The sequence below is a fragment of the Arvicanthis niloticus genome, chromosome X, assembly GCF_011762505.2.
Source record: "Arvicanthis niloticus isolate mArvNil1 chromosome X, mArvNil1.pat.X, whole genome shotgun sequence".
NCBI lineage: Eukaryota > Metazoa > Chordata > Mammalia > Rodentia > Muridae > Arvicanthis > Arvicanthis niloticus.
In genome coordinates, this window is record NC_047679.1 from 90141775 (window position 1) to 90206850 (window position 65076).

Genomic DNA, 65076 nt, shown 5'->3' on the forward strand with positions numbered 1-65076 from the left:
TGTTTCAACAGCTTTGGCAAAAGGACAATTTTTTTCTCTTGAATTGCATTTGCACCTTTGTAAAACTACAGTGTCCTGGGTAGAAAGTTGAGAAAAACTGTCTTCAGGAACAACATAACCACTTCACACATGGTCTCTAAGCAACTGTGATTATCTGCACAAAATTGGGCTTGCCTACTGAATATTACTGAATATATTCACTTTACAGCCTGGTTGCAGCACCCCTTCTCCTCTCAGTTCGTTCTCACCATGACCCCTCCCGCTGACAACATTCTTTAATGGAGGGTATAAGGTCTGACCCTGACCCACCCCTCTCTAAGGACCTAAGGTACTTAATGGTTACTGATGCAAGACATTTTCTTCAGTTATGTAGCTACTAGTAAGTTGCACATAAATGACCTGTCACCTGTGATCTTGTAAGCATCCATTAGAAACTTCACAGGGTCTCACACACACAAAGAAATACAGTAATTTAAAAAAATCTTTTAAATATTTCTTAAAATCAATGATTCATCTTTATAAATCTGTAATTGGTCTCTACTCCATTGCACTGATCTATGTGTCTATCTTGCTACCAATGCCATCTTGATTACTATAGTTTTTATGACAAGATGTAGAATCAGGTAATAATATTCCCTGAACTTGTACTTTTCAGAATGCTTAGGCCTAGGATAAATCCTTTGCATTTCCCCACACATATGATAATCAGACTGTCAACTTCTTTTAAAAAGCAAAACAACAAAAACAAAAGTAAACTGATATTTGTACTGAAAGTGAATTGCAGACCTATTTCAGGAGAATTAACATTTTAGCAATATAAACTCCCTTGGCATATGAACTAGGTACAGTACTCCATTAGTTTATGTATTTTTTATAGTTTATTTCATATTTTATTCTGATTTTTTACTATGCAGGTGTTGTACCTCTTTATTAATTAAGTGATTGACATAATTCTCTCTCTCTCTGTTTGTGTGTGTGTGTGTGTGTGTGTGTGTGTGTGTGTGTGTGTTATGATGCAAGGAGGACACACATGCCCTGGCATGCATGTGTAGGTTAAGGCTCAATTTTATGAAGTTGGATTTCTCTTACCTTTATGTGGCTTCCAGGGATCAGTCTCTTGTTGCAAGTATTTTGTCAGTTTTATCTCTATTTATCCCTAAGTACCTATAGGTGGTTTTGAATCCTATGTGATATTCAAAATGGCATTGATTCTTAAAGTTAAATTCTTGTTTGTTTGTTGAGAATATATAAGAGTATAACTGGTATTTGTTCATTGATTGCATAACCCACAAACTTAATAAAGTCACATATTAGCTCTAGTAGCTTCTTAATGGATTCAATCAGATATTCAAGTTGTTCTGCACTATCGTTCCACTTACAAATTTCAAATGTGGGCTATTTCCTTATCTCACTCAATTTCATCAGCCAGAGCACTTAGTATAATGTTAAATGGAAATGCTTAAGTCTGGACACATCCATGTTACTCCAGATCATAGAGGCTGCTTTAGTTCATGTTATATAGTTACAATAGAAAATTGCAGCCTTGATAAGTTATACTGAACAGAAACATATTTCTCCATGGTTTTGGAGACTGGAAATTGGAAGGTCAAGCAACTGGTGTTTGACAGGGACCTACATTATTTCACAGTGAAAATGTAAAGGAATTTAGAGAGCATAAGAAATCAAATTTGCCACCTCAAAACCCTTTTACTGACATTAATCTATTCAACATCATGAAGTCATCATTGAAGGCACAGAAGTAAACCCACACACTTATGGACAATTGATATTTGACAAAGAAGGCAAAACCATACAATGGAAAAAAGAAAGCATCTTAAACAAATGGTGCTGGCCTAACTGGATGCCTGCATGTAGAAGAATGGAGATAGATCCTTATTTATCACCCTGCACAAAACTCAAGTCCAAGTGGATCAAAGACCTCAATATAAATCTAATAGAAGAAAAAGTGGGGGGTAGCCTTGAACCCACTGGTACAGAAGACAAATTCTTAAACAGAACACCAATAGCTCAGGCACTAAGACCAACAATTAATAGATGAGACCACATGAAACTGAAAAGTTTCTTCAAGGTTAAGGACACCAGCAATAAAACAAAACAGTAGTCTCCAGGATGGGAAAAGATCTTCACCAACCCTACCTCCAACAGAGGACTAATACCCCAAATATGTTAAAAAAAAAAAAACTCAAGAAATTAAACATCAACCAACCAAATAATCCAATTAAAAATTGAATACAGAGCTAAACAGAGAATTCTCAACAGAGGAATCTCTAATGGCCGAGAAGCACTTAAGAAAATGTTCAACATCCTTACTCATCAGGGAAATGTAAATCAAAACAACCCTGAGATTCCACCTTACACCAATCTAAGATCAAAAACTCAAGTAACAGCAGATGCTGGCAAGGATGTGGAGAAAGGGAAACACTCTTCCATTGCTGGTGGGATTGCAAACTTGTACAACCACTTTGGAAATCAATTTGGTGGTTTCTCAGAAAATTGGGAATAGTTCTACCTCAAGACCCAGCTGTACCACTCCTGGGCAAATAACCAAAAGATGCCCCACTGTACCACAGAAACACTTGCTCAACTATGTTCACAGCAGCTTTACTCATAATAGCCAGAAACTGTAAACAACCTAGATGTTCCTCAACTGAAAAATGGATAAAGAAAATGTGGCACAACTGCACAGTGGAACACTATTCAGCTATTAAAAACAAAGACATTGGGGGCTGGTGAGATGGCTCAGAGGTTAAGAGCACTGACTGCTCTTCTGGAAGTCCTGAGTTCAAATTCCAGCAACCACATGGTGACTCACAACTATCTATAATGGGATCGGATGCCCTCTTATGGGGTGTCTGAAGACAGCTACAATAGACTTACATATAATAAATAAATAAAACCTTTGGGGCCAGAGCAAGTGGGGCTGAAGTGAGAGGGAGAATGGAAGAGAAAAAAAAAAGAAGAAAAGGCATGAAGAACGAATTCTCTGACAAATACTTTGAAGCTGACATTGTTTTTATATAAAAACCAAAGATATTATAGATGCACAACAAACAACGCTGTGTAGTACCTTTCTCCTTTCGTGTAGTTTTGATTCTCACAGGTTCAATTATCAATTGTCTATCGATTTGCAATGGAAATCAGTTCCTCTTTCTCCCTTTCTCCCCCAATACCCTGTTTTGAGACAGGCTAACCCAGACTAGCCTCAACTCAAACTCCTGAGCCTCTATATCACCTCATAAGTGCTGGGATTACAAGTGTGTGCCACAACAGAAATAAATAATTCATAATTTTAAACTGCATGATATTTTAAATAAAGTGATGAAACTTTATGCCTTCCTATATTGCCTTGCCTGGGACATAAAACATCTCTTTGTCCAAAGTATCTATATTGTATACACATCACAGCCGTTAGTCACATACTATTCATTTTGGTTAACTGTCTATTATAGTGTTTGTGTTCAAGTACCTCAAGGCATAAAAATAATGGCACTGTCAGTTCAGGTATGCCTAAGAAAAGTCATAGTGCTTCTTGTATGTGGAATAAAGAAAGTCTTTGACATGCATAAAGAAGAAAGAACTGGGTGTGGTGGCACATACCTATAATCCTAATCCTAGCATACTTAGGAACATTAAGACAAGACAATTATGAGTTCAAGTCCAGCCTACATTATTAAGAAAGTTCAAGGCCATTTTGAGATGAATGGTAAGACTCTCTCTAAAATAAAGTTATATGTGGGTTGCTAAGATTTATGGCAAGGTATTGCTCATCTCTTATTTTGCTGGATCTATGAATGAAACTTTACTATGGGAAACAAAAATAGCATATATAGTGTTTGGTAGCATCTCCCATATCTGGAATCTACCAAGAAGCTAGCTCCTATGAATAAAGAAGAATGGCTATACTGACCAATATTCTTTATGATTTTAAAGACATAAAGGTGCTAGAGATTGAGCCTGAGGCTTTACATACCAGATAGGTACTGTCACTATACCAAGCTCACACAGGCAAGAATTTTAAGAAAGTTTAGTAGATCAGATCCAACAATATATAAGAAAACCACATCACAGTATAATTGGGCTTATTCCTGGAAGTGTTGATGTACCATTCAAAACCAGCCATTATAACTCAGCCCAACATTCATTGCCTTAACTTTATGATCTTAGTCAATGAAAATGATTGACAAAAATCTATTCATAGACTCAAGATGAGGTTGTTACTCTATCCAGGGTGTTCCCAAATCCCATCTCCACCCAACCTAAAGAAGGGACTTCTGCCCCTAGACCAAGCAGAGAGGGGCCACCCAGAACCCCCTCTGTCTGGCCATCTGAATTCTTGCATAGGTTGTGAGGCTAAGCACTGCAAGGAAATATAAATAAAAGTTAAAAATATGTTTCTGGGCTCTCTGAGGGACAAGCCTGACTGCATAGGGGTTGATGTCAAAAGTATCCCCTCTCCAGGAAAAAGACATCGGGACGGGTATGGCCCTCATGCCTCACTGGACAACAACAAGAGGACTGGAGCCATTACAATGTCCCCTTTAATTACTGGAGGTCAGGCCTCTATCCCCGCCTTGGCAAGATTAGAATTGCCACAGCCCTTCTATACTTGGAGAAGGGAGGAGATGTCAGGGGCAGCCCTGCTTATACACTGAAGGCCTCAAATCAGCCATAAGCCTAAAATCAGTAATAGGCCTGACATACATGCCTGCTAACACAAACTCTTGGGTCTCTATGGAAAAACACTGAAACAGATGTCTATAAACTATTGTAAACAGGCATCGTTGGTGGAAATTTACCAGCCTGAGTAGTCATAGACCTGGTAAATAGGCAGCCTTGGCAGATAGTACCAACTTAGATAAAGACAAGTGAATCATAGGCAGAGTCATAGTGACCTGTCCTCTGAACCTTCACCCAGCTGATACCCTGTTCTGAAAGATATCTGTACTCCCCCTGAACACCTATGGTCCTGTGTCATCCCCTTCCCCACATCCTGCATTTTTGTGTTTATAACCCCTGTGTGAAAAAGTAAAAATTATGATTTGATAATAATAAAAAAAGAATGAAGAGATTTTTAAAAAACTAAAAAAAATCTATTCATAAAACTCTCTACAGCCTAGCAGGTCACACACGAGACTGTGGCATTCAAGGTCTGCTTGGTCAATTTTGCAAGACATTGTTTTAAAAATAAAAATGAATAAAAAGAAGGCTAGGTCACTGGAAAACAACAGGAGGACCAGAGCCATTACAAGGTCCCCTTTAATTACTGGATGTAAGGCCTCTATCCCTGCCTTTGCAAGATTAGAATCCCCACGACCTATGTAGGGGAGGATGGCCTTATCAAGCATAGGTGGGAGAGGAGATCCTTGGTACCATGAAGGCTGAATACCTAGTGGGGGGAATTCGAGGGTAGGGAGGTGGGAGTGGGGGGGGGTAGTTGAGGGCACATCTTCATAGAAGCAGAAGGAGGGGGAATGGAATAGGAGATTCCTGGGTGGTGGGGGGAATGGGGTAAGGGGATAAAATCTGAAATGCAAATATAATATCCAATAAAAAAAATCCCCACCATCCTTCTATACTTGGAGAAGGGGGGAAGATGTCAGGGGCAGCCCTGCTTATACACTGAAAGTCTAAAATCAGCCATAGGCCTAAAATCAGTAATAGGCCTGACATACATGCCTGCTAACACAAACTCTTGGGTCTCTGTGGAAAAACACTGAAACAGATGACTATAAGCTATTGTAAACAGGTTGCTTTTGTAGAAATCTACCAGCCTAAGTAGTCATAGACCTGGTAAATAGGCAGCCTTGGCAGATAGTACCAACTTAGATAAAGACAAGTGAATCATAGGCAGAGTCATAGTGACCTGTCTCCTGAACCTTCACCCAGCTGATACCCTGTTCTGGAAGATATCTGTACTCCCCCTGAACACCTATGGTCCTGTGTCATCCCCTTCCCCATATCTTGCATTTTTTGTTTATAACCCCTGTGTGAAAAAGTAAAAATCACAATTTGATTAAAAAAAAAAAGAAGAAGAAGAAGGCTGGGGGCATATCTCAGTGTAAGTACAAAGAGAAGGTAAAAGAACATAGCATGTCATCAGATGTAGGAGTCTAGCATGTGGGAGACTTGAGGTTCGAACCGCAGTGTCTCTAAATAATAAACAAACAGAAATAAATAAATAAACTAATTGATGAAAATAACGAGAGGAGACATTTTTCTTTTATTTTCTTCTTCCCCCAGACCCCAGAAAGGGTTTCTCAGTATAACGCTAGTTTTTTTGGAACTTGCTTTGTAGATCAGAATCAGTTTTACCTTCCTCTGCCTCCTGAGTGTTGGGATTAAAGGCATGCACCAGCTAGCCCGAAGACTGTTTTTCAATAGATAAAGACTATCTATGAAATATGTATAGATGCTATCATATTTAATGGTGATTATTTTTTCTCTACTATGGTTTAAGTGTGTTCCCCCAAATCATGTGATGGTAACTTAATCCCAAACACAAAATTGTAAGGCATTGTTGGGGTTCTAAGTCATGATGACTCCAACCTATTGAATAGATTAATGTCCGCAAAAGGACTTTAAGGTGGCAAATTTGATTTCTTTTTTCATAATTTATTTAGTTTTATTCACATTACATCCCAATCACAGTCTCCCTCAGATCTCATTACAGATGGTTATGAACCATCATGTGGATACTGGGATTTGAACTCATGACCTCCAGAAGAGCAGTCATTGCTCTTAACCCCTGAACCATCTCACCAGCCCCATGCTTTTTCAAAGAGCTTATGTAAAACTAATTTTATTTCTTCCCAAAATCTTTAGTAGAATTCACTAGTAATTGTGTTTTATATAATTTTTAAAAAGAACACATAAACCAAACCATCTGTGATTTGAATTGATGTTTAGAAGCAGGTATAACTTTTCTAATATCTTTCTTTAAGGGTCATTAGTTTTCACTGTGATCAATTAGGCAGAATAAAATCTCTCTTTATCCAGCTACATTCTCAATAGCTGTATTGAGATGTCTTTTAATATAGCACAAATCCATCTATTTTAAATTTATAAGGCAGTGTTTTTAATATTTGCAGAGCTGTGTAGTCATTATCCTGAAGTGATTCTGAGGCATTTTCACCAGTTCCCATGAAACCTCTGTGCCTGTTAAAAATCATTTTCCAGTAACCCTGCTATTTTCCATTCCTAGCAAACACTAATATGTTTTCTCACCTTCTGGGTTTGCCTTTTCTGGATATTTCACATACATGGACAAAATGAAACATATACTGCCTTAGTTAGGGTATGCTGTGAGCAGACACCATAACCAAGGCAACTCTTACAAGGACATTAAATTGGGGCTGGCTTACAGATTCGAAGGCTCAGTCCATTATCATCAAGGTGGGAACATGGCAGTGTCCAGGCAGATATGGTGCAGGAGGAGCTGAGAGTTCTACCTCTTCATCTGAAGGCTGCTAGTAGAAGACTGACTTCCAGGCAGCTAGGGTGAGGGTGTTTGTTTATTTGTTTGTTTGTTTGTTTGTTTGTTTGTTTTTCGAGGCAGGGTTTCTCTGTGTAGTCCTAGCTGTCCTGGAACTCACTCTGTAGACCAGGCTGGCCTTGAACTCAGAAATCCACCTGCCTCTGCCTCCCAAGTGCTGGGATTAAAGGCGTGCGTCACCACTGCCTGGCTCAGGGTGAGGGTCTTAAGCTCATGCCCACAGTGACACACCTACTCCAACAAGGCCACACCTACTCCAGCAAGGCCACATCCCCAAATAGTGCCACTCCCTGGGCCAAGCATATTCAAACCACCATATATACCTATCTTTTATAACTCACTTCTTTTACTTTGCACAATATTTTCAAGATTGATCTCTGTTGTGGTAGCATGTATAAGTAATCTGTTACCTTTTAGTTCTTAACAGTATTTCATTGTACTGATGGTCAGAATTCTACAAAAAGCCCTGCTACTTTTAGATATGCTTATGCTACAAAAAGCTAAACATTTCCTCAGAAAGAAACTGGAAATTTGTAGTAAACATTGTGGGTTCATAAGGATACTAGGTGTATAATCCTATCAATAAGTCTAGTTAAAATCTATTTATTTAAACTTAAATATATAATAGAGATTATAGTGATTCAAATAACTGTGGCTATATTAAAAGCCACTAAACTATAACCTTGTTATCATATGACATATACATATGGGCAATATCTCAGTAAATAATCAGCCCCCAAAATACGTACATACAAGTGACATCATACAGACTTAGTAGTTTTAACTGAGGTTGTATTTATGTATTTAGGTAAATACCATAGATGTATGTAACAACGATTAATGAAAAAAAAAAAAAGCCATGAATTTCAAATAGAGCAAGGAGACATATGGGAGGGTTTAAAAGATGGAACATAAAGAAGAAAATGGTGTAATTATATTATGATCTCAAAAAGTAAAAAAAAAAAAAAATTCAAAAGCTACAAAAGATAAAAGTTGGAACCTGGAACGTAGCTTAGTAGGTAAATAGATAAACCATTGACTGATAATTTGAGTTCAGTCCCTATAATTTGGCAGAAAGCCAAACTCAGGGGCTTGCACCTGTGATTGCAGCAGTTCTACAGCATGAAGGGAGGCAGAGAGAGGAAAGTCCACATAAACTCTGGACCAGCTAGGCTGGAGTGGTGTTTCTGCATCACAGTGGCAGAAACAAGAGAGACTCAGCAAAGTAGAAGAAAAAACTGACTCCCAAAAGTTGTCCTCTGACCTCCATCATGGTACATGGGCACCCACAGTCACTCATGAACATATAAATTAAAGTAGTTAATTAATGTAAATAAAGAAAATAAGATGAATCTATAGTATTACTAATCTCTGGGACCAGCACCATGATGTAGAACTCTCAGCTCCTTCTCCAGTAGCATATCTGCTCTGCTTCCTGCCATGATGATAATGGACTAAACCTCTGAAACTGTTAGCTAGGTTCAGCTAAATGTTTTTCTTTATAAGAGTTACTGAGGTCATAGTGTCTTTCACAACAATAAAACCCTGACATCAAGCTATAGTCCATAGTTCCAGAGAAGCCAGGTATAGTGGAAAGGATTAGGTCAGGGGGCACCTGGATCTCCCCGGGAGGGAGAACTAGAATAGTCTCTATAGATGTACTGGAGGCAAGGGGGATGGGAATGGGAGCATCAGGTGGGGAGGGGAAGAGAGAAACAGAATTGAGGGGCATTTGAGGGGTGGTACGGAAACTTCATGCAATGGAAACTTCCTAAAATATATGAAGGTGATTCTAATGAAGTTTCCAATAAGGAAAGAGATGGAATCCCAACTGGCCATCTCTTGTTACCAAATGAAGCTTCCAGTAAGGGGTCTGGGTTACATCCAATTGAGCTGTTAGCCAAAGGGTTCCCACTGAAGTCCCCAAACAACCCAGGCAGATACCAAGACAATAGGTTGCTCTACACAATCTGACAACAAGGCTCCATTGCTGAAAAGAGAGAGAGAGAGATGCACACACACACTGAACGTCGAAGTGTTGAGCTGATACCTTCATAGAACCTTAATTTTTATTTTCTAATGTCTTTGGTATGAGAAGGTCCACAAAAACTTTGATCTATAATTTGTCCTACCAGCAAAATACGATAGGACAATGGCAGCACGAAGTTTATGGGAGTAGCCAACCAATGTCTGATTTGACTTAAGGCCCACTCAATGAGATTTAATTCATAACCAGAGACTAGGTAGCCCAAAGATCTAGGGTTAAACCAAATACTACTGGTCTTAAAAAAAATAACCATAAAATTATCTCTAATGATAGCCTGCTATGTTCTAGATCAGTGTCTTATTCAGCCATCATCAGAGAAGTTTCCTCTAGCAACAGATGGGCACAAATACAGAGACCAACAGGAGAAGGAGAGGGACAGGGACAGGGACAAGGACAGGGAGAGGGACAGGGAGAGGGAGAACTTGGAACACACAGCTATAAATGGACTGTCTCCATCAAATCCCTCCCCTCAGAGTTTGAGAAACCTTATAGAGGAGGTAGTGGAAAGAGTATAAGAGCCAGAATGGATGGAGAAAAAATCAACTGAGCAAAGCTCATGTAAACCAAGAGACAGAAGCAGCAAGCACAAGGCTAACATGGGTCTGTGGCGGGTCCTCTGAATACATATTACAGCTTTTAGTTTAGTTTTTTTAGGTTTTTTTTTGTTTACAATTTTTTAAAGATCTTCATTTTATGTATATGCGTACTTTGTCAGTGTCTTCAAACACACCAGAAGAGGGCATCAAATACCATCACAGATGGTTGTGAGCCACCATGTGGTTGCTGGGAATTGAACTCAGGACCTGTGGGAGAGCAGCCAGTGCTCTTAACCACTGAGCCGCCTCTCCAGCCCTTAGTTTGGTATTTTTATGGGTCTCCAAAGTGTATGAATGAGTGGGTCTCTGAATCTTATGCCTTCTCTTGGGCTCATCCTTCTGTTGGTTTGCCTTGTACACTTTTGATGTGATGAGTGTTGTTTTACCTGATTGTATTTTTTTTTTTTTTTTGGTTTTTGAGACAGGGTTTCTCTGTGTAGTCTTGGCTGTCCCGGAACTCACTCTGTAGACCAGGCTGGCCTCGAACTCAGAAATCCGCCTGCCTCTGCCTCCCAAGTGCTGGGACTAAAGGCGTGCGACAGCACCACCCGGCAGCTGATTGTATTTCATTTTGTTATGTTTGGTTATCTCTCACAAGCCTGTTCTTTTCTAATGAGAGACAGAAAGGAAATGGATCTGGATGCAAGGTAGAGTGGGAAGGAACTGGGATGAGTAGAGAGAGGAAAAACTATAACGAGAATATATTGTATGAGAAAATCTATTTTTAATTAAAAGGGAAAATTAAATTAAATAAATCTAAATAAAATTGTAATCTCTAAAAGTATTAACAATGTCGGGCAGCGGTGGTGCACACCTTCAATCCCAGCACTTGGGAGGCAGAGGCAGGCAGATTTCTGAGTTCCAGGCCAGCCTGGTCTACAGAGTGAGTTCCAGGACAGCCAGGACTACGTAGAGAAATCCTGTCTGGAAAAAAAAAAGTAGTAACAAAATAAAACAGTTTTATCTAATCATCTCAATCTTCTGTGCTCAGTAAATTATTATCTTAGCAACCAGTATGGACCAGGCATTTTTCTAGGCCTAGATGTCATTAGCAGACAAAGATGATCATGGTAAATGAAAAATAGATAAAACTGGTATAAAATTCTACGGTGTGCCTTTCAACGATTTTCACATTTTCTTTTTCCATTTTTTATGTATGTGTTAGTATATATCTGTGTTTATGTGTTTATGCAGATGTTTGCATGTGTGTAGGAACATGTATGTGGGTACATGTGTACAAATGTGCTTGTGAGTGTGGACATAAGAGATTGGTGCACCTACCATGTATCTGGATTTCTGGAGTCTGAACTCCAGTTCTCTCATTCGTGTAGCAAGCACGTTAATTGTTGAGCCTTCTCTCAAGCTTCTTGTTTCCAAAGGGAACATGGAATCCTTTTTAATTACAAGACAAAATTTGAAAACAAAAAGAAAAGCATCACAAATATTTCTTGCAAAGATCGTTATTTTCTTTATTCAAGTAGAGTTTCCTATTATTCAAAATATACCTAACCAAGACTTCAAATTATTTTTATGCATTGTTTTCTTTCTCTTATTTGTTTACCTACCCATTTATTTAGAGGGGAGGATTATTCTCCAAGCAAAGAGGAGTACAATAATATCCTGGCCGGGCAGTGGTGGCGCACGCCTTTAATCCCAGCACTTGGGAGGCAGAGGTAGGGGGATTTCTGAGTTCAAGGCCAGCCTGGTCTACAGAGTGAGTTCCAGGACAGCCAGGGCTACACAGAGAAACCCTGTCTCAAAAAAAAAAAAAACAAAACAAAACAAACAAACAAACAAACAAAAAAAAACCCAATAGGGGCTGGAGAGATGGCTCAGTGGTTAAGAGCACTGACTGCTCTTCCAGAGGTCTTGAGTTCAATTCCCAGCAACCACATGGTGGCTCACAACCATCTGTAATGGGATCTGATGCTCTCTTCTGGTGTGTCTGAAGACAGCTACAGTGTACTCATCTACATAAAATAAATAAATCTTTTTAAAAAACCAATAATATCCTATAGAAACATACCATTAATTTAACAGCTTAACAAAAATATCTGGTTATTTTCTTGGATTAGTGGGCAAGGATTGAGTGGGTTTTCTGACTATTGTTTTATTTGGCTAAAATCCAAGTTTAGTCTACCCACCCCTTTGGGCGGTGATCTTTCTGGGGTTTCAGGCTTTCTTCCAAAATTAGAATTCACTGCCTTGCAACTTTTGAATAAATGGAAGCTACCTTCGAAGGCTAGCAGCAATGTACCAACCTGGTTTCTCTTTAAACGACTTTGCTGACTTTCTGATTAACCCAGACTCACCCAGGATAATCTCCCCTTTGTTTAATTCAACAGCAACTGGTTGGAAGCTTAATTGCATTTGCACAAGCCTCTTGCCATCACTTCTGTCAACACTGCATGGTTGATCTCCTAAGATTCTGTATGTGGACTATGGGAGAGTTTCCGTTTCCTTCACAATTTTTTTTCAAATGAGCCTCTGTATCTGACCCCAAAGTCCTTTGTCATCTTATAATTCTTGGTGTGGAGAATCTGTCTATTTAAATGCAAGAACTTATTCAGGCTGAAAGCTAAAGAAAGAAATTAAACCAGATCTATTGTGTTAAACTGATGTATGCTCACTGGGGGGGGGGGGGGAAGCAAAGCACTTACAACTAATAAAATCAGCTGAGTACTTGGATATTTAAAGACCCTACACCACTTCCTGGCTGACCTCTCTCATAGTATAATGTAATAATAAATTGCAGTGATATCCGAGGAATACAAATGTACACGCCCTTGGCATATACAAGTCACAATCAAAATGTTTTATGTCGTGTTTATGATAATTTTATGCAGCCAGAAATATGCATAATGCACACTCCCAAATGAAATTGAATATGCTGTTATTTTGTCAAAATTGATTTGGTTAGTAGACAGTAACTACAACGTTCCGTAGCAACGATAACGTTTCGTGATTTATGAACAACAAGGTTAGCCAACAGAATAAACCAAAGCAGTCCTGTTGAAATTTAAGCTGACAGCACACCACATTATTGAGAGCCAGATTATGAGAACCCAGTAAACAAAACTACTGAAATCAAATTTTCCTCAGGGGCTTTGTTTTCCCCTTCACTAGTGACTTACAACCTGAAACCAAGAACTGAGTTAAACTTGAACTTAGTCAGTTTTCAAGGAAGTATCACAATGCTCTGGGGACAGCGGTCCAGTTATCAACAACACTTATTAGGGTGTTTATATGTTTGGTTCTGCATTGCTTACAGAAGCAAGTGACCAAAGCATAGGTTTTGAATTAAAGATTGAGATCACACACATACACACACGCACGCACACATACACACTCACACACACATTAATCAAACCACCATTTCCACCTTTGAGAAGTTTCAGTATACAGAGATAACATGCTTATCAATTTTATTATTCTATAGAGCATATAATGCAGACATATAACATGCTTCAGAAAAGCAAAGGGTTAATTGTGATAAAACAAAGAAAGCGAATAGAAGTTGGAAGAAGACAGTCCAAGATGACTGTGGGGAGACAAGATTTACTAGTAAGAAAAGAAGGGGTGTTTCTCTAGAGGAAAGAAGTATAGTGAAATGCATGAGCATCATCTTTTATAAAACAGAAAAAAATAATTTTTTCATTGGCACCCCTTGAGCTAAAGTGATGAATTTCTTTATTTTTACTTCACCAGATACAGAAGATGCTATTCTCTCTCTTTCTTTGTATGTCTCTGTCTCTCTGTGTGTTTCTCTCTCTATCTCCATCTCTCTCTCTCTCTCTCTCTCTCTCTCTCTCTCTCTCTCTCTCTCTCTCTCTCTGTGTGTGTGTGTGTGTGTGTGTGTGTGTACCAAAGGCCTAAGTGATTTATGATCTTTGTTTTGTTTTGTTTTGTTTTGTTTTTTGAAATAGGGTCTCACTTTACAGGCCAGGAAGGCCTTGATCTTTTGGGCAATCCTCTTACATAGTCTTTCCTCAACCCCAAAATATCGGTATTATTAGCAGGAGCCATTATCCTAGTTGGTGTTAAATATCAACTTGATACAACCTAAAATCATCTGAGAAGGGAGTTTCAGTTATGAGGTTTTTCATATCAGATCAGCCTGTGGTGCATTGTCTTGTTGGGTAATTGATGGAGGAGGGCCCAGTCCACCATGGTAACACACTGTGCTGGGCAGGTAGTCCTGAACTGTATTAAAAAGGTAGCTAAGCACTAGTCTGAGTGAGCCAACATCCAGTATTTGTCCCATGGGTTTCTGACTCAAGTTCCTGCTTGAATTCCTGCCCCGACTTCCCTCAGTGATCAGCTATGGCCTGGAAAGGTTAGCTCAATAAATCTTTTCTCTCAAGTTGCTTTTGGTCAGAGTATTTTATCACACGAACAGAAAGGAACCTAAAATAGTCACCATGTCTAAGAGGATTACATCTTGAATGGAGAATTAAGGAACTACCTATTCCAAACCACCGCTAACCACAGGGGCCATTAATATTTTAGAAGACATTTGAATACTTATATATACTGAATGATGTTTAAATCAGATTGTGCATATCAAACAATCACAGTACCTCATAGACACATACAATTTTTGTTTCTCTACACCAACTAAAAAGGCATTATTAAATATTTATTAAATAAGCAAAATTTAATTAAAACATTAGTAAATATTCAAAAGTAATATACCAAGCATTGACTTTTCCAAAATATAAATCATAATAAACTAATCTATTATTTTAAGAGGTATCAAGTAAGGAATTAACAAGATGACTTTAAGCCAGTTGTGGCCCTGCACACTTCAATCCTGGCACTTGGGAGGTGAAGTTAGGAAAATTAGAAGTTCATGGTCATGCTTAGCTACATATAGTAAACTTGACAATGCAATGCCAGTCTGGGCTACCTCAAACTCTTTTACACACACACATACACACATACACACACAAAATTAAGAGATGAATTTATTTTCTGAAAGTCTTATGTAAATATATTTAAGATATTTTTGGTTTTCAAGATGGCTTTTGTAAAATATTGGGTGTTTAAGTCTCACACCTAGCTGGGTGGTGGTGGTGCACGCCTTTAATCCCAGCAATCGGGAGGCAGGAGCAGGTGGATCTCTGTAATTTGGAAGCCAGCCTGGTCTACAGAGCAAGTTCCAGGAAAGCAAGGGCTACACAGAGAAACTCTGTCTCAAACAAATAAACAAACAAATCTTATACCTAGAGCATAAATTTATGCTTAGTGAATTAGAATATGGAAAAAAGTAATATTTATTTATTAATATTTATACTAGCTGGGTGGTGGTGGCGCATGCCTTTAGTCCCAGCACATGGGAGGCAGAGGCAAGCGGATTTCTGAGTTCGAGGCCAGCCTGGTCTACAGAGTGAGTTCCAGGACACCCAGGGCTACACAGAGAAACCCTGTCTCGAAAAACCAAAAAAAGAAAATATATTTGTACTTTGTACTTAGTCTGGATTCTCTAGAAGAACAGAAGATATATATATATATATATATATATATATATATATATATATATATGCGTGCATGTGTGTGTGTGTGTGTGTGAGAGAGAGAGAGAGAGAGAGAGAGAGAGAGAGAGAGAGAGAGAGAGAGAGAGAGAGAATGTATTAGACTGACTTACACAGTTCAGCCTGGCCAGTGCAACAATGGCTGTTTTTACTGTTGAGATCCTGAAAGCCTGGTAAGTTCTTCCTTAGTCCAGGAGGCTGGATGCTTCAGAATATTCAGTTTCATGCTGATGGCCTGGGGAATTCAAGGTTTTCAGTCCAAATGGAAGACAAAAGAATCTGGGTTCTGATAGCAGTAAAGGATAGTAGTAGTGAGACTAATGTAAATGTTCTCATAAATATGCTCTCTACATCCCTGTACTCACATCTATAAGAAATCTATAGATAAACTTATCTATAGGTATAGCTATAGGTATGTAAGGGGGTAAAACAAGAAAACGTTCAAACTTATTTTATTCTAATTTTTCTCAGCTTAAAAATTCACAAATGTATATTTACTCAAAGCTGATTATCAAAATTTGCCAATGCAATAGTAGAGAAAGGTTTTGCTTTACAGTCTTGTGTTCGGTCACTGGAAACATATGAATAAAATAACAAGCAGATCAGCAGGAGAAAATAGCTTTTATTTACATGTACAATACACATCTGTGTGGGCCTGTTCAGTAATGAGTAACTCAAAGGGTAGGCTTTTACTATGCAGCCTATATAGCTAACTTAGTAAGAAAGAGGAGGGAGAAGGACTTCTATGGGAAGAACATGTGAGGTGTTTTGGGTTTGTTGTTGTTGTTGCTGGTGGTGGTGGTGGTCTTGGGGTTTTTGGGGGGGTGGGGGGTTAAACCCAAAAGGGATTCTAGAAGGAAAAAATGAGACTGGAAAAATCTGTGACATTTGTTTATTCAGGTGTAACTCGTTCTGCCTTCTGACCATGAAACTCCCTCAGAGAGGTGATTTCTGCTAGGTTTAGTCTTAGTCTCTCTCCTGACAGTAGAAATCACCTCAAAGACAAAGCTTATTTCTCAGAGAAAGGTCTGTTTTTAATCAGATGAGGAAAGCGCCAAAGAGACCTTTTTTTTTTTTTTTTTTCTGCATCTGTTCAGTCTCGGATATTGTCTCCATAAAATAATCCTTAAGCAGCCCTTAGGTTCTGAATGGAAGTCATTTTGGAGTAGAGTGTGTCCAGGTATAAAAAGTTGCAGTATGCCAGGCAGTGGTGCTGTATGCTTTTAAACCCAGAACATTTGAGGCAGAGGCATCAGTATGGTCTATAGAGTGAATTCTAGGACAATCAAGGCTACACAGAGAAACCCTGTCTCAAAAGTAATTAATGAAAGTTGCAGCATCACCAATTCTATATCATTAAAGCTGCAAACAAAAGTTAGGGTTTTTTTTTTCTACAGAAATTGGCAAACAGAGCAAGCTCTAGAAACAATTTGGTGTGGCACACTGTGCAAGAGCATAATGTCCTCTTCCTGTATCAAGCATTTCTGAGAACAAGCATAAGTTTTGAGACAGGATCTCATGTAGCCTAGGCTGACACTAACTTCAAATTTCTGATCCTCCTTTATCTACCCCACCACGTGCTAGGTTTATAGATGTGTTCCAACAAGGAAGCAAAAGATCTATGCTTCCCTACCTCATTTTAAAGTAACATCAGTATCAGGCACAGCTTCTTTTTCTTAGACTTGGACTAGGCTTACGTTTTTAGCTACTCAAAGACATCTTTGCATTTTTAGAACCAATCAGCTAATTAAGATTAATTTATTTCCCAAACATCATTGTGACCATGCTCATCAATCCACAACTACTATTTTATAAACCCTACCTAATTTGTAGCAGGTCTCAGCCTAAACTCACCAGCAGAGGCTCTAACTCCTCAAATGCCCTGTAAACACCATTCCTCAGTTTCCCAGTCTGCAGTCTTTTGGCACTATCTTGCCCTGGAATGTCCAATAAACTCAGCATTGCTCTGACATTCATATTAGATATCAACAGATTGCTCTGTTATCTGTACAAATGATGTAAAACTGCACAGTAGACAAAAGACTCCTGGGTGTCTTTTCAAAGGCATGAGAGATGTTGCTAAGTCCTTCCAGGATTTTTTGCCTTCATGAAGATCTATACTTTCCACTCTCCTTGGGATTTTATATGTGTTACTACAAAAATCTGATATATTGCAAAACCAATTCATCAATTCGTAGTTTATTTTCCTGCCGGAGAGAATCCACTCAATTGAATAAAAGATAATCTCAACATTATGTTTCTATTTCCTTATTGCACAACTATGAGAAAATTCATTTGTTTTCTGGGGGAAGGTGTCTTTTTAGAAAGAATGTCTTTTCTTTTTATGACTTATTTTGAGATCACAACATACTTGCACTATTTCCACTTTCCCTCCTCAAACCTACCTTATAACCCCTTCTTATCTCTTTCAAATTCATGGCCTCCTTTTTTTTTTTCTTTTTTTTTTTGTTTGTTTGTTTGTTTGTTTTTCGAGACAGGGTTTCTCTGTGTAGCCCTGGCTGTCCTGGAACTCACTCTGTAGACCAGGCTGGCCTCGAACTCAGAAATCCGCCTGCCTCTGCCTCCCAAGTGCTGGGACTAAAGGCGTGTGCCACCACCGCCTGGCCATGGCCTCCTTTTTTCATAAACTAATGTTATAGGATACTTTAGGTACTTAATTTTTGAAATATTTTCTTGATTTATATATTTATAAGGTTCTTCACATTTGCAATAGCATTAAATTAAATATATGAGAATACCTAGCAATTATCAGCTTCTCAAAGTATTTTGTCCTCCTTTTGGGTTGCTCAAGAGGAGCAGAAATTAGTAATGCAGCTCTAAAATATGGATTTTACACCTTTCTGAGATGAAGACTACTTAAAGACTAAAGGTAATTTTTTGAGACTCAGTATCTCTGTTTAAAGCCCTGGCTGGCTCCCGGATCTGAGGCCTGGACCAGACCTCTGCCGGGTCTGCTGTTGTGTGGACCCCGGATTCCACCGGAGACATTCTGGAGGCTCCACAGATCCCACAGCCAGCTTTAGAATGATCAGCCTTGGTGTATCTACTCAACAAGCAAGCTGCTCAAACCTCTGAGGTCCGGAAATTCCATCTGGAGGCAGTGAAGACACAGCATCAGAGGCTTATCAATTTGCTCTTCCCCCCACTCCTCTTCTAATATCTCAACGCCCATAGTCAGCTTGAAGAAACTAATGAAGAGTCAGCGCCCCTATTCCCTGGGCTTGGGGACTAAGGTGGTAAATGTTGGGCTGTCTTTCTAGGGAAAAGTAGTGGTTTTGTCGGAATAGAGAGGATTAGCTAGGGTTTGTTGCATAGCCATAACCTATTAGTAGAAATCTGTATAATTAGTATCAAGATGAAGATATGAATTCTTAAACGGCACCAATTTACTTTGATTACAAATTTTAAGGTTTTCATTGGTACGAGCTTCTTATTGATATAAGAGTGAGATGAATATTGTTACCCTCATAGGCATTGTACCAGTATAACACACTTAGGAATACAAGGCTTAGACCCAGTCCTTCTTTAACTTTTTTTAACTGATTTGAGATGGTCAGCCTGTGACTTAAGGGACTACAGCAAATTCGTGGGTTGGAGTTTATTGTTAGGGTGTTTTCTATGTTTCATTTAGAAATAGCTGAGTGGAGTTAACAGGCAACAATCCAGATTACCTTACATGGATAGCTGGTTTTCAAAACATCAGAAATCCACAGAATTGACATGACAAACATTTCTGTATTAATGTTCATTTTGATTAGAGACCTACCTGTCTGCTCCTTACAGCTTCATATATTGAATTCTAAGAAGAAATTGAGCATCTTTGGAGTTACTCCAGTTGTGGTGAGACAGCCACTAAACAAGAAGTGCCTCTGTCCTTCTACAGACAAATTACTGTCCAGAAAAGGACACATTCGCAGAATAGTCGACTGATTATATCTGCCTAGACAGAGTAATCAGCCCTTAATAATTCTGCAGCACTAAGGTCTGTCAGATGATACTGGGCCAGAAGGCGGAAGAACAGATGCTCCAATGTTATGTAGTAGAGGGAGTGTCCAGGTGTTCAGAGGTCTCTATTAATTGGCTAAGTTTTAGAAGCTATGCTTTGTGCTTCCCACAATTATAGTTAACTCAGTCATTCTGGATTTCTGACGGGGTTGAAAACTTATAGCCTCATAGCCAATTCTGGCTATTTACCTTGAGAGAAAAGATTTGAGTGGATGGTTGTCAGCTGACATTCACCCTAAAGCCAAGGAAAAAGCCAGGTTCAGAACTAAATGTTTTAGTTAGGAGAGATGACAGAGGTTCTGGTTAGTCAACAAAAGGATGGACTGGGTATTAGGACTATCTTGTACCTCACTCGTACAAATTGGCATAATTATGCTCTAATTGTATTTTGAGAGAAAAGTTTCATTTTAACAGGAAGGGTGATAGGTAGGAGGAGCTAAGGTGGGAGGAGTACTGAGAGGAAGAGAAGGAGTAAGAAGAGGAGGAGAAGAAGGAGAGGAGAAGCTAGGTGATGAAAGAGAGAAAGAGGGGGGAGACAGGGAGGCAGATGTTCATGTATCTCCACCAGTCAAAGATAGTTGATATATCTAGGTTGGGTAGTGGGTTACACCTCTGATTGAGCAATACCAAACTTATAAAGCCTATGATTAACTTTTTTTAAAAAATGTATATGTGCAAAAAGAAAGAGGGGGCATGGGATAGGGGTTTTATAAGGGGGGGAATGGGGAAAGGGGATGGCATCTGAAGTGTAAATAAAATATCTAAGAAAAAAAGAAAAAAAAAGAAAAAAAAACCAGCCCTGGCTGTCCTGAAACTCGCTTTGTAGAACAAGGGGACTTGAAATCCACAATGATCCTCCTGCCTTTGCTTCCCAAGTGTTGCAATATAAGATGAACCTGAGCCTTGTCACTAAACAAAAAATTTAGTTAGAAATCTCCTTAACTTGGGTCAGGATGCAGGTCATCTTGTTTGATTCTCCTAGACATTTTCCTAACTTTTAATTTTGTTGTGCATTAATTTCCAGGCTTTCACATTGACTAAGCTGTTGTTTCTACAAAGCCTTTGTGATAAATATGTAAGCTCTCTGCATTTTAATTATTAGAATGATCCATAGTCATCTCTATAGCTAATGTTACTGAAAAAAAAGAACCTGAAAATATTTTTGAGGTTGCCTTAGCAACACACTATTCAGATAGCATTACATTGTATTTTTTAAATGTTTTTTATGTAACAGAAAGTTTATAACTATAATAATGAAGTTTTACGACTTGGATAGTTTTCACAGCTTTGGAAAGGAAATTACTAACAAGGAAGTGAATAAGTCATTGAGTGTATACAGTAGAGAAGCTGTGAATTTTTTCAGTTCTTCCAAAGAACTTTCATGAAAACCTGTTAAAAGTCAGTAAATCTTAAATTCAAATAATTAAAGCAAAACTACGTCACATGCAAAGGATGGAAATGGCTCAGCAGTTAAGAGCACTTACTGCCTTGTATTGTAAAGTTCAGCATCCATAACCTACATTCAGTAGCTCACAAATGCCTGAAATCCTTTTCTGACCTCCACACACATCCATACAGCACATGCACATGATGTGTATCCATCAACCCTCATCTGAGAAACTTCTATTTATATAGATCACGATCAATACAGAGACCCACAGACTTGCCAATGTGCACAGAAGGAGAGACAATGTCCATCTTAAAATGGAACACAGATATTGCACTCCTTCTTCCAAAGGCTTATGGCTTATTGCAGAAGAGGCAGGTAAGAGGACACGAGCCAGGTGACTGCAAGAAAACATCTGGACACAGCAGAGCAACTGCACATGTGAACTCACAGAGGTACATAAGATCCGTGCAAGTTCAATCTAGACCACCTGAGTACTGAATGGAGAGTGGAACAGGAAGTTCCACTCCTAGCCAGGGAGCCATTGGCAAGTGTTTTCTGCTTGGAGAGGAAAAGTCAATTTTGTCTAATCGTGTACCCTCTGATAGGTCAACCATGCTGTAGTGGAAAGCCACACACCCAAGAATGTTTGGGTAGGATATTGGCCTTGATGGAGGAAAGGTGACATAAGGTTGTGTGAGAAAGAAAAGAGACGCATCTGGAAGGAGTTGTGGAAGGGAAGATGAATATGATCAAAATATGTGCAAAATCCTCAAAGAACTAATTAAAAAGTTCAAACTCAATACAAAAAAAGATTTTAAAACGTGGTAAAAAATTATAGTCATTTATATACTTAAAACTATTGTTATTGTTTCTTTGAATAAGTGAGATTTGCAAAATTTGCTTTTCAAACCAATTCATTAATTAAGCAGTATGTTCCTCAAATGAGCTTATGCTAGTGCTGAAACAGTGCAACCCAACATGCAAAATTTGTGATATTTGAGAACTTTAGATATTAATAAAATATTGCTCCTATGGGTTTTCAGCAATATTACATAACTACATCTTTCTTGTGTTTGTTTTTTTTGAGACAGGGTTTCTCTGTGTAGTCCTGGCTGTCCTGGAACTCACTCTGTAGACTTTCTTGAACTCAGAAATCCGCCTGCCTCTGCCTCCCAAGTGCTGGGATTAAAGGCGTGTGCCACCACTGCCCGGCACATAAATATATCTTAACTAATGTGGTTATTTCTAATATAAAAAGAAAAGTCCAGTATGAAAACAATCTAGGGCATGGGGCGTGGCTCAGTTGTTAGAGTGCTGGCCTGGCATACACAACAGTCTATGTTTGATCCTCAGTACTTCATAAACTGGTTGTGGGCACATGGCTGTGATAAAAGTACTGAGGCAAAGACAGGAGGAGTAGAAGTCATCCTTAAGTTATAGAGAGACCACTTGCCTGGTCCCTGTGGCTGGAGCAGACACCCAGCTGGTCTGCGCCCATGTGGACAACATATCCCGAGACATCCTAGAGAAGCCACTGACCTCAGAGCAGTGGTCACCATATCCTGAGACATCCTAGAGGAGCCACTACACTCAGAGCAGTGAACACCTAGCTGGTCTGCTCCCATGAAGACACCTTATCCTAAGACATCCTAGAGGAGACACTGCACCCACATCAGCAGACACCTAGCTGGTCTGCTACCTTGTAGACACCATACCCTGAGACATCCTAGAGGAGCCACTGTACTCAGAGCATTTGGAGCTCAGGATCACAGGATCCCAGAGACATCTGGACCCTGAGGAGTTCTGACACAAGCAAGATAACTGGAAAGGCAGGCTCCAGTCAGAACCAGTGAGTGCAGGTAGCACAAGAGTTAACCAGACGGCGAAAGGCAGGTGCAAGAACTTAAGCAACAGAAACCAAAGTTACTTGGCATCATCAGAACCCAGTTCTCCCACCAGAGCAAGCCCTGAACACCCCATCACACTGGAAAAGCAGGATTTAGAATTAAAATCACTTCTCATGATGATGATAGAGGACTTTAAGAAGGACATAAATAACTCTCTCAAAGAATTTGAGGAGAACACAGGTAAACAGGTAGAAGCCCTTAAAGAGGAAACACAAAAATCCCTTAAGGAATTGCAAGAAAACACAACCAAACAGGTGAAGGAATTAAACAAAACTGTCCAAGATCTACAAATGGAAGTAGAAACAATAAACAAATCTCAAAGGGAGACAACTCTGAAGATAGAAAACATAGGAAAAAGATAAGGAATCATAGATGCAAGCATCACCAACAGAATACAAGAGATAGAAGAGAGAATCTCATGTGCAGAAGATACCATGGAAAACATTGACACAACTGTCAAAGAAAATGCAAAATACAAAAAGCTACTAACTCAAAATATACAAGAAATCCAAGACACAATGAGAAGGCCAAACCTAAGGATAATAGGTATAGATGAGGGGGAAGACACCCAACTTAAAGGACCAGTAAATATCCTCAACAAAATTATAGAGGAAAACTTCCCTAACATAAAGAAAGAGATGTCCATAAATATACAAGAAGCCTACAGAACTCCAAATAGTTTAGACCAGAAAAGAAATACTTCCCACCACATAGTAGTCAAAACATCAAATGTACAAAACAAAGAAAAAATACTAAAAGCAGTAAGGGAAAAAGGCAAAGTAACATATAAAGGCAGACCTATAAGAATTACACCAGACTTCTCACCAGAGACCATAAAAGCCAGAAGATCCTGGACCGATATCATACAGACCCTAAGAGAACACAAATGCTAGCCCAGACTACTATACCCAGCAAAACTGTCAATCATTATTGATGGAGAAACCAAAATATTCCATGACAAATCCAAATTTACACAGTATCTCAACACAAATCCAGCACTTCAAAGAATAATTGGTGGAAAACTCCAACACAAGGAGGGAAACTACAACCTAGAAAAAGCAAGAAAGTAATCTTCCAAAAACCCCAAAAGAAGATAGTTACACAAACATATCTCCACGGGTGTTAGCCCAAAAGCTTGGATTAGCAAAGACTCAACCCACAGACCACATGAAGCTCATGAAGAAGGAATACCAAGAGGGGATGCCTCAGTTCTACTTAGAACGAGAAACAAAAATGCTCAAGGGAGCAAATATGGAAACAAACCATGGAACAGAAACTGAAGGAGGGGCCATCAGGAGACCATTCCACCTGGGTATTCATCCCATGTACAGCCACCTAAGCTAAACACTGTTGTGGATGGCTGGAAGTGCATAATGTGAGGAACATGATATAGCTGTCTCCTTAGAGGTCTGCCAAAGACTAACACATTCAGAGGACAATGCTCACAGTTAACCACTGATATGAGCAGGGGTTTCCCAATGGAGAACTTAGTGAGAGGACTGAAGGAGCAGAAAGGGTTAGTGACCCCAGGTGGATAGCAATAATACCAAACAACCAGAGCCCCCCAGGGTCTAAACCACCAGCCTGGGAACACATAGGGAGGGACCCAAGACTCCAGAGGTATATGTAGGGGAGGATGGCCTTGTCGGGCATAGGTGGGAGAGGAGATTCTTGGTCCCATAAAAAAAAAATGAACACACAGTGGGTGGTGGTGGGGAATGTGAGGGCAGGGAGGGGATAGTGAGGGGGGGTAGGTGCGGTCACGGCCTCATAGAAGCATGAGGAGGGGGATGGGATAGGAGGTTTCTGGGTGGTGGGAGGAAGTAGGGTAAGGGGATAAAATCTGAAACGTAAATACTACAACCAATTTTAACAAGCGGAAAAAAAAGTCGTCAGAACCAACATCTTTAAAAAAAAAATGTCAGCCCCCTGGGGGTGGGAATTTTTTTTTCTTGATACTAAAACTTGTTCTGAGAATTGTATATTACAGAATACACAGCCTTGGTGTATCTACTCATCAAGCATACTGAGCAGACCTGCCCAAACCTCCGATGTCCTGGAATTCCATCTGGATTCAGTGAAGACACAGCATCAGAGGCTTATCAACTTACTCTTCTCCCCACCCCTCTCCTAAAATCTCAACGCCCTTAATCAGCTTGAAGAAGTTAAAGAAGAGTCAGCGCCCCTATTCCCTGAGCTTGGGGACTAATGTGGTTAATAATGGTCTGTCTTTCTAGGGAAAAGTAGTGGTTTTGTTGGAACAGGGGGGATTAGCTAGGACTTATTGCATAGCCATAACCTATTGGTAGAAATCTGTATAATTATTATCAAGATGAAGTCATAATTTCTTAAATGGTACAAAATTTACTTTGATTTCAAATTTAAAAAAAAAGAAAAAAAAAGAAACTTTACTAAAACTCAAGGCATACATTGCACCTCACACAATAATAGTGGGGGATTTCAACACCCCACACTCATCAATGGACAGATCATGGAAACAGAAACTAAACAGAGACACAATGAAACTAACAGAAGTTATGAACCAAATGGATTTAACTGATATCTATAGAACATTTTATGAACCAAATGGATTTAACTGATATCTATAGAACATTTCATCCTAAAACAAAAGAATATACCTTTTTCTCAGCACCTCATGGTACCTTCTCCAAAATAGACCATATAATTGGTCACAAAGCAGGCCTCAACAGATACAAAAAGATTGAAATAATCCCTAGTACCTTATCAGAACACCATGGACTAAGGCTGGTCCTTAATAATGACAAAAACAATGGAAAGACCTCATACACGTGGAAACTGAACAATGCTCTACTCAATGATGAGTTGGTCAAGGAAGAAATAAAGAAAGAAATTAAAGACTTTTTAGAATTTAATGAAAATGAAGACACATTGTACCAAAACTTGTGGGACTCCATGAAAGCAGTACTAAGAGGAAAATTCATAGCTCTAAGTGCCCAGAAAAAGAAACTGGAGAGGGCATGCACTAACAACTTGACAGCGCACCTGAAAGCATTAGAACAAAAGGAAGCAAATATACCCAAGAGGAGTAGACGGCAGGAAATAATCAAACTCAGGGCTGAAATCAACCAAGTAGAAACAGAAAGAACTATACAAAATATCAACAAAACCAGGAGCTGGTTCTTTGAGAAAATCAACAAGATAGACAAACCCTTAGCCAGACTAACCAAAGGGTGCAGAGACAGCATTCAAATTAATAAAATCAGAACTGAAAAGGGAGACATAACAATAGAAACTGAGGAAATTTTTTAAAAAATCATTAGATTCTACTACAAAGGCCTATACTCAACAAAATTGGAAAATCTGGATGAAATGGACAATTTTCTAGATAGATACCAGGTACCAAAATTAAATCAGGAACAGATAAACCATCTAAACAGTCCCATAACCCCTAAAGAAATAGAAGCAGTTGTTAAAAGTCTCCCCACCAAAAAGTCCAGGACCAGATGGTTTTTGTGCAGAATTCTATCAGAACTTCCAAGAAGACCTAATACCAATTCTCTTCAAACTATTCCACAGAATAGAAACAGAAGGAAAAATACCCAATTCGCTCTATGAAGCTACAATTACACTCACACCTAAACCTCACAGAGACCCAACAAAGAAAGAGAACTACAGACCAATTTCTCTTATGAATATTGATGCAAAAATACTCAATAAAATTCTCGCAGACCAAATCCAAGAACACATCAAAACAATCATTCATCATGATAAAGTAGGCTTTATCCCAGGAATGCAGGGATGGTTCAATATTTGGAAATCCATTAATGTAATCCACTATATAAACAAACTCAAAGAAAAAAAAACACATGATCATCTCACTAGATGCTGAGAAAGCATTTGACAAAATTCAACATCCCTTCATGTTAAAGGTCTTGGAAAGATCAGGAATTCAAGGCCCATACCTAAACATAGTAAAAGCAATATACAGCAGGGCAGTAGCCAACATCAAACTAAATGGAGAGAAACTTGAAGCAATACCACTAAGATCAGGGACTAGACAAGGCTGCCCACTCTCACCCTACCTATTCAATATAGTACTGGAAGTCCTAGCCAGAGCAATTAGACAACAAAAGGAAGTCAAAGGGATACAGATAGGAAAGAAAGAAGTCAAAATTTCACTATTTGCAGATGATATGATAGTATACTTAAGTGACCCTAAAACTTCCACCAGAGAACTCCTAAACCTGATAAACAACTTCAGCAAAGTGGCTGGATATAAAATCAACTCAAATAAATCAGTAGCCTTCCTCTACTCAAAGGATAAGGGAAATAACACCCTTCACAATAGTCACAAATAATATAAAATATCTTGGAGTGAATCTAACCAAGCAAGTGAAAGATCTGTATGACAAGAACTTCAAGTCTCTGAAGAAAGAAATCGAAGAAGATCTCAGAAGATGGAAAGATCTCTCATGCTCCTGGATTGGCAGGGTTAATTTAGTAAAAAATGGCCATCTTGCCAAAAGCAATCTACAGATTCAATGCAATCCCCATCAAAATTCCAAATCAGTTCTTCATAGAGATAGAAAGAGCAATTCGAAAATTCATCTGGAATAACTACTTAAAAGGAGTAACAAAATACTCAAGGGAGCAAATATGGAGACAAAGTGTGAGGCAGAAAGTGAAGGAGGGGCCATCTGGAGACCATTCCACCTGGGTATCCATCCCATGTGCAGTCACCAAAGGCAAACACTGATGTGGATGTCATGAAGTGTATGCTGACAGGAGCCTGATATAGCTGTCTCCTTAGAGGTCTGCCAGAGTCTGATGCATTCAGAGGCAGATGCTCACAGCTAACCACTTATCTAATCAAGGGTTTCTCAATGGAAAAGTTAGAGAAAAGACTGAAGGAGCTGAAAGGATTGGTGACCCCATGAGGAGAGTAACAATACCAACCAACCAGAGCTCTCCAGGGTCTAAACCACCAGCCTGGGAGCACATAGGGATGGACCCATGACTCCATCTGTATATGTAGGGGAAGATGGCCTTGCCTGGCATAGGTGGGAGAGGAGATCCTCGGTCCCATGAAAGCTGAACACCGAGTTGGGGGGGGGGGGGGAATTTGAGGGTGGGGAGGTGGGAATGAGGGGGTAGGTGGGGACACATCCTCATAGAAGCAGGAGGAGGAGGGATGGGATAGGAGGTTCCTGGGTGATGAGGGGAATGGGGTAAGGGGATAAAATCTGAAATGTAAATATAATATCCAATAAAAAATAAAATTAAAAAATATATAAATAAATAAATAAATAAAAAGTTATATAGAGAGCTCAAAGCCAGCCAGGTATACTTGAGATTCTGTCTGAAAAACCTAGAGAAAAATATAGAAAAGACTGTAGTTGTAACAAAGACAAAGGAACTTTAGTAATAAATATGATTTAAACTTTAAGAAGACTTTTACAGTGCTTTATTCACTTTGGGCTGTACACATTTAAAGATTGACAATTGCTGGAAATGACCAGCATAATTATAAAGCCTCTGAAGATTTACAGTACTTTTTGTAGTTTCTCTGCTATTGCTGGAACGAGATACCATGACAAAGGCAGCTTATAAGAGAATGCATTTTATTGGAGGCTTGCTTAGGCTTTTAGGTGAGTCTATTGCCATCATAGCAGACAAGCAGGCACAGTGCTGGAACAGAAAGCATATATCCTTATCTGAAAGTAGGAGGCAGAGAGAGCTGAGTTGAAATGGCACAAGTATTTTGAACGAGACCACACTATGTAATCCTTCCTAAATAGGTTACCAACTGAGAATCAAACATTCAACCTTGTGAGGCTATGTGGACCATTTACATTCAAACTACCACAATAACCAATAGATAAATCTTATGCATTAGGGAAGATTGTGGCTTTACCAATCTTTAAAGCTCATTCAATTCACTTGTCCAGAATTTAATGGGTTAAAATGATATTCTTGGTTAGGTAAATCCTTATTTAGGTAAAATGAAGCCAAAAATAATAATGTTGTTTCCTCCTCTACAACCATTTACTATTAATTTGATGTCCATTAAAAGTAGAGAGTATATGTCACTGACCTACAGTTTTGGCGACTATATAATATTATTTTCAGGACAGAGAATGGCCTTTATGATGTGGCTTGGCCTAATGCTGCTTGTGTTATAATGTTAATTTTAGTCACCAAAACTGCTTATAGGACTGTCTGCATGGAAGACACTGAAGGTCCCTGTCCTAATTGGTTTTTGATTGATCAATAAAGAGCCAACGGCCAATGGCTGGGCAGGATGAAAGGGGCGGGACTTCTAGTTTCTCCAGAGGAAGAAGGGGTAGAAAGAAAGGGCCTTCAGGAGAAGGGGTAGGACAGACCATGCCAGGAAGGAACAGGAGGGGATAATGGCAGAAATGTAAATACAATAAAGAAAGTGGCCCCCAGAAGGGCTGCCCAGAATCGTTTTGGGCAGCAAAGATAGGGGGCCGCCCAGAAGAAGCCAGGGAAGCAAACACAAAATATAGATTTTAAAAGAGATTAACCTAGGAACACTGGAGGGGAGTGTTTGCTGGCTGAGGGAGTTTTAGAAGTGCCCAGTCATTGAGCTAGTCAAGGCATATCAAAATTAAATCAAGCACCTGTGTCTTTCAGTCGCAACAAAGAGCCAGTGCACGAGTGTGACCCATCAGAAGCCGAAGCACTTTATTTTTTATTTATTTACTTTTTTTTTTTTTTTTTTTTTGCGGTACATGAACTTTTTATTCTTCATAAAGTGCTCGAAACATGAAGAACAAGCTCTTTATAGACTGGAGTTTCAACTAAGAAGAGAAGGCCAGGGCAGAGCTGTGCCTGTTCGCTGCCTGTCCGGCTGCACTCTGCAGTGTGTCGTAAGGAGCAGACAGAATGAGCAAAACCCTGGCCTCAGTTCAGGACCTCTCTGGAAGACACCCCTGACCTGGCCATGTAAGGAAGCCAAACAGCAGCCGGGCTGTGGTGGCGCACGCCTTTAATCCCAGCACTTGGGACCAGCACTTGGGAGGCAGAGGCAGGAGGATTTCTGAGTTCGAGGCCAGCCTGGTCTACAGAGTGAGTTCTGGGACAGCCAGGGCTACACAGAGAAACCCTGTCTCGGAAAACCAAAAAAAAAAAAAAAAAAAAAAAAGGAAGCCAAAAAGCAGGGATGGATAAAGATGAGAGAGGGCTGGGACCAATTAAAGCCCAGGACTACCTAGCAGAGGAACTCAGTTCCTCAAGAGATACCTCCAACACCCACTGACTGTCCCCACCCCAAAACTCTGGGAACTGGTAGCCACTTTCCTCATCTCTGAGCTGACCTATAGTTGGTAACTGAATGGTAGTGGACCCCACTGTGGGGCTCATCCGCTCTATGCTACACTGTTATACTACAGGTTTTCAAAATGGTCATTTCATGGTATATTCATGTTATAACTATAACTGAATTTTAGAATAATGGGACTAGAAAAAGGGCTCCACAGTTAAAAATGTCTCTTCTGCTCTTGCAGAAGACCAGCGTTCAGTTCCCAGTCCACACAGAGCAGCATATATATATAACTCCAGACCCAGGGAATCCAATGCCCCCGCCTCACCTCTGCAGGTTCCTGCACTCATATGCACATATTCCTCCAACACATATGCACATAATTAAAAATAAAATAATATCATTTCTAAAAGGGAAGTTTCAGCTGGAGAGATGGCTCAGTGGTTAAAAGCATTTGTTTTTCATGCAAAAGACCCGGGTTCAGTTCCTAGTAGTGTCCACGTGGTGGCTTAGAACCTCTGTAGCTTCATTTTCAGGAATCTGATGCCCTCTTCTGGCCTCCATGGGCAATTGACTCACATAGTACACTTAATTGAAGTGAAAACACACAAATACATAAAAGAAAAATAAGTAGATCCCTTTAGGGGCTAGAAAGATGACCCAGCAGTTAAAAAAAAAAAAACTTGTAATATTTGCAGAGAACCAAAATTAGGTTCCCAGCACCACGTAGTAATTCACGACCATCCATAACTCTAGTTGCAGATTTAACAGCCTCTTCTGACCTACTTCAGAATCAGACATACAAAGGGTGTGCATGCACACATGAGGCAAAAGACGTTTACATATAAAGTAAATAAAATCATTTTTACAAAAGGACATTATTTTGCAAGCATACTGTGTTTCTAATAGCAACCTCATTCACTCCATCCCCAAACAACCACTATCTGTATAGACTTTCCGGTTATGGATATTTTATATAAATGAAATCATGTACTAAGAGTTTTAATAGACTCACATGCCATGCCATTTTCAAGGATCATCCATGTTGTGTCACATAATCAATGCTTAATTTTTTTAATGGCCAAATATATTCCTTTGTATAGAAATAGTGTTGGGAGCCGACTTTAGTAGAAAGCAGCTAGATCAACTTTGCAGCCATCTGGAACCATATACCCTGATGAAAGACTTGGTTGTCAAAAGCCTATAACAGCTGAAGCACACTCTGATAAATATATTGTTTATCCCACATAGCTTGTTTTGCTGTTTAGTGACCTCAGCTGTATGGTGCACGTGGTAAAATGTTTTCACCTGTGTTCTCCTGCTTGTGTATATAAATACCTCAGAATTCCCTTCAATAGAGGAGACTTGAGAAAATAGAAGAGACTGAATCACACCCTGTCTTGTCTCCATTCTTCGAGTCTCTTGCCCCAAGAGCCACACTCTCTCTTGACCAGAGCACTTAGCCCCAAAAGTGTTGAGGCAAAGTGTTGAGGCAGAATGTGGGCCTCAACAAAATAGAACATTTTTTTATCTGTTCATCAGCTTGTGAACATATTGATTGTTCCCAAGTTGGGGATAGTATAATTTTGTGATAAAAATCCATGAAGAAATTTTTATTTTACTTAAATACATGCTTTCAATTCTCCCAATGTATATTTATAAAAAAAAAATCTGAGTCAAATGGTAGTTTGAGGTAAATTGTAGAATTGCCAGAACGTTCTCCATATTGACTACACAAGTGACATTTATATTAAGGCTTAAATTTCTCCATATTGTCAATAGCCCTGATATTTTCCATCTAATGAAAGCACATCAATATCATGGTATGATTTAAATTTTTATGTACATTTAGTTATTTATTTTCCTGAAGGGCGGAGGACATCCCTTGGGAGTCAGTTCACCTTGGGAATCCTCAGAATCAAAGTTGGTTTATTAGGATTGTTGGCCAGCAAGTTTACCCAATGAACTTCTCTGGAGCCCCACGGTGTGGTTTTGGCTGTTGTGATCTTCATGAATAATGATATGGAGAACCCTTTTATGTATGCAGTATACATTTACAGGACCTTTGAAAATTTTTGTTTGCTCTAATACTATTTATTTTAAGTTAAACATGTTTAATTTAATTGTAGCGATGCCATTAAAAAACAACGGCCTTGTTAAAGGTCTTTTAAGACAAAGACTTCAGGCTTTCATGAGCAGTTCAATTGGACAGTCTTCAAATGAGCGGGATAAACCAACTGCCCCCTCAACACACACAAAATGTGCTACAGAAAAGCTTCCTCAGAAGAAAGACTGCTCAGTCAGCAGCTAAAACACTTGGGTAGGGTGATCTTGTCCAGAATTTCACTTGATATGTGAGGTTCTGCCTATTCTGAATCACTACTCTCTACTTAGTCCTTGGGATGGACACTGTCTCATTTAGTGTTCAGATTCCAAAGGCAGAAGCTTTCCAATTGTCCAAGATAAATCTTAGCTGCTGATCAACTAGTTTTGTGAGCAACAAAATTAGTTTCTCTTGGGATTCTTGATGATTCAAGAGAGTTCCACTCAACCTAAACAGATTCTAAACCTACCAGAAGTTCACCTAGGTCTAGAGCAGGCCTGCCACATAGGGCAACAGAGAATATGAAGGTATAGTCTCTCTATAGGTTGTTTCCTGCACTGGTCCATAAAGTTTATTTAATGAGGCCCGGTACACCTGCACAGAACTGATAAGGCCACAAATCTTATTGCATCTAGAAGCTACAGGGTTGCCAACCCTGGCAACAGCTGCAGCATGATCAGCTAAATTAAAGGAAATCTTGATGTGCCTCTGGTCCCTTAAGTAGTCAACCTCTGTAGGCTTTGGCTTCACTGATGATCACTGATGGTCTTCTTCAGGCAGCAGACTGTCGGTGAGCTCACTGTAATGCAACCTCATGTTTCCTTCAATATGAGCCTGGGGATTCTTAGACAAAATGCTAGGTTCAGGATGTACTAAACGAACTGGATTCACAATACAATTGCACAGACTTGGAATTCTGCCAGGTATGAGCCAACAGCAAGCAGGAGCTGGTAGCATCTGCTCTACTGCATTCAGTCAGTAAGGAGAGATGGATGAGTCATTTTATTGTATTGACTTACTTCTGTACTACGTGTTCCTGTGTGAATAGATGTTCACGTGTGTGCAAATGCATGAATGTGTGTGCATGTGTGAGTGGAGGCCAGAAGCTTACATTGGGTATCTTCCTATATTCTTCATGATTTTTACAGACAGGTTCTCTCACAGAACCAGTTATCTCATTGGTTCAGATAGACAGGCTGACATAGCAAGTCCTGGGAGTCTTCTTATGTCTGCCTTCCCAGTACCAGGATTATAGGTGTGTATCACCATGTCTGGCTCTTTGAGTACTGGAAATAAAACTCACATCCTCATGCTTTCCTGGTATGTACTTTCCAGATTGAGTTGTCCTCCTAGTCCCACGTGACTTTTTAGTTGCTTTGTGGTTTGGTACTGGACATTGAACTCTACTTATTGTGCATTCTTTTGTTTTTTCTTTTTTAAAGAAAAAATAAAATAACTAAGCCAGATGGTGGTAGCACATGCCTTTAGTCCCAGCACTCGGAAGGCAGAGGCAGGAAGATGGATCTCTGTGAACTGGATGCTAGCTTGGTTTACAGAGTGAGTTCCAGGACAGCCAGGAGGACACAGAAAACTGTGTCTAGAAGAACAAAACAAAACACACTATTCAAATATCTTGACCATTTTAAACTGGACTACTTTTCTTTTGACTATCAAGACTAAAGAGTTTCTTTTATATTCTGGATATCTTTTTATTATTTAGATATACTGTTTGCTTGCTTGCTTGCAACTGGGCCTCACGATATAGCTGGGGCTAACCTTGAACACTTGATCCTCCTGTCTCCTCTTTCCAAGTGCTAGGAACAACTAGCCCATTCCACTATGCCTGGCTCAGATATGGTTTGTTTTTTTGTTTTTGTTTTTGTTTTTGTTTTTTTTTGTTTGTTTGTTTGTTTGTTTTGTTTTTTGTTTTTTGAGACAGGGTTTCTCTGTGTAGCCCTGGCTGTCCTGGAACTCACTCTGTAGACCAGGCTGGCCTCGAACTCAGAAATCCGCCTGCCTCTACCTCCCAAGTGCTGGGACTAAAGGCGTGCGCCACCACCGCCCGCCTTCAGATATGTTTTTATCTTGCTTCATAATTTCGAACTTTCGCTGGTGCTAATGATGTTCTGTTCAGAAAGTCTTTTCTGTGCCAATGAGTTCAAGACTAACTTCCACTTTCTCTCTTATCAGGGGTATCTCCTATCAGGAAATTTAGTGTATCTAGTTTTACGTTGAGGTCTTTGATCAATGTGTAGTTGAGTTTTATGCAGAGTGATGACTATGGATCTATTTGAATTCTTCTATATGCAGATATCCATCCAGTTTGAACAACACCACTAGTCGAAGACGCTGTCTTTTTTCCAGTGTTGGGGGTGGGGAAGCCAGAATCAGAACATTCTGCATTATATACTTTAAACAACAACAACAAAAAGAAATATGCTTGACAAATAACCAAGTATTTTAGGTTATCCTAAATGATCACCCCATATAATTTTGGTAACCCTAAAAAATGAATGTTGAAGAAAAGTGACTGAAAGGTATGTGTTTACTCTGTAAGGCCCAGTAACCGCCACGTAGTGATTGTTTTAGTAAATATCACCAAAGGCAAACATCATTCATTTTGTTCTACATATCAGGAAATGAAAGACATGTTGAGTTACATTACAGAACAGTCCTGATGAATCACACAGTGGAGTCAGATTTCAAGTTGGTCTCCAAAGCTCTTTTCCCCTATGGAACAATGTCTATTAGCTATATTACAGGGGATTTATGAATTGAGTCAGAAGTAGAACTAAATGATCTAGCTTTCAATTCTCAGATATTCTGAGATATTCTGAGATATTCTGAGAATGTCTAGATATGAAGAGCCATACAAACCTGTGTCAATTTTCATTCCTATAAATATCTGGAAGCAAGAAGCATTTTGCATTATAACCTTTGAGTAATATTCATAACAGCAAGATACATAAATTAAACTAATAACTCTCTGAGATGATGGTAGGTTACATGTTGAGCTGATGCTACAAAATGAACCATATTACAAATATTACAATTTTCTACATTTTTATCATTGTTTTTGCTATTTTATTTATATATAATTTAAATTTTATTATTTATATTTTATTTATATATTATAGTCAGATTGTTATTTTGGGTATATTATATATATATTATATCTCTATTATTATTAAGAATAAATTTTATAAAACAAATGTACCATATTCTCAATTAATGAGAAAGAAAATCACATGCAGTGTCTAAATGAACAAGATGAATAGATTATCAAGATCCATTCATTTTAGCCAACTAATTTTTATAAGCCACATCAGAAACAATCAAAGTATTGTCATCAGTATACATGAAATAGCCTTATAAATGTCTAGTTAAATCATAACATGCTAGTTTTGACAATAGTGTAAGAACTATTGATTATGTTGTCATCTAAATTTTGTCACAAGCAATAGAACATTTTCATATAGACAACAGGCTAAATAAGAAAAAATAAAAGTACATTATTCTTTATGAAATAAAGTCAATTTCATTTTGCCTTGTAGCAGAAAACAGATTTATTTCAATTTTGTGCAGCAAAAGCAAGACTCTGAAATCAGATGCGTTGTTTCAGATATCCAGTGAGTACATTTCTAGTGACCATTATCTTTCCCTGGCCACTGTCATTTTAATGTCCTGAGTGATGCCTGCTGCCTTTGGCATATAATAACTGGTGCTATAAGATACAAAATTCCTACTGGGAATTACTTCTTTGTGGATGGAGAGTTCATTTTCCATTGAGGGAATTATGCCATAATTAGAAAACTGAATACCTGAGTCCTAGTGGAAAGACTTGACTTTAATTGGTCAATGTGTGACAGACAAGTCCACAGAGGAAAGCAGGAGCTGATTTTTACTGAAGTTAAATTGCTAACTGTAGGATGAACTAAATCACATTCTCACTTAAATATATGAAATGACATACCCATTTAATTAAGTTTAAAAAAAAAACCCAGCCATCTGACAGTAAGCGAACTATCCATTAGTACAAAAAAAAAAAAAAAAAAAGAAAACCTTTCAGATGAAAATGCAGTTTCACAAAGTCACTATGAAGCTCATCACACTGCGCAATAAGTATGTTAAAAATTTTTTGGGCCTGGCAGTGGTGGCACACGCCTTTAGTCCCAGCACTTGGGAGGCAGAGGCAGGCGGATTTCCGAGTCCGAGGCCAGCCTGGTCTACAGAGTGAGTTCCAGGACATCCAGGGCTACACAGAGAAACCCTGTCTCTGGAAAAACCAAAAAAAAAAAATTTTTTTTTTTGGAAAAGGGAAAATATAGGTGCAGAAAAATCTGAGGTGCCTGGAGGCTAATTCATGATGAGTTAAAATAATGTTCTTCTATTAAAAAAAATGTATACATGGAATAGCCATAAAACCATAACAAGGTAAAAAAAAAAAGAAAGAAAGAAAAATATGTATGCATAATGACCTGAGCTTTTCTATTTGTGATTACTCTTGGCTTGTGGAGCAAAGGTACATTTCCTCTTCAGTATCATCTGGGAGGTGGAGGCAGGAGATTCCCCAGGAGCAAGCTCACTGGCTAGACTAGCTGAATCACTGAGTGCTAGGTTCAAGGGCGAGACCCTCCCTCGGTACATAAGGTAGTATACATGTACCTTGCTCTTATTCCTCTCTCTCTCTCTCTCTCTCTCTCTCTCTCTCTCTCTCTCTCTCTCTCTCTCTCCATACAAAAGAAGTGTGAAAGTGTATGAAATTATATATATATATTGCTAACAAAATAACTTCTTTTTTTGTAAGATTTATTTATTTATATCAGCACACTGTAGCTGTCTTCAGACACACCAGAAGAGGGCATCGGATCCCACTACAGATGGTTGTGAGCCACAATGTGGTTGCTGGGAATTGAACTCAGGACCTCTGGAAGAGCAGCCAGTGCTCTTAACCACTAAGCCATCTCTCCAGCCCTCCAAAATAACTTCTTGTTAGTGGAAAAAAAAAAAACTGGAAGCATGTAGTTGGTGGCACACGCTTTTAATCCCAGCACTTGGGAGGCAGAGTCGGGCAGATCTCTGATTTTGAGGCCAGCCTGGTCTACAGAGTGAGTTCCAGGGCATCCAAGGCTACTCAGAAAAACCCTGTCTCAAAAAAACCAACCAAGCTCTCCGAGGTCCAAGTCAACTTCCAGCTGGTGTTTGGCCTTGCTAGGCTGGCGCGGCTGCCCGGACTCCCGTGGAGATGGCTTGCGCAGCCACGTCCCCCGCCGAGCAGGACAGGTTTATTTGTATCTACCCCGCTTATTTAAATAAGAAGACCATAGCTGAGGGGAGGCGGATTCCCATAAGTAAGGCTGTAGAAAACCCTACGGCTACTGAGATTCAGGACGTGTGCTCAGCTGCTGGACTGAACGCCTTTCTGGAGAAAAACAAAATGTACTCCAGAGAATGGAATCGTGATGTTCAGTATAGAGGCAGAGTCCGGGTCCAGCTCAAACAGGAAGATGGCAGCCTCTGTCTTGTACAGTTCCCGTCACGTAAGTCAGTGATGCTTTATGTAGCAGAAATGATACCCAAGTTAAAAACAAGGACACAGAAATCAGGAGGTGCCGACCCAAGTCTTCAGCAAGGAGAGGGGAGTAAAAAGGGGAAAGGAAAGAAGAAGAAATGACGTGGTGTGAACGTAAAGCACACAGTCCTGCTGGGAGAGACATGGCATCTTTGTGTCTGAGGGAACAGCTTTTGTTTGTGTCATTTAACTGAGCTGTGAACAAGTGTGTCCCCCATCTTCATCAACAGTCAACAATGAAATAAATTTACATCAGAAGTTTGCATCCAGCTTTTATACTGTAAGAAGGAAAAATTGTGTGTATGGAAGAAAGAAGAATATTTTTAACAGATAATGACTGTCCCATAAGTTACTTGAAATACTATATCTGTTTGTCCTCTATGTAAACATATATTTCAGGTATATAAGTTTAATAAAATTTGAAAGACGCATTTTGTTCACCTTTAAGTTAATGAAATAAAAGATTTAAACTGAAAAAAAAACCAAACAAACAAACAAAAAAAAAAAACCAAACAAACAAAAACTGGTAGGCAAACAGATTTTATATACAAAATGTAAGTTTGAAACTATAGCAGAAACAATAAGTAGAGAGTAGAGGAGAAATATGTCTCAACATGAAAACTAATGATTTTCTGTTTATGGAGGTAAGAATATTTTTCTTTACAGTTTACAGCATCTGATTATTCCAACATATTAAAAAAAAAAAAAAAAAAAAAGACAGTGAGGGACTGGAGAGATGGCTCAGTGGTTAAGAGCACTGACTGTTCTTCCAGAGGTCCTGAGTTCAATTCCCACTTAACCACAGGGTGGCTCACAACCATCTGTAATGGAATCTTATGCCCTCTTCTGGTGTGTCTAAGACAGCTACAGTAAATAAGTAAATGAAAACGAAGGAAAAAAAGACAAGAAAAAGAGAATGAATAACAGATTTTACAAAAGGTTATAGGTTTTGGGGGTTTTGGTTTTTTTGGTTTTTTTCTTGTTTGTTTTTTCAATCAACCACAGAAGAGTTTATTATCACAATGATTCGCACAGCTGGATTCCACTCCTAAGGCAGGCTGCCTGCTTGCCTTGAGGCTCTTACCCCATCTCCCCCTCTGGGGGAACTCCACTAGGCCATGGACCCCCATAAACCTCTGAATGCATTTATTTAGACTTTCGGACATCTGCACGTTTTCCCTCTGAAAATGTTAAGAGCCTTGTCCCGCCCACCCTGAGGCCTGCCAGTCTAGCCTGCAGAGAGCGATTCCCGCTGCCTTGTAATTCTGAAATAAGTAAAATTGGTGGCATGTGTGAATGCTAAGTGATGTCAGGGTGGCCCCAGCAGCCTCCAGAGGGGCACCGTGGGGACAGTCTCAAGGTGTCTTCTAATGGGCGGACACTGTGCAGCGTGTGGCAGTACCAGGCTGCCTACAGTTTGTACAGGAAGTTGTCCAGTGCTGGGATGTCCTCCTTCCGGCCTTTGCACTTGCGAGTCTCAGCTACCACTTGGCTGGGGAGGCTGCTGTTGTCAAGGGGGTCCCCAGGTAGAATCTGCCAGTGGTCAAATACACACTGCGGAAAGCCTGGCCACCACTGTTGGATCGAAGGCCGGTGGTGAAGTCAACGGACACATTGACAGGCAGGTATGCCTTGACCACGAACACGGGAGTACAGGCCATCTGGGATTCCTCAAATATATGACCATGCTTCCTGTTTGGGGCACCGTACATGCCACCCACTTGTACAGGACACTGGATCTCAACCAGAGAGATAGGCTCCATGAGGCGGGGCTCTTGCAGTCAGCACACTGGCATAAAGGCAGCGGTGTGCTGTGGGAATGATCTGGCCACCTCCTCGGTTGATGACATCAGCATGCAGGGTCACATCATGAACATAAAATCACACACCACGAGTTGTTCCTCACAAAGAGTGCCCTCCTTAGTAGCCCACTGGAAGCTGGCCACCACGCTGTCCTTGATCTCATTCAGGTACTGCACACCCTTCGTGGTGTCAGTGAGAATGTTGGGGCCAGTGCCATCAGGTCCGAAGCACCAGATCTTGTGGGCTTCTGCAACATCCTATTCATACTTTTCGGCCAGGTAGCGGGCACGTGCCTTGAGCTCCTGACAAGCAGACACCTCACCCTTATCAATGTCCTCTGCCAGGCCAGGGAAGAGCCTGGCCTTCATGTACAGCCGGTTGTGCTTGTTAGGGGACTTGGACAGACACAGCATGTTGGACTGTCTCCCAATATGACAGGACAGGGTCAGATTTTTTGATGTCCCCATCAGGCATGGTCCTCCTCCAGGTCCTTGAGGCAGATCTCCAGGTGCAACTCACCGGTGCCAGCAAGGATGTGTTCTCCAGACTCCTCAATGATGCACTGCACCATAGGGTCAGACTTAGCTAGCCGCTTCAGCACCTCCACCAGCTTAGGCAAGTCAGCTAGGTTCTTGGCCTCCACTGCCACCTGACGACAGGGCTGATGCTGAACTTCATCACTCGCATATTGTGAGCATGCTCAAAGGTGGTGATGGTCCCAGTCTTCACAAGGATCTGGTTCATTCCAACCAACCCCACAGTGTTTCCACAGGGCACACCCTCAAATCCTCAATCACCCTTGGCTGCAAGCTTGCCCATGTACATCTCTGCAAACTGCCTCAGAGTGAAGGCCCAGCCATGCAGGCCGGAACCAAAGTCCATGGTGCCCAGGACAGGGTTAATCATGATATTGCTGGTGGGCCCACTCTCGCCCTCACCATAGTTAGAGATGATGACATTGACATTCTCCATAATGTGCTGGAAGGTCCGGTAGAGCTCCTCGTGCTCCAGCTGCAGCTCAAGCAGGATCCGGTCCGTCTTATTCATCATCAGCACAGGCTTGATGTGATTAGTGATGGCCTGTCACAGCACTGTTTCTGTCTCTACACACACACCAGATACACAGTCCACCACCACCATGCAAGGCAGCTGTCACCTCTGAAGAGAAGTTCACATGGCTTGGAGAGTCGAAGAGGTTGATGAGGAAGACCAAACCTTACTCTACTTTAATGACGTTCAGGTCGTTCTCAGAGAGCCTGTAGATTTTTCATTTGCCATAGTTAATACTAAATCTCGAAAGAAGTAATAAAATATGCTAATATTTTGCTCAAGTTGGATTCCTTTTTTTTTTTTTACAGAATATTAACCATAGTTTTTAAAAGCTTATAAAATTTTCCTACCAATATAATATTAATTCAAAGTCAAAATTTAGCCAGGGGGTGGTGGTGCATGCCTTTAATCCCAGCACTTGGGAGGCAGAGGCAGGCGGATTTCTGAGTTCAAGGCCAGCCTGGTCTACAGAGTGAGTTCCAGGACAGCCAGGGCTACACAGAGAAACTCTGTCTCAAAAAACCAAAAAAAAAAAAAAACAAAAAAAACAAAAAAAAAAAAACCAAAGTCAGAATTTAGCTCTCTTTATTAAAATAATAGTTTCAAGGAAATAGATAGATATTAATTGATCAATGGAATAAAATATAAAACCCCAAAATAGATCTCCATAAACATTTCTTTTGTCAAATTAACACAAGTGCCCTAATAGAGGAAAGATGAACTTTTTAATATATGGTGCTAGATAAGTTAGATATCCTTTTTTAAAAAAAAAATTATTTATTCATTTATTTTATGTATGAGTACACTGTAGCTGACCTCAAACACACCAGAAGAGGGGCATCAGATCCCACTAAAGATGGTTGTGAGTCACGAAGTGGTTGCTGGGAATTGAACTCGGGACCTGGAAGAGCAGTGAACCTCTGAGCCATCTCTCCAGCCCAAGCTGGATATCCTTATGTCGAAAAGTGAAACTTGGCCTATGTAAGCTTCATATCTTAGGTAAAAATGAACTAAAAATGGCTAGTAAACATAAATGTAAAATGGGTAACTATAAAACTCCTAGAATGGAGTTTAGGAAAAAAATCTTTATGGTCTGGATAAGATTAGACAAAGTTCTTACACGATATAAATGAAAATAAATTAAGAAATTAAAAACTGATAAACTACTTCACTAAAACAAGACTTTCTGGTAAGGGAATGAGACAAACTGATAGCAGTGTGAAGGGGCAATATCCTCAATCATATCCAGCTTTGCATATATAAATACCTGTCAAAATTCAAAATAAAAACAATCCAATTAAGAATGGGTTAAACAGGCTGGAGCGATGCCTCAATGGCTAAGAGTGTCGACTGCTTTTCCAGAGGACCTGGATTCAATTCCCAGCTTCCTCATGGTGACTCAGAGACATCTAAAATTCCAGTTCCAGGGATCTGACACCCAGTTTTGGCCTCCAAGAGCACCAGGCTCTGAAATGATACATAGGCATAAATGCAGACAAAATACTCATACACATAAAACAAAACAGAAAAGACTGTGAAACTAAGGCAGGATACAGTGTCATGTATCTGTAGCTTCAGCCCCTTTGGAAACTGAAGAAGCATGAGTTCAAGACCAGCCTGGGCTACATAGTAAGCACTTATAACACATCTCCATGGGGGGAAAAAGTACAAACAAAACAATACACACAAACATTTCATCAAACAAGTGATACAGATGGCTACTACATGAAAAGAGGGTGAATATCACTAGCCATGAAATAAATGTAATGCAAAATTATAATGAGATAGCACTATACGGTTATTAGAATGCTTAATAAAAATAATAATACTAAATGCTAGTAAGAACTTGGGGAGACTGAATTATTCATATATTGCTGGTGGGAATATAAAAATGGTACAGCCACTTCAAAACCGTAGTTTGACAGTTCCTTTCAAATCTAAAACTAGTTTTGGCCATATGATCAAACAGTTGAAATTTTGGCATTTACCTCAGAAAAATAAAGACCTATTTCAAACAGGAACTTGTACATGAATGCTCACAACCACTTATTCATAGTAGTAAATAACTGGGAATTACCCTAATGTTTTCAATGGGTGGATGGGTGAACTACTTGAAAGAAAAAAAATTACTGAAATTTATAGCAACATGAACAGATCTCAAGGGATTATGCAGAATGAAAATATACAGTCTGAAATCTCATATATAATGGGGTTTTATTTGTGCATCATTCATGAAATAGCAGATTTATGACTGCCAGGCATTAAGAATGGGAGGGAGGGAGAGTAATCCGGGTATGAGTATAGAACAGGCCTTTAAATCATACAGTTGATTACGTTGATTGCAGTGCTGTGCAAGCCCACACATGTGCAGACACGCAAAGTGTGTTATTGAAATCTGAATAGGCTTTATGGCTTATAGCAACATCAATATGTTCATTTCCTTATGGTTCCAGAGGTGAGTAAGCTGTCAATATTAGGAGACATTATAGAAAGACTAGCCAGGCGGTGGTGGAGCACGCCTTTAATCCCAGCACTTGGGAGGCAGAGGCAGGTGGATTTCTGAGTTCCAGGCCAGCCTGGTCTACAGAGTGAGTTCCAGGACAGCCAGGACTACACAGAGAAACCCTGTCTCAAAGAACCAAAAAAAAAAAAAAACCAAAAAAAAAAAAAGCAAGAGTATGACTATGCCATGTTTCCTTGTATATTTCTTTCCTTTGCCATTTCCTGTGACCTATAAGTATATCTAATTTTAAAAAATGAAAATTTCAATTCACAGGATAATACATTAGATGTATATTCTAGACAAGTTGTCCTAGTAACAGATTTCATACATCACAAGAATGACTTTAACTGCATTTTATTATTAATGTTTTTAATTCAAAGTGCTATATGCATTTCTTTTTTATAAAGACTTATTTATCTTATGTATATGAATACACTGTGGCTGTCTTCAGACACACCAGAAGATGGCATCAGATACCATTACAGATGGTTGTGATCCACCATGTGGGTGTTGAGACTTGAACTCAGGACCTCTGGAAGAGCAGGCAGTGCTCTTAACCACTGAGCCATCTCTCCAGCCCAAAGTCATAGGATTTTTTTTTTGGCGGGGACAGGGTTTCTCTGTATAGCACTGGCTGTCCTGGAACTCACTCTGTAGACCTGGCTGGCCTTGAACTCAGAAATCCACCTGCCTCTGCCTCCCATGTGCTGGGATTAAAGGTGTGTGCCACCACTGCCTGGCATTTCAAGATGCAAAAAAATAGGTTAAACAATTAAGTTATTTTATAGGACTTTTGCTTTCCTCTGGTTATTTGAAAATGTTGCATTGGGGTCTAATGATTGCCTAGTATGTGCAAGCCACTAGGTTCCATCCTCAGCATCACATAAACCAGGCCTGCTGACACTCACTGGTAATCTACGCACCTGAGAGATAGAACAAGAGGCTCTGAAGTTCAAAATTATCCCTGACTACACAACAAGTTTGAGACCAGCCATGGGTGGGTATATAACACATTGTCTGGGGGAAAAACAATTTCTTTTTTTTTTTTTTTTTCTTTTTTGGTTTTTCGAGACAGAGTTTCTCTGTGTAGCCCTGGCTGTCCTGGAACTCACTCTGTAGACCAGGCTGGCCTCGAACTCAGAAATCCACCTGCCTCTGCCTCCCAAGTGCTGGGATTAAAGGCGTGCGCCACCACTGCCCGGCATGAAAAACAATTTCTTTAAGGTTACTATTGTTGTGATGAAATACAATGAACCAAAAGCAACTTGGGAAGGGAAGGGTTTATTTCAGTCTCAGCAGTAACACCTTGTTTCAACCTTGAGACAAAAGGCCAAGGTGCCTATTTAACATATCAAAGCGGACCTGGGGCCAGATTCTCCTGGTATCCAGAACTTCCCCAACTCAGAGGCTGGGTTGCCCTGAGGCTCTTCCCCAAACACTCCAGACTTTTTGGTTACACGTCTCTTTTGTTCCTTTGGTCTCTTTGCTGCTGCACCTGGTCTCCTATTTTCTCTCTCTTCCACGCCCCCTCTCCCCACATTGCCCAGTTTATTCTGGTCTTGTCCATTCTGGATTTTCCCAGATGTCTCTTCCTTTGCCTAAGCTCTCCTACATATCTATAATAAACGTTCTCTTCCATCATACATAGGAGCAGGCATGTTCTTTTCTTTTTCTTTTTTAAAAAGGTTTGTTTATTTCATTTATATGAATACACTATAGCTGTCTTCAGGCACACCAGAAGAGGGCATCAGATCCCATTATAGATTGTTGTGAGCCACATGTGGTTGCCAGGAGTTGAACTCAGGTCCTCTAGGAAGAGCAAGCAGCCAGTGCTCTTAACCACTGAGCCATCTCTCCATCTCTCCTTTTTATTTCTTTTTTTTTTCATTCAGTTCATCATCAAAAGCAGTGAGGTCAGAAACTCAAGCAAGGCAGGAACTTGGAGTCAGAAGCTGCTGCAGAGGCCATGGAGGAGTGCTGCTTACTGGCTTGTCCAACATGGCTTGATTAGCCTTTTTTAAAAAAAAAAAAAAATAGGACCCCAGAAAACAAGCCAAGGGATGGCCCCACCTACAATGGGCCAGGCCCTCCCTCAGGAATCACTAATTTTAATATGCCTTACAGGCCCAGCTTGTGGTGGCACAAGCCTTTAATTCCAGCTCTCAAGAGGCAGAAGCAGGCAGATCTCTGAGTTTAAGGACAGCCTGGTCTGCAGAGAAAAACTGTCTCAAAAGAAAGCTTCATGGGCTTGCCTACAGGTCTATCTTATGTAAAATTTCCACCGGGCAGTGGTGGTGCACGCCTTTAATCCCAGCACTTGGGAGGCAGAAGCAGGCGGATTTCTGAGGCCAGCCTGGTCTACAGAGTGAGTTCCAGGACAGCCAGGGCTACACAGAGAAACCCTGTCTTGAAAAACCAAAAAAAAAAGGCTTCCTCCTCTCGGATGACTCTAGCTTGTGTCAATTTGGCATAAAACTAACCAGTACAAAAATCATGTCATGTTGGTAAGATAAACAGATTTTTTTTTATTAAAAATATATTTTTTCATACAATATGTTCTGATTATGGTTTTCTCTCCCTCAACTCCTCCCAAATTCTCTCCACCTCCCAATCCACCCACGTGCAGTACCTTTCTTTTTCTCATTAGAAAATAGACATCCTTTAAATCCAGCAAACAAACAAACTGGAATAGAACAAATGGAACACACAAGGAGAAAATAAGAACCAAAGAAAACGCACAAGAAACACGCACAGTCATGGAGACATACACATAAAAACACAAAAATGGAAAAAAAAATTTTAAAAAGACCCTCAGGGTAGGAAAATGCCCAGATGAAGCATTATGAGACAAACAAAACAAAAACAACCCTCCAAAATCTCAGATGCCACTGAGTTCATTTTGTGTTAGCCATCTACTGATGGCTGTAGTGTCTGGCCTTGAATGTGGCTTGTATCCCCAGTAAGGCTTCATTTGACAAACCTAAGCATTCCTTTGTGGAAGATCTATAGGAAATAGCCTCTGGGTTAGGAATGGTACATGTGCCCACATCTCTCAGTACTGGGACCCTGTCTGGCTTAGACCTGCGCAGGCTCTATGAGTATAGCAGAATGTCACAAAAAGTCATTTGGCTGCTATGTTCTGTTCCATCAGTAGAAGTATTCGGGTTTCCCCTAGGTCTGTGGACTAGTGGACTATGTCTATCTAGGCTCAGGTTCTTGGCCACCTGAGCAGTATTAAACACAGGTCCCATGGGGGTATTGTTTTAAAAATATTCATGATTCTGTTGTAGACCCCTCTTAAGAGTTGTTTTTGTTAGACCTAAAACCCAGGACAACAGGCTAACATATTATTGTGCTCATTAACATATTAAATCGGACCTGGCCTCCAGGTTCTCCCAGCATCCCTTAGTTCTTATCTGTTACAGGATATGGCTGGAGTTCCCAGACCCTACCTTATACGTCCCCAACCCAAGGGCTGGGCTACCCTTCTTCCAGCTGCCCTTTCCTATATAAGTCAACCATTTTGATTACCTGGCCTTTTCATCTACCGTTTGCCTTTCCTGGTCTCTTGGTCTGGTTCCCCTCTCCTCTCCCTTCTCTCCTCTCACGTGGCCTGACCTAGTCTGGTCCTCTTCACTCTGGACTCTTCCTAGATGTCCCTGACTCTGGCTATGTTCCCCCTTTTATCTACAATAAACTTTTTCCTCCCCCAAAGCTAGGAGCAGTCATGTCCTTTCCTTTTTTGTTTCTTCTTTTCATTCAGTTTTTTGTCTTCTCAAGTTAGGATTTCTCAATATAGAAAAGTAGAACAAAGCTAGGTATGGTGGCACACGCCTTTAATTCCAGCACTCAGGAGGCAGAGGCAGGAAGATTTCTGTGAGTTTGGGGTCAGCCTGGTCTACAGAGCAAGTTCCAGGTCAGCCAGGGCTACTCGAAGAAACCCTATATCCGAGAGAAAGAAAGAAAGAAAGAAGGGAAGGAGGGAGGGAAGGAGGGAGGGAGGGAGGGAGGGAGGAAGCAAAGCAAAAGCAGAACAAAATTCAGGATACCTTCTTCACAGTGCCTATTAACACAACTGTATGTGTGAACGGGAAAAACTATTAGTTCAAAAGAGACATTTGCATATTCCTAGGTTAAATTTGTCTAAATAGGATGGTATCTAGGAAAATACTTCACAAATTACAGAATTCATGATAAAGCATCCAAAACTTGCCATTAGCTTCATTGTTAAATATGCTCTCATACTGGGGGCCGGGGAAGGAGTTAGTTCTTTGCCATAGTTAATTGAGGATTGTACTCTGTGCCATTCTAACATGGGTGACTACAATAATTAACCACACCTCTTATTCTCATCAAAGAGTTTTCCCTCTTGGTGCATGCATAAAGTCTCTGCTCTGAGGTGTCAGCTAAGATTTTTATTTACAATAAGGAGGACTGAAGTTGGAGCGATGGCTCAACTGGTAATGAGCACCCAAAATATGGCTGACAACCTGATCTCCATGGGTGCCAGGCGTGGGAGAGGTGTACATCCATACATGCAGACAAAACACTTACACATGTAAAAACTCAAAATAAAGAAATCTTTGTCTTTTTGTTGTTTGTTTGGTTTTTTTGTTTGTTTGTTTTTTGGGTTTTCGAGACAGGGTTTCTCTGTGTAGCCCTGGCTGTCCTGGAACTCACTCTGTAGACCAGGCTGGCCTCGAACTCAGAAATCCACCTGCCTCTGCCTCCCAAGTGCTGGGATCAAAGGTGTGTGTCATCACTGTTCAGCGAGAAATCTTTTAAAAAAGAGATAATTTATCCTGGAGCCAAATCCAAGTATTTGTGGCCTGTGACTTCCGACAGATTTACGTTCCCCAAATTCTATGTTCCAACGTGGTAGTGGTTTCACGAAGTGTTTCATTGTAATTCAACTAAGGAAGTCATAAATCAACACTCTTCAGATGAAAAAGGTCATGCAAGTCAATACAATTTGACAGGAACATCAGATAGGTGGGGTTGAACCCAGCAAAGTCGACAAACCTCTGCTATGGGGCCCAGATGCTGCCCAAGGACTTTTTTTTTTTTTTTTTTTTTTTGGTTTTTCGAGACAGGGTTTCTCTGTGTAGCCCTGGCTGTCCTGGAACTCACTCTGTAGACCAGGCTGGCCTCGAACTCAGAAATCCACCTGCCTCTGCCTCCCAAGTGCTGGGATTAAAGGCGTGCGCCACCACCACCCGGCTCCCAAGGACATTCTTAAATTTGGAGTTGGATGCTAGTGGTTCGTTAAGTTACTACATCCCCAAAAGCTTCACATGATGGTCACATGGAGGACATAATAGTCTCACGAATGTTAGTTCACTTGCAGAGGTGAGCAATGAATGGTTATTGAAGGAGATAACAATGGCCCAGAATGACTTGGCTTTGTCCTGCATCATCCAGCTGTTCCGTATCACTGAAGTTCTAGGCAGCCCGCCACACGTTGGTAGCTGTAGTTTCTTTCTGGAAACTTTCATTCATATTGTAAAGGGCATGATTTCATTCTTCTTTGTGGTTAAATAAAATTCCATTAAGTGCATATACCACAGTTTCTTTATCCACTGTGATGCTGTTGGACATCTAGATTGGTTCCATAATGTATGTTATGCAATGTGCTTCCATAAACATTGATTTGGCATTGTGGTGGCTTAGATAAGAATGGTCTCCATAGACCATCATTTGGCCATATTTGAATGCTAAGTCATCAGGCAATGCCTATTTGAGAAGGCTTTGGAGGTGTGGCCTTGTTGGAGGAAATGTTTCATTTGGGGTGGGCTTTGAGATTTCAAAAGCCAGTGCCAGACCCAGTCTATCTCCCTGCTCCCCGCTTCCCAGTCTGAGGATGAGAATGTAGCTTTCAACTACTTCTCCAGCATCATGCCTGCCTGCATGCTGCCATGCTTCCTGCCAAGATGATAATGGACTAAACCTCTGAACCTGTAAGTCAGCAATGAAAAAAATAAAGAGTTGCCTTGGTCTTGGTGTCTCAGCACAAGAATAGAACAGTGATTAAGACAGTCAGTATCTTTGCAATATATTGACTTTGAGTCCTTTCAGTAAATACCCAGAGATGGTGGATCGTACCGTAGATTTATTTTCAATTTTTTGAGGAACCTCCATAATGATTTCCATACAGACATTTCTTTGCCAGCATTTGTTGTTCTTTGTTTTTCTAATGCTTGCCGTTCTGACTGGAGTGAGAAGGAATACCTACATAGGCTTTTGTTACAAGCCTGTATATGTACGAAGGGTATGATATGAATGCAGATGCTTATGTACCACAGCATGTGTGCAGAAGTCAGAAGCCCACTCTCCAGGAGTTGGTTCTCTCCTTCCACCTTATCTTCTGGGGTGTAAAGTCATCAGGCTTACTATGCTGCAAGTACTCTCACCAGCTCATCCATATCACATGATTTGTTTCTGGTGGTTTCTGAGGTTGGGCTCCCCCCCACCCCCATGTGTAGTGGCTGCTGTACTTTCCCTTTTGAGAACTATGTGTCACCGGGCGGTGGTGTCGCACGCCTTTAATCCCAGCACTTGGGAGGCAGAGGCAGGCGGATTTCTGAGTTCAAGGCCAACCTGGTCTACAGAGTGAGCTCCAGGACAGCCAGGGCTACACAGAGAAACCCTGTCTCGGAAAACGAGAGAGAGAGAAAGAGAGAGAGAGAGAGAGAGAGAGAGAGAGAGAGAGAGAGAGAGAGAGAGAGAGAGAGAGAGAACTATGTGTTCATTTCACTAGTCTGCTGATTGGCTGTGTTATTTGATTTGTTATTTATTATTTACTCGAGTACCCAAACTAATCTTGAACTTGCATGGGTATTTGGCATGCATACTGAACGTGCCTATTGAATTTCTAATCTTATCTCCACCTTCCCAGTGCCAAGGATGTTTTATTTGGTTTTTAAGAAAGAATCTCCTTGTGGACCTTCAAAATAGACTAGGCTGGCTTCCTACTCGTGATCTTCCTGCCTCTGCTTCCTGAGTGCTAGGTATTATAGGTCTGAGCTATGATGCTCAGCTGGAATTCCTTCTTTTGATGTAGTTGTGTCTTCCAGACGTGACAATTATTTACTTTCGTGTGTACAGGCTTGTTCATGTGAATATCCATTCACATGTGAGTGCACTGTGTTCTTGCTTACATGCGTGAACATACCACAGTATGCATGTGAGGTTAGAGGACAATTTGATAAAGTCAGTTTTCTCCTTCTACCATGTGAATTTCAGGGATGAAAGGCAAGCCCTAGGCTTGGCAGCAAGTTCCTTTATCCACTGAGCCATCCTGGTAGCGCTCAGGCTTCCATTTCCACTGATTTCATTGGCTGTTCTTCTCACACTCATCTATCTTCTGGTGACACAAAGTTTTAGAAAATGTATACAGTGGTCAACTTACGATCCGAGAACTTACGATTTGAGATCGGGCCTCACAAAGCAATCTCTAACTTGCTATGTAGCAGAGTAGGATTTTTTTTTTTCCCCACAAGACGCGGGAGTAGGCGGGCGGGAGCGAGCGGGATTCGAATACGCACAGAGAGAGAGAGAGCGGACGGACCCGCGCCCTCTGCAGGAGGGGGCCTTACGGCTGCGCCACCGCCGGTTCGCTGGGACCTTGAATTTCTAATTCTCCTGTCTCCACCTTCCAAGTGCTAGGATTCCAGGTATCTACCATCCCTCTCGGCTTTGGAAATAGATTGGTGAAATAACAGATACCATCCAAACTTTAGCTACTGAGGAATAAATGTCAACACAGCCTTTTTAAATTTTTTTCTGAAATATTTACTATTGCATACACATTTAGTAATATGCGGCTCACATATAAGCAGCCCTGCAGCAACCTTTGCCTTGATCACAAGTTTATTTGTGTGAAAAATCACAGCAGTATCTGATAAATATATACAATTAGTACCTGAGGGCAGGTTGTTTTTGTTTTTGTTTTTTTGTTGTTGTTGTTGTTTTTTTTTGTTGTTGTTGTTGTTGTTTGGTTTTTCGAAACAGGGTTTCTCTGTGTAGTTCTGGCTGTCCTGAACTCACTCTGTAGCTCTGTAGACCAGACTGGCCTCGAACTCAGAAATCCGCCTGCCTCTGCCTCCCAAGTGCTGGGATTAAAGGCGTGGGCCACCACTGCCCGAGGCAGGTTGTTTATAAACAGAAAACAAGGGACACATTAAACATCCCCAGCAGTACTCTCTGCAGACTGTTAAGCTCAGACATGAGGAAGACAGTTCGATTTTTAAGTAGAGAGTCAGATAACCTTCAGAATACCATTAACTTCAGCAAGCAACTAGAATAACTGGTGATCCATGATGTAATAATATTGTCTGCAGCCCCAGACCCGGGAGAAATTAATTTTCATTTATTTTACCTTCACATTAGAGATCTACTTAAGAGGGCAATATAGAAAACTGTAAATTTGTTTGGCTTTCAGTGTTCATAAAAAATAGTTTTAGTATTTCGTGCTTAGGAATATGCACCAAATAGCTGTCTCCTCCACCTGCCAACAACCACTCCCAAGAGGCTTCCAGGCATCCATTTACTAAGATCGCTACAGAAATCAACCACTAATCAGGGACTATCTGCCTCAAGGGACTGGTAATGAGTTACCAAAGATTGCATATCACATCATGCTTCAAATGCAGATGAGGTTGCCATCTGGTGGATTTTTTCTTAACTAAAATCAAAATAACATTATGAACACAAGCACAGCCATCTTCAAGAAGATGGAAGGGGAAAAAAACCCTTCCATTTACCAACAACGTGCATTTTTAAAAAGACATTTATTGAGTGTTTATTTTATTATTAGTACTGAATGACTGTCCGTCAGAAGTAAAGTATGGAAAAATACCAGAAAAGTAAGCACACTGAAGCTTCAGGTATATAAAAAAGTAAATAAAAGTGACAGATTTTTGCCATGGGGACTCAGAGTTGAGTAAGCTCAGGAACTATAAACCGTTCAACCCATAATCTATGACTAGCCACTCCCATATCACCACCTGTCTTGTCTTCTTTCTTTTCTCTGTACAAGGAAAACAATTGCTTATTCTATGTTTACATGCTGACCACCTACTGGTACTGTGACCCATGGTCATCTCACTATTACCATTTGTTTGTTAATCCTAAAAGGGACTGGGGGTGGGGGGATGATGCTCAGTATACTACTTGCCTGGCTTGTAAAAGGGCGTGGGTTGATCCCTGGTACCACAAAAAATAAATAATGAAATAAAACAAACAAGTTTCCCAGAAGCGTGAAGTTGGAATGACCCTTGAAATGAGATCTTATCTGTGAGGCTGAGAGAATAGCTAAGTAAGGAACTAGAAGCATTTACCATACAATGCTGAAGACTGAGGTTTAAACCCCAGAGCCCAAATTATTTTAACAAAAAAGTCGTAGTAGTAGCTGGGGGAAAGATGGCTCAGATCCCAGCCTCCACATGGCAGCTACCACCTGTAACTGTAGTCTGAAGTTACAATCATGTGGTACAGACATACGTGCATGCAAAACATCCATGCACATAAAATCTTTTAAAAGGAGACAGATACTGCAGCACTCCTATAGCAAGAGACGAGGTGGAGACAGGAGAATCTCTAGAAACAGGCCAGTTAGTCTGGAGTATGCATTATAGCAGTGATAAACAACAAGCAAGACTCTGCCTCAAAAACAAATGACAAACAAACAACAACAAAAACAAACAAACAAACAAACAAAAAACAAGGTGGAAAGACAAAACAGATTCCCCAAAAGTTATCCTCTGACCTCCAAACACTAGGTGTTTATATCCTGCACACACTAAACAAACAGATACATACACACATAATACATGCATACATACATACATACATACATACATACATGGAAATAGTACTACTCGTGCTATATTTTCTGCCTTGGGGTTACCTCTTTCTCCTCCTCTTCCTCTTCCTCCTCCTCTTCCTTTTCTTCATTTGATTCAAGGTTTCTTGGTGTAACCCTGGCTATCCTAGAACACTCTGTAGACCAGACTGGCCTCAAACTAAGTGACCTACCTGCCTCTGCTCCCCAAGTGCCAAGAAAAAGTGGGGGAAACACAAACATAGCTTTGGTACTTGGATGATATGAGAATGACAGAACTTACTAAGTTGCAGGGTTTGACTCATAGTAGTGAAACACGAGGAATGCCTTTTGAAGAAATGATGAACTTTGTTATTTATATTGTTGTCATATCAGTTTTTGCCTTTTATAAAAATTGGAGCTTTGACTTTCTTTTTCTAAAAAAAAGGTTTTATTTATTTATTTTATGTATATGAGTACACTGTCACTGTTTTCAGACACACCAGAAGAGGGCATCAAATCCCATTACAGATGGCTGTGAGCCACCATATGGGTACTAGGAATTGAATGCAGGACATCTGGAAGGGCAACCAGTGCTCTTATCTGCTCGGCCATCTCTCTGGCTACAAATTGACTTTTAAGAGATTTTATAATTTTTATAAAATATGTGTATATGTACGTCTGTGAAAGGGAATGTGAAAATGAGTGCATGTGCCCAAAAGAAGCTCCAAGAGGATGTTGGATCTCCTGGTCCTGAAGGTCCGGGTACTTGTGACTTGTTTGAGTGGATGCTAGAAAAAAACCAAGGATATTCTGTAAGAGCAGTAATCACTCTCAACTACTGAGCTATTTCTTTAGCCCAAGAATGAATTTCTTTTGACCTAAAGGGGAGGCAAATAGTTTTCTATGTCAAAGATTAGGAAGGAGACCATTGAGCTTGGAAAGGCTGGTGGGTAACAGAGTCAGTCTAGTGATGATGCAGACACGGATGCAGAAAAAAAGGCACCAGTGGGAGAAAAACTGTTTGGGGAAGAGCAATACAACTAAATGTAATTAGATGACATCTTTCAATTATTTTTCTAAACTAAAAGTTTTAATATTATCTAGTCCTTGAGATCTTTAGTAAACAGCAGGGCATGATGGCACAGGCCTTTAGTACCAGCAAGCAGGAGGCAGAGACAGACATATAACTAAATGAGTTTTAGGCTAGCCTGCTCTACAGAATGAATTCCAGGATAGCCAGGGCTGTTATATAGAGAAATCCTGTCTTGAAAAAACAAACCAAAACCAAAACCCTAACCAAAATAAACCAAACCAACAAAAAACCCTCATATCTTTAATATTTAAAATGAAAATGACCGAGGTCACCAGGTTTGGGCCAAGGTGATTTGGAGATTGGTACATCACTTTGAATATGGTTGACATAGCCTACTAGAGCTGATACTGTACTCTGTGACCCAGCAATGATCAAACCAGCTATATACCCATTACAACTACGTTATAGACACAAAAGACATGGAAATAATGTTCATAAAGGCATCAGTAGTCTTTGGAAACTGCAAAATTATCTACCAAAAAAATAAAATGTGAGCTGGGCATAACAGCGGTGCACTCTTTAATCCCAGCACTCTGGAAAGCACAGGCAGGTGATCTCTATGTGTTCACGGCCAGCCTGGTCTACCAAGAGAGTTCCAGGGCAGCTAGGGATGTAGAGTGTCTCAAACATACAAAATAAAATAAAATAAAATAAAATAAAATAAAATAAAATAAATAGAATTTGGGAGCTGGAGAGATGGCTCAGCAGTTTAAGAGCACTGACTGCTCTTCCAGAGGTCCTGAGCTCAATTCCCAGCAACCACATGGTGACTCACAACCATCTGTAAAGGGATCCGATGCCCTCTTCTGGTGTGTGTCTGAAAACAGCTACAGTATAGTCACATATATAAAATTAAAAAAAAAAAAAATAGGGCTGGGCAGTGGTGCCACATGCCTTTGATCCCAGCACTTGGGAGGCAGAGGCAGGTGGATTTCTGAGTTCGAGGCCAGCCTGGTCTACAGAGTTCCAGGACAGCCAGGGCTACAGAGAAACCCTGTCTCAAAAAACCAAAAAAAAAAAAAAAAATAATAATAATAAATAAATTGTAAAATACTAAAATTATAAAAAGCTATACTGAAAATATATTAAGTTACAGAAAGCAGGTACAAAAAGCACATTTTCTATAAATCTGTATCTATAAAATTCAAAAGGAAATACATCCAATCTATAATTTTTATTTTATTTTTTCTTACAATATATTTCAATCATATTTCCCTCCCCCAACTTCTTCCAGACCCTTCCTACCCACCCAACTTCTTTCTCTCCCTCCTCCCCCTCTCCAAAAACAAACAAACAAACAAACAAAACAAACAAACAAACAAACCCTTTTGCCCTACTGGGCTGCCTACAGTAACTTGATATGCCAAAGTGGGTTGATATCCTCAGGAGACTTCACCTTTTCTAAGGAGATAGGCAGGAGGAGTGGATGGGGAAGGGGAACAAAAGACTGGGAGGAGAGGAGGAAGGAGAAACTGTGGCTGAGATGTAAATTAAATGTGTTAATTTAAAAAAGAAAGAATTGGACTCCAAGACAGGGTAATTTAGGAATAATAATAATAATAATTTGGAGCGGTTCATGTTTGCTATTTATAAAAAAAGAAAAGAAAATTAAAACAAACAAAAATTAATAAGAGAAAAAACTGAACAAAACCACACAAAAATGAACAGACAACAAAACAAGAAAACATGGAGTCCCTTTGTGCTGAACAACTTCTCCTGGGCCTGGAGCTTGTTTTGGAGTGTGGCTGATATTCCAAATGATTTTCCATTCAAGAAAGTTTACTTTCGCCGGGCAGTGGTGGCGCACGCCTTTAATCCCAGCACTTGGGAGGCAGAGGCAGGTGGATTTCTGAGTTCAAGGCCAGCCTGGTCTACAGAGTGAGTTCTAGGACAGCCAGAGCTACACAGAGAAACCCTGTCTCGAAAAACCAAAAAACAAACAAACAAACAAACAAAAAAAAAAAAAAAAAGAAAGAAAGAAAGTTGACTTTCACCTTCCCGTGAGATCAAATGCAAATAGCTTCTTGATTACAGGGCAGAGTGTGTGTGTGAATACTTCCCCTTCTCAATGCTGAAGTTTTTCAGATTTTGAACCCAAACAGGTCTTGTGTACCCTGTTACAGTCTCTGAATTCAAATGTGTATCAATCATTTTGTTGTTTACATCCAGGTCACAATTTCCCCTCCCTTGTCTCCTTCCAGTCCCTTCCCTTCAACCTCCCTACTCGCATCCACTCCTCCATTTTTCTACAGAAAAGGGCCAGCCTCCTTGGGTACCAGCCATGGCATATCAAGCTGCAGTAAAACTAGGCACCTCCCATCCTATCAAGGCTGGATGAGGGAGCTCAGTAGGAGGAAGGGATCCCCAAAACAGGCAACAGAGTCAGAGACAGCCCCTGCTCTGCTGTTAGGTGTCCCACAAGACCAAGCTGCACAGCTGCTACACTTGGGCAGAGGGCTTAGGTCCCTCCAGTGCATGCTCTCTGGTTGTCAGTTCACTCTCTGTGAGCCCTGATGAGCCCAGGCTAGTTGATTCGTATGTTTTCTTGCAGTGTTCTTGACCACTCTGGCTCCTTTAATCCTTCCTCCCCTCTTCCACAAGATTCCCTGAGCTCAGCCTAAAGTTTGGCTGTGGGTCTCTGCATTTTTTTCCATCAGCTGCTGGGTGAAGCCTCTCTGATGACAATTTGGCTGGGCACCTGTAGAAATTCGGTTAAACTTAAAAATTAACTGCCCCAGGACACATCCCGGGAAGACAACATTTTTTAGCCAGAAGACACTTGCCGAATTAACATTCAGAGGAGAAAGAGAGAAGCTGATTAACATTCCACAGACCACAGGGTAGGGAACCCACCTGTGGGTGAGAAAGGCCCAGAGCACTTAGACACATTCCGAGGGATGGACCAATCTTTGCCACTTACAGACAACAGGGGTCCTTGCCACCTCATTCCCCAAAGACCAATCACTTTAAAAGTCACACTGTTCTGCCAATCATATTGTGCCTAGTCAGTGTTTCTCTAGTCTACCCCTTAAACTATATAAAAACTGCTCTTAACTTGGGGTTCTTCTTGCCTGCATTCCAGAGAACCCCCATACATTGGATAATAATAATAATAATAATAATAATAATAATAATAACAACAACAACAACAACAATAGTTATCATTAAACCTCATGTTATTGCAGCGAATCCCATTTGTGAATGTTTCTGGGGGAGTGTGTCCCCTGGGTTTAGATCTTTAGGCTCAACATTTTGGAGGTCCCCCAGAGATTCGCTCTCTCAGACCGCAAGGCTCCAGGGATCAGAAGTCCACTTGCTTGAGTAGGTCTGTGTGCTGTCTGTCTGTTCTTTGTTTTTGTGTCTGTGGAGTGTCTGTGCCCAAGGCAGGGGCAACTGTCTGTGTACTCTATCTGTGAAGTGTCTGTGTGCCTGTGACAGGGGTGACCGTCTGTGTAGCCTGGTTTCTCTACTCATGGCAGGGGCAAGAATTGGGCAAGCCATGAGAGTGGTTTGTTTGTGACCCTGAGATAGGGTCAGGTTACGAGTTCCGGGAGGGTAGTGGAAGCAGAGGGACAGACTTGTCGGCATGCTGCAGGCCACAGTTCTCCGGAGGACGCTCTGAAGTTCGTTTGTATAGAAGATAGGGTCAGGAACAACCCTTCTCCGTTTGAAGGTGGTCTGTTGCTCTCCCATGGCAGTATGTCTGTGTCTAATACTGTTTGTGTTGTTCATTGCTGGTGGTGTTAGAAATCTGTTAGATTTGGTGCAGCATAGGCTGGCCAAGACATCTGGTTATTGGATTCTTCCCTTGGCAGTTTTTCTACATCCTGATTGTGTAGCTTGGTCTCTGTGCCTGTGAAAGGGCCGAGAACTGTCTGTATCACCTGGTTTATGCGCTGCCCACGGCAGGGGTGGGCTGTCTGTGTTGGTTTTCTCTGTTTTCTTGGCGAACTCTCTGTGTGTTGGTTGTCGTTCTTTGTGTTCTTGAACTTTGACTGACCAAATTTTGGGTGGAATCTACTGTGTTATCTATTTGTCTCTAGACCACTGGACTGAGTTAAGCCTAGAGCTCAAAATCTGTCAGTAGGACTAAAGAAACAGAAATGGCAGACAGTATATACTTCAGAATGGCCATCTTTTCAGATGAGATGGCCACTGGAGGAATCCTCCTTTCTAGAGAAAGTTAGACAGATTAAAGAAAAAGTTTTTCAGAAGGGTTAGGGCGGGTATCCAGACCAGTTCTTCTATATAACTGTCTGGGAAAACTTGGTTCTCTCCCCCCTTCATGGGTCTGCCCATTTGTTTCACTTTCAGGCCCACTGAATAGGAGGTGTTCCCGCTGAAGGACAGTGATGAGGAGAAGGGAGCTTCACGTCCTGTGGTGTCAGGGACCGCTCTGCCAAATGTTGGAACCCGCACCGCCAAAAGCTTGGGGGCCAAAACTGTTAAGAGCCCGCACTGCCCCAAGCTTTGGGGGCTAAATTTTCCGGGCTCATACTGCTGCTCTGGTCAGCAGGTCAGGGTTCAGCAAGAGAGAGAGTGTGAGGGCAGACTCGAAGAATGGAGACCAGACAGTGTGATTCAGTCCCGATTATTCTCAAGTCTCTATTCTCTCTTTTCAAGTCCCTTGTTCCTAGTCCAAGTCCCAAATCTCGAGTTCCTAGTCCCTAGTTCCTAGTCCCTAGTGCCTCCAAGTTCCAAGTTTCCAGTCCCCTCTTCTGTCTGCTTCTCACCTTTTATAAGTCTCACTTCTTAAGTCACGCCTTTAAGTCACACACACCCAAGGGAAAATCTTGGGTATATAAAACAAGATGTTATGAGAGTGTGCTCAGCTGTTGTAGGCAGTTGTGAACAGTCTCTTGTCAGGTTATATGGCTCAAGATGGCTGCAAGGATGATAGCTGCCTTCTGTCGGCTCCCCACAGTGTGGGAGAAAAGAAGATCTTACCCACCTCAGATGCTAACCATTTCTTACTAGATCCTCCTTACCCTCCAGTGCTCCCCACAAATGGTGGCACCAGGGGCCACCGCTCCAGCGGTACCAGGGGTGGCAGCTCCGGCAGAACCCTCGGCTCCCCTAGTGGATGGGGGCCAGGAGGGTTCAGCTGCCAGGACTCGGAGTAGGCGGGCGGTGATGCCTGAGACCACTGTCTTGCCTCTGCGGGCCTATGGGCCCTCCGATGTTCGGGGCAACCAGCTTTTCTAGTATTGGCCCTTTTCATCAGCAGATCTCTATACCTGGAGGACTCATAACCCTTGTTTTTCTGAAAACCCTCAGGTTATGATTGGCCTGATTGAATCCCTCCTCTTTTTACATCAGCCCACTTGAGATAATTGTCAGCAGCTCTTACAGACACTCTTCACTACTGAGGAAAGGCAGCATATCCTCTTGGAAGCCAGGAAGAACGTCCCTGGGACAGATGGGAGACCTATACTCCTGCAGAATGAGATAGACACAGGCTTCCCACTGACCAGACCAGATTGGGATTTCAACACTCCTAATGGTAGGGAGCATCTGAAGGTCTATCTTCAGTCTCTAATGGCAGGTCTCCTGGGAGGGGGGCTGCATGGCACCCCACTAATTTGGCTAAGGTAAGGGAAACAGTCCAAGGGCCTATAGAATCCCCCTCAGCCTTCCTAGGATGGCTGATGGAGGCTTTCCGCTGGTTCACGCTCTATGACCCTGCGTCTGCTGAGCATAAAGCAACAATGGCAATAGCCTTTATTGACCAATCTGCCAGTGATATTAAGAAAAAGCTGCAGAAGTTAGATGGATTCCAGGACAAGTCTTTGAAAGATTTGGTGCAGATAGTCAAAAGGGTGTGCCCTTCCCCCCCACCATGGGCAGGCCTGAGAGACCTTGTTTACCACAACAAGACCAAGTGATAGGATCTAGGTGGAGTTACCACCTTGGCTGCCCAGAACACTGAAGCAGAACTGCCCCTGGGCTTGCCTTGAGACATCTCTGGCCGTGACCTGGAACTGACTATGGATTATCCCACCCATCTGAAACCAGGAGGGGTTGTGGGTTGGGTCTTCCCCTTTAAATTGAGAGCTGAACATTAAAGCTTTGAGCCTTGATCAGAGAACTTTGTCTTGACTTCATCTCTTCTCGCCGTCTGTCCCCTTTCATTCCCAGCCCCCCTTTCAGGTGAACCCAGTTGACTTGTGGCCGCAGGCAGCTACAAAAGGGTATTCTATAGCAGAGAGACTGAGGAAGAAAAAGAAGAGAGGGAGCAGAAAGAGCAGGAAGCTAGGGAACTGAAGAAGGAAAAAAGACAGGAAAAGAACTTGACTAGAATTTTGGCCACAATAGTTAGAGAAAGTCAAGAGCCAGGTGAGAGAGTACTGGGCAACTGAAGGAGGCCTTTAGATAAGGATCAGTGCACCTATTGCAAAGAAAAAGGACACTGGGCAAAAGATTGCCTGAAGAAAAGAGGTGACAGAGACTGCCGAGCCCGAGAGGAAGTCCCAGACCACAAAATACTGGCCCTGGGCAAAGACAGTGACTAGGGAGGACTGGGCTTGGACCCCTCCCCAAGCCCAGGGTAACTCTGAGTGTGGAGGGGAAGCCCACCCAGTTCCTGGTGGATACCAGGGCCCAACATTCAGTCCTTTTACAAACCACGGGCCGATTTTCTGGCAAGAGGTTATGGGTCCAGGGAGCTACTGGCAATAAACAGTATTCGTGGACCACCTGAAGGACAGTGGACCTTGGCATGGGCTGGGTGATCCACTCATTCTTAGTCATTGCAGAATGCCCCTACCCTCTCCTGGGCAGGGACTTGCTTGCAAAGATCAGAGCCCAGATTCACTTTCTTCCAGAAGGCCCCCAAGTAAAAGACAGACAAGGAAATGTGTTACATGTGTTGAATAAAACTCAAGAATGAATATTGCCTCTTTGACCACCCAAAAGAAATCCCGGAGATATGGGCTGGCAGCTGAATCAGTTCCCTCAGGCATGGGCAGAAACCGCAGGCTTGGGGGAGGCTAAGAACCAGCCGGTGGTCCATGTACAGCTGAAAGCCTTAGCCACCCCAGTAATAGTCCGTCAGTAAAGAAGCCTGAGATGGAATTAGACCTCATATCCTCAGATTGTTAGATCTGGGGATACTTAAAAGGTGTCAGTCAGCATGAACACACCCTTGCTCCCAGTACGGAAACCAGGTACCAACGACTATACAACAGTACAAGATCTATGTGAGGTGAACAAGTGGGTGATGGACTTACAACCCACAGTACGAAATCCATATAATTTGTTGAGCTCCCCCAAGAATGGACTTGGTACACTGTACTGGATCTTAAAGATGCCTTCTTCTGTCTCCGACTCAGCCCGAGAAGCCAACCAATCTTTGCTTTTGAATGGAAGGATCTGGAATCAGGAATATCTGGACAATTAACATGAACTCGGCTTCCACATGGGTTCAAGAACTCCCCTACCATCTTTGATGAAGCTTTATACCAGGATCTCACCCCGTTCAGAGCAAAGAATCCCCAGGTGGTGGCACACGCCTTTAATCCCAGCACTTGGGAGGCAGAGGCAGGTTGATTTCTGAGTTTGAGGCCAGCCTGGTCTACAGAGTGAGTTCCAGGACAGCCAGGGCTACACGGAGAAACCCTGTCTTGAAAACAAACAAACAAACAAAAAAAAAAAAAAACAAAAAGAAAGAAAGAAAGAAAGAAAGAAAGAAAAGAAAAAAGAAAAGAAAAGAAATTTCATAAACATTCATTGGGAAGAGGAACACTCAGAAAGATGCAGTGAGTCCATATTTATCTTGGAATGCTGATGCAAACTTTAGGTTTCAGAAGAGGAAGAGTTAGAACAGTCAGGTGCTGTGCCAGGCGAGGTATGAAAGGTCCCTCTTACTAGTTGGAGACAGAAACATCATCAGGAGATCAAGGATGTTCCCAGCTACATAGCAAGTCCTAGAGTACTTAAGATGCCCCCATACCACCAAAATATTTTTTAAAAATTCAGGACCCACAAGATGGCTCAATTGCTGCAGGTTCTGATAACTTGAGTTTGATCCTAGGAAACCACGTAGTAGAAGGAGAGAACCAACTTACAAATTGTCTTCTTATGTCCCAACATTAGTTATGACACATGCACACTTTCTTACCCCTTCCCACACACATACCCATAAATGAATAGATGTAACAGAAAAATTTAGGCAGTCTTAACCAAGGTATGGTTATACCCAATATTGTCTCAGATCAGGTGGTAATAGCAAGGTCAATAAAGTGTTAATCATTATGATGACCCAAGGGGTTCAACTGGATTCCTACCAGATCCTGTTTTCAGGGGTAGCATCTCTATTATACATAAGTCTTCTCATTTTAGGGGTGATCTGTCCTGAAGGAAGACCTTCTAGGTGAAGAGAGGTGGGAGGGGAAGGGGGAGAGAAGGGACAGACAGGGAAGAAGGGAAGAGAACAAGAGAACTGTCTAGGAAGGACAGTTCTATGTCCTTGCTAGACATAAAACTCAAAGTGCTGGCAGATTTAGGATACTAACTTAATTCTGTACCTCCAGAATAACATTTCTTCATTGTAACTAACACACACACACACACACACACACACACACACACACACACACTTCTCCCCTGTGATGGATATATAATCCAAAGATTTACTATCACTTGCCTTGTGGGAAATTTACTTATGCATTTGTTTTGAGGACATTCATTCATTGCCTTAGGACTTTTCCTTTATCTAAATGGGACCATAGCCTAATATCTCTGTGGCTGTGTTAAACACTAATCAAAAACTACTTGGGGGTGGAAAACTAATCAAAAACTACTTGGGGTGGAAGCTTTCGCTTCCAGATCACAGAGCTGGTTTACAGAAGCCAAGGCTGGAGACTGGAGGCAGGAACTAAAACAGAAACCATGGAAGAGCACTGTTTACTGGCTTGCCACCCACAGCTTGCTCTGCTTGCTTTTGTGCACAACTCAGGACCAGCAGCCCAGGGATGGTACCACCCACAGTGGCCTAGGCCTTTCACATTAATCATTAATCCAGGATGTCACAGCCTTGCCTGAAGGCCAAAGTTATGTGGAATCATGGTCTCAATTAAGGTTTCTTTGCAGATAACCCTTGCTTGTGTCAAACTGAGAAAAAAGCTAAACACACAGAGTTCTTGTGTGCTTCGGATATACACTGAAACTTCAAAGAACTTGGGAGTTTTCAGGCAGGTGAAGGCCATAGCCTCATGGTGGATGGCTCTGTACTTTCCAAATTTGTCACAAGTATTAAATTGAAGCTCCTAATTGAACTTCCAAATTGCTGACCTTCAAATTCAAAGTAAGTAGGATGATTTTAATATTAACATATTAATTATATTAATATATTAATGAGTATATTAATATAATAGTGAAAGAACACTATAAAGTAGGCATACTGTTCAAAATTATGCTATGACTACAAATAAATCTAGAGCAGTGTTTTCATTTGTCAAATTACCCTAACCATTTGTCATTAAATAACTCATGAAAAAGTACTTATCATAGGTACTATCACATAATAAACACTCAACAAAGGTTAATTAATTTTTTTTTTCAAGACAGGGTTTCTCTGTGTAGCCCTGGCTGTCCTGGAACTCACTCTGTAGACCAGGTTGGCCTCGAACTCAGAAATCTGCCTGCCTCTGCCTCCCAAGTGCTGGGATTAAAGGGGTGCGCCACCACTGCCTGGCAAGGGTTAATAAATATAAGTCATTTTAATTGTGTGCAAAACAACTTTTTTGACCTTACATTTTGATATTACTTTAACGGTTTACAACACTAAAAAGTTAAAGATAGTTTAGCCTTGCTTTTGTTACTGTCATAAAGTTACACAAACTTTGTTTGCTTGGTGCAATTTAGAGCAAATAACTAATACTCCCCCACCCTCACCCCCACCCCAAGGTCTCCAAGAAGATATGGACACAGTGACAAAGGACTCTACCTAGATTGTGGTACTGTAATCACTGAAAAAGACTGCTCTATTGCCTTGCCTACTGCCAGGGCTCAGTTTAAACTGTGGACAAGCAGAAGACACCGGGAGAATTAAATGTCCCATATTTGTTGTCTTTTATGAAAAAGAAAAAGAGCCGGGCAGTGGTGGCGCATGCCTTTAATCCCAGCACTTGGGAGGCAGAGGCAGGTGGATTTCTGAGTTCGAGGCCAGCCTGGTCTACAAAGTGAGTTCCAGGACAGCCAGGACTACACAGAGAAACCCTGCCTCGAAAAAAACCAAAAAAAAAAAAAAAAAAAAAAAAACCAAAAAAAAAAAAAAAAAAAAAAAAAAACCCCAAAAACCCCAACAACAAACAAACCTGAAAAAGAAAGAGAAGCCAGGGATATGTTTGGTGGAGGCACAGTATGTTGTGGTGGAAGGGGTGCCTCTGAGGGCCTATGCTGAGGCATCTCTTCCCCTGAGGTGCAAGCCACATGACTATATAGTATAGAATAGAGTTTATTTAGGGCAGGGGAGGGGAGTTGAGGGAGTAGAGACAGAGAAAGGTAGGGGGTCGGAGGGAGAAGATGCCAGTCATAAACATGTGGAGAGAGGTGGGAGGGGAATGGGGAGATAAGGGACAGAGGGGGAAGAAGGGAAGAGAACAAGAGAATTAGGGATTAAGGAGGGGCAAACAGCCCCTTTTAGACTGAGTCAGGCATGCGGAATGCCAACTATGTTGCCTAAGACAGGTGAGCCCTTCATCCCAAGTTCCTCCTCCACAGGAAAAAAAAAAAAATCCTCTCATCTTCTGGGCCCGATGCCAGACTACCTCTGCTCCAGTTGTGATGGAGTCCTTAGGGACTTGGGAGAACTGTTTATGTGATGGACTATAAACTAACCTTTGTCAT

General features: G+C 40.9%; 2 pseudogenes; one reads left to right on the forward strand and one right to left on the reverse strand.

Annotated features, from left to right (window-relative positions):
* The first annotated feature begins 37591 nt into the window (after positions 1–37591).
* LOC117694612 (signal recognition particle 19 kDa protein pseudogene) lies at positions 37592–38413 on the forward strand (annotated as a pseudogene).
* Positions 38414–39366: 953 nt separating this feature from the next.
* LOC117695073 (elongation factor 2 pseudogene) lies at positions 39367–59449 on the reverse strand (annotated as a pseudogene).
* Positions 59450–65076: the final 5627 nt, after the last annotated feature.